Below are 64,390 nucleotides of genomic sequence, written 5' to 3'. Positions count from 1 at the left end.
GATTAAACTATTTCAAACCTAATACGTCCCTGTTACTTGGCACGAATATTAAGAAACCCTTAGTAAATAAGGATCAATAAAATGCGTATTTACTAAGTAAAGGATTCTAAAAGGACCTAATGTGGTTTCCAAACTCATGAAAGATCGAGTTGCCATGGAATGTTTTTCCGAATGTTAATAAGCATGTTGATAATAATTTGAGTTTAATAAAAATAATTGTCCTAGCTTATTTATGTTATAATTGTTGCTTATTGTGTTAATTTTGCTAAAATCTATTTCATTCATATAGTTACATGTTAGGATAAATCACTTCAGGAATCATTACATTTAGTTTAATATATTTTAATCATCACTTCTCAATTATATTGTTTTTATTTATCAAATTGTTAATATCATTTTACAAGTTAATTGACTTAGCACAAATACAATCCCTGTGGAGACGATAACTCGATACTTACTTATTACTTGATAATGATTGTGTTCACTTGCACAAACCTGAGCTTTACAATGTTACAATATGATATGTATGTGACCCGTGTGTGATTATTGAAGTATGTTTATTACCGTGCTAATGTTTGTTGGGAATGATATGCATATTTTATAGATATCTATTGAGTTCAAGTAGGCTGATATGAAGTATAGATACAATTGGATGTCTGGATTGTGCACATGCATCTTAGTTGTCTACTATTCGATATGTTCTGATGAGAGTGGGTCTGAGCATGATGAGTTTGTGTTTGTCTTCGCGGAGTCATCTAAAAGGGTCCGTTGGGACATTAAACACGATTATGAAAGGAAAAAGTCCATGGAACCATATCGTGTAGGACCATAACTAGGTTAAAGCATCATATGGAAAGAACTGAAGGAAGGTGATTACCCAAAGGGCCCTCTGTGTGATCTGGGACGATGAGGGGCAAACCTCATGAAATGTAAGCTTAGGTGAATCCCTATAGTGAGCATGCCAGAAAAAAGAAGCCTTTATAACGATCTATGAAAAGGAAACATTTGAGGCGAGCTATGAAAAGGAATCTTTTGTGGCTATCTATGAAAAAGAAGCCTACATGGAGATCTATGAAGGGAATGCCCTTGTGTTGCATTCTAAAGAATGACCCTTATGGCAACCGTCAGAAGGAAATGCCTCTGTTATAGACCTTGAGAGAAAGGAACGATAATCATAGCAAACTCTGAAAGAACGATAGTTGTAAAAGAAATGATAATCATAGCAAACTCTGAAGGAACGATAGTTGTAGTGAACTTAAAAGGAAAAGCCCCTATGGTGTATCATGTTACACCTTCGATGAGATATTCTAATGAGCTTCACTTGTGTTGAGCTTCGTCTAAAATGTTATGACGTATCCTCCATGGTTTTAAAAAAAAGAACAGAGAAACTGGAATGCACCAGAGCATGTGGCGAATTCAAAGTATGGGCAAAGGTTACATCTAATCGCTTGATGAAAGGTATCTATCAATGAACCGTAAGAAAAAGCGTAGTCAAAGAAAGATAAGGTAAGGAAAGCAAAGCAAATTCAAACATTGTTTTTCGAAGAGTATTGAGTAAGGGAATCATGATTAAGATAAGTATGAAAGGATTAAGTTTTGAAAGGATGAAGCCATTGAAGAAACATTGCTAAGGGCAAATTGACCAGGATATAGTAGATAAAAGGACGAATTATGCTTCATTAATGGTAAACTATTCCTGGTGACAAATAGCTGAAGATTGAATAAAAGGAGCTGATGGTGATGGGCTATCTGCCCGTTTATGGAAATCAATGACCAATGTATAAATAACTATTTCTCATTAAGTTCTCATCAACTTATATGAATTGTGTTTTCTATTTTGGATTGAATGTGAGGCTGTGTCTTGGGGAAACAATGCCAGGATTACGTCCAATAAGTGACATATCGAATTATTATGCATACAGAGTAAGCTTTGATGGTGTGATCGAGTCTATTTGGCACATAGAAATCCTTGAATTGGGATAACACGCTAGACTAGGAAATTATTTTAGTAATATTTGTAATCGAATTCCCTATGTATTATAGCTGAAATTCTTCAATGTTTATAATTATGTATTGTATTGTGAAGTCTTGTAAGTAAGTAGTTCAAATCAATTGTAATTTTTGTAAATAGAGTTAAGTTTCATATGTATTAGAGGTTGTAGCACCCAAGATTCAGATATGGTTCATTGGATTGGGTTTGGGGTGTTACAGTGTTAACATTGTATTTATTTTGGGAAATAGAGTTTTCTTTTATATTAAGATCAAGTGCAATAATTTTTGGGTAATGTAATCTTTTTGGTTCTTTCCAAGCCATTTTGTTAATTTTTTATTCATCTAACTGGTCAGATGCAGATTGGGAAGATTGGTATAATGTGTTAACTGAGTCTTGAGCTTGCATTAGGGTATCTTGGGCTACTTATTCATACTTGCAACCTTCCAAATCATCAAGACTTTTTTATTTCTGTTAAGAAATGATTTTGGAGTTTTTGGAAAGACTTTAGTATTTCATATGGTGTAAATATTGATTCTTTAAAATATTTTTCAAAAATTTCTTTTATCGATTCTTTCCTAATTAGTTGGCTTTCTACCAAATTTTCAATATAATCTAATTGCTTTCCTATTGTATGAAGACTAAGATTGGAATAGTTATTTTGTTCTACTAACATTTTAATATCTTTTGATGAGATTTGTTCTTCTACATGAGGAGCTCTCCTTCTTAAAGGGCTTCATTTTATTCCATCATTTTTATGAAGATATTGAACCTTCGTTAAAAGGGGTGTTGGAAAAAATCCGGTTTGAAAATGGTTTTCTTTCATAATGGAAAATAAAAATTTTGAAAACCAATCTGATTTGTGATATTTTAGCAATAAACCCTATACTGAAATCGTACCTGTGATTTTGGATAAACGAATGAATGTTGTCTCCAGCTTTCAACCAAACGGTCTTCTCTGCTATTCTTGTTCCACAAATAGCCTTGAACGTGAGCTCGATCAAATCGAATCAAACACATAAACTAGAAATAATTTTCTTTTCTTTTGGGGTGAAAACAAACATTCCACTATTTTTATGAGATTTAGTCTACTAACATTTTAATATCTTTTGATGAGATTTGTTCTCCTGCATGAGGAGCTCTCCTTCTTAAAGGGCTTGATTTTATTCCACTAATTTTATGAAGATATTGAACCTTCGTTAAAAAGGATGTTGGAAAAAATTCGGTTTGAAAATGGTTTTCTTGCACAACGAAAAATAAAAATTTTGAAAACCAATCTGATTTGTGATATTTATAGCAATAAATCCTATGCTGAAATCATACCAGTGATTTTGGATAGACAAATCCATGTCATCCCCGGCTTTCAACCAAATGGTCTTCTCCGCTATTCTTGTTCCACAAATAGCCTTGAATGTGAGCTTAATCAAATTGAATCAAACACATAAACTAGAAATAATTTTCTATTCTTTTGGGGTGAAAACAAACATTCTCTTCTCAAATAGAAACCAACAGAATTGTTATTCCAAAAAATATATTTAATTCTTATAAAATAAAAGACTCTCTATTTTCAGGTAGAATAATGATATCTTAAAATTATGTAAATAGCCCTACTGGTGCCATCTGTTTAAAAGAAGAGAAGGTAGAACCTTTGTTAAATTATAGAAATTTATTTCCAACAGAAAAACACTCTCTACTTAGATTAGGATTAGGGTGGGCGGTACACCCCTAGGATTCCTACTAGGGTTGCTACCCCTTCAAATTCCATGAAAGAATTTTGGGCCTATCTCATATCAGGTCCAATTACAAGTATTTCCTGGGCTTTTTGACATAATACTTTGTAATTTGATTCAACCCGATTTTGTTTTTCAATATCCCAAAATAAACTTCAATATTAAATAATTTTCTCATCTCAATTTTACCTTGATAAAATTATGACGATTTTACTTATGATAAAATTTCTTAGAAAATATATTTAATATTTCACCATTCAACTTGTTCACTATGATCGTATGGTTTATTTTCATTTTTGGGCTTTAAAATAACTCAAAAACACAAACTTAATCTTTTGATCATTTTTGAGAATTCATTGTTCATTTCTAAATGAATTCATTTCTCATTTTCATCTACATTTTGAGAAAACCACTTTCATTTTCTAAATGTTATCCATTTCTCCATTTCTATTCATTATGTTCATTTTGATTCAACACGCAATTCATTTTTGGTTTCAACGAGCTAGCATACAGATCAATTGGACATATGCAATTGAGACTCAAATGATTTATAAGCAAGTTCCAACTTTTCATCTATTAATTATAAACTCATTTAGTCACGAGGTCATTCCACTATAATATCGTGATTGAGTTCTCCCTAACGGCCTACCATTACGAAAGTAGCTCAATTAGTGCTCGTTCAATGACTTTGTCATAAGTGTGTTACTCTCATAGAATATCTTTAATATTTTTGCGATACTATTCATTCTCCCAATATGATCCAATTTTATCTCATGGTAATCATTACATCTTCCTTCATGAAAAGTCAACCACTATCAAATAATGATCAAGCCATCCATCAAAAAGACGAACGACCTATGATCACGTTTACTTTTCATCAACCATGTAATGCCAACAAGAGGATATCATTTACCCATATTTTGGGCTATGAATTCAACTATTGTGAATGGCATTACATACTGTAGAAGTCGTACACCCAACGCACCAGCTTTCGGTTCCTTATCTATTCGAACTCAAGCTTTTACTTACATCAAAGTGTACGAGTCACTTATACATAATCCATCATCCACTCAGGATTTAGGTATGCCACACTATGAATATAACAAGTGAATAACCCCACAAACAGATTAAGGATATATTCTTCTGGGGTCCAATTTGATGTGTTGTCAGACTAGTCAGTCACATCTATGTCTCTATCTTTTGGGAGTCATCTACTCCAATACCCAAGATAAGCATCTCTCCAATTGAACTTGATAGACGACATATTTATCTTTCAATCTATTTGCTCATTTCCAGTTAGACTAAGAACATGTTTAGGTTCATCTACTAATATAAGTTGTCTTTTCATATTACAATCCGACCACGTAATACCGCTTAGTATTAGTTTAAATATTAGACAACCAATGAGTAACATTTGCTTCCATTTTGCTTCACAGGCAAAAATAATATGAGAATAATATGAAAAGTATTAATTTAGTTCATTAATAATTTTATTAACCAATCTATTCGAAAAATTACAAGTGTACTTAGACAAAAATACTGCATTTAGGGCACCAGATCCAATAGTTGAGATTCAACTTCTCCTCTATTTGATTGTCATCTAGTATTAATTTTGATTGTATTGATAGATTCCCAAAAATATTCTTCAAACCATTCAAAAAATTTAAATGAATTTTATGAATGTTCATAAATTTGTAATACTTTTGGAAAATGCCTTCTTTCTCATTATCATACTTTTTAATCTTTTTTTTTTAATTCTTGTTAGAATAGAAGTGCTTTCTACAATATTATTTATTGATCTCAAAATATTTTTCTAGTACAAAAATTTCTAAATTTTCTTCTAGTTTGGCATTATTAGTCATTGATGAGTATGTTGGAGACAATTAAGTGAATTTTGGGGACTCTCTTCCTATCTGGCATAAATAGTGTAACACCCCGAATCCGTGACCGTCGCCAGTGTCGGACACGAGGGGTTAACGGGCCAAATCCTCCCAAGGTACCAACCAATTTGGCATTTCTAGACAGGCTGGAAAACTGCGTCACTGTCGCCTTAAAAATCATATCTCGAGTTCCAAAACTCGGAAACTGATTCCGTAAATTTTCCCTGAATTTAGACTCATATATCCATCCATGGATTTATTTCTAGAATTTTTGGTCGGGCCAATTGGTACAGTTTATTAGTTAAAGTCACCCATGTTATAGGGGTCGACTACACTGACCTTCGCGCGTTACAACTTGAATATCATCTCGTACAGAGCTCTAATGCTCATGTCGTTTGTTTCTAATGAAACTAGACTCAAAGGGGAATCTATTCATATAAGGCATGACTTCTAATTGTTTCTGGATAATTTATGGTAAATTTTCAAAGTCGCGACAGGGGACCCAGAAACCGTTCTGGCCCTGTCTCACGAGAACTTTAATATTTCTCAGTATACTGCTCATATGGTCGTTTCGTTTCGTCCATATAAAATAGATTCATCAAGGTTCAATTTCATAATTTACTCACTATTTAATTCTACTTCTACTATTTTTAGTGATTTTTCAATCTCATCTCACTGCTGCTGTCCGCAACAGTTACTGCAGTAGACTATGCCAATTCCATGAATCTTTCCTTGGCCTTAATCATCCATCATACATGACACAAATTATGGCCATCTTATCAAAATTAAAGTTTCTAAGACTCGTGGCTATAGGTTCTAGCATCCCACTCGACGACCACATAGGCCATTTTCACATGGCTTAAAGTTTACAACCCACAGTTCAACAAAATATAATAGCCTATACATGCCAAATGTTCTTCAACAACGAAGACAATACCAAAATATTTCAGCCGGTGTGATGACTTCAACGACGGTTCCGATCACGCAAACAATACGAGTCCGAGAGACCTAAAATGGGTGACAAGAAAACACCGAGTGAGTTTATAACTCAGTAAGTCATAAGCATTCATCAATCCACCGATAAAGTTACTACAACATGAACAATAAGCGAGGCTAGGTACTCATCCATATCGAATCTATACCATAATTCCTCGGACCTTTTGGTCCAATCTCATACCAAGTCATACATCCACATTTCATATTCTACGCAACAAGATATTTGAAGCATTTTCACACACTAACTCATTTCCACCACAATCATACAATTTCAATCATCACATAGATTTAAGGCTTACCAAATTCAACCCCGAGCATGAGCGTATTTTCTATTCGTCATGAGCTCGAGGTACTTACCGATCCGCTGTCCGGGATTAACTCGATAATGTCGCACACTCAGTGCCAATTGTAATACAAGAGCGTATAGTGAATCCGCACACTTAGTGCTATATATTTTCAGCTCGCACACTTAGTGCTATAGAATCAAACTCGCACACTTAGTGCTGTACAATTTTAAACCCGCACACTTAGTGCCAATCTTGTCACCGTGTCCATTTATACCGCACACTTAGTGCGAGACCAATACCTTATGCATTTTGCTGCCTTTATACATTCAACAATGGCATCCTTCCATACACATACATTTTCATTTACACATCAACTCATTTAAACACAATTGTGTATATATTATGGTCATTTACATCAACACCAAATATATGCTTAATGACTTACCTCGGATGTTGTCATGCGTCTTCAACGGCTATTCAATTACTTTTCTTTCCCTTGTCCAACTTGATCCTTTGAGCTCTTGAGCTAAATCAAACAAATTTACTTCCCAATCAAACACACACATACGGCAACCACATATTGTTTTTAACACATTCGGTCACTTGGCGACCCATTTAACTTTTAAGCATTCATTTCTAATTTTTTAGTTAAACAATGCGAATGCCATTAGCTACTAATGCCACACACACACACATGCATAAAATTTATTCATACATGACCCATAGCTCATTTGGTCATTCATCTCTCAAACCTATCGAAGCTTCATATCATGCTTCCTTGGCGAATACACATATAAGCACATTTAGCATTTGATACATTCGGCCTTAGCATAATTTCATTTAAAAGTCCTATTAGCCACTTCCCCATCAATGATCTCATCTACTTAATATTTCATACCTATCATGCTAGCCGAATATTACTTATTCAAGTTCAACATCCTCCTATCGACACTAGCATCAAAGATGATATCTAATTCTTCTCTTTTCTTTTCATTAAACAACCTATATGAACATTTAACCAATCCAAACTTCACCCATTCACACTTATTCATTTAACATAAAGAAGATAAATCACCCTCTTCACTATCAACCATGGCCGAATGCACCAAGCATTACCTAACTAAGATTTCACAAATTTTAACCTTATATCGACCTCTACTTGTTCAATACAACATGAAACAACCTCTTCTCCTAACCTCTTGACACACGGCTTGATGTTCAAACCACCATGAAAGTTTGATTTTTCATGACATTGTCGAAATGCATTTTGACAATTAGCTCACAATGCAAAGAAGTTAAAGCCAACATCTCAAGACTTACCTCCAACTAGAAGAAGGGTTGCGAATTTGCTTAATGAAAAGCTCTCTAATTCCTTCCTTTGGTTTTCGGCTTTGGCAAGATGGAGAAGAAGATGAACACTCCTCTTCTAATTCCTCTTTTATAAATCTTTATTTCTCCTTTATTATTATTATTTTTGTTTTCTTTGCTCATTCACGGCAAAATGAAGAAGCTGGTAGGTAAGTCTTCCTTCACCTTTGTTTTCTTTACTTTATGTAACTAATATTATTTTATCTAAATTAATGCCACTTCTTAATTTAATATCTATTAAACATATATATTTGCCCATCAACATCCATCTTGGCGGCCACTAGAGAATAAATTGGGCAATTTGACATGCAAGGACAACATTTTCTAGCATGCATCAATAGGCCACTTCAACATTTGCCTATCACATTTCTAAGTTTTCTCACACAAGTCCTAATTGATAAAATTCACTTACAATTAACAAAATCCAAACATGAAATTTTCACACATGCATATATGCATATAATGAGCATCAATTATGATGGTTAATTATTATTATGACTCGGTTTAGTGGTCCCGAAACCACTTTCCGACTAGGGTCAATTTAGGGATGTCACAACTCTCCCCCACTTAAGAAATTTTTGTCCCCGAAAAATCTTACCGGTAAATAGGCTCGGGTATCGCTCTTTCATAGAGTCTTCAAGTTCCCAAGTGGCTTCTTCCATTCCGTGTTTATGCCACAACACCTTCACTAACGGGATTTTCCTATTGCGCAATTCTTTTACTTCACGCCTCATAATGCGAACCGGTTCCTCTTCATAGCTCAAATTAGGCTGAATCTCAATCTCAGATGGAGCAATTACGTGCGATGGATCAGACCTATATCGTCGAAGCATCGAGACATGAAAAACGTTGTGAATCTTTTCGAGCTCAAGGGGCAAAATTAATCGATATGCGACTGGCCCAACTCGTTCGGATACTTCATATAGCCCGATGAACCTCGGACTCAATTTGCCCTTACGACCAAATCTAAGCACCTTCTTCCAAGGTGAAACTTTGAGAAAGACCTTGTCTCCAACTTGATATTCAATATCTTTTCTTTTCAAATTCGCATACGACTTTTGGCGATCCGAAGCAGCTTTCAAACTTTCACGAATTACTTGAACTTTTTGCTCGGCATCCTTAACCAAATCAACCCCGAAGAATTTACCTTCACTAAGTTCAGTCCAGAATAATGGGGTACGGCATTTACGACCGTAAAAAGCCTCGTAAGGCGCCATCTTAATACTTGATTGAAAGCTATTGTTGTAAGCGAATTCAATCAAAGGCAAATATCTTTCCATGAACCACTAAACTCAAGGATGCAACATCTCAACATATCCTCCAGATTTGAATTATCCGTTCGGATTGACCATCGGTTTGGGGATGAAAGTGCTAAATGCGACTTGGTACCCAAAGCCTCTTGCAATTTCTTCCAAAATCGCGATGTAAATCTTGGGTCTCTATCCGACACGATAGAACTAGGCACCCCATGCAATCGAATAATTTGGGAGACGTATAATTCTGCCAATTTATCAAGCGAAAAATCCGTGCGGATAGGAATAAAATGAGCAGACTTGGTCAATCTATCAACAATGACCCGGATCGCATCCTTCTTACTTTCGACAATGGCGGTCCGGATACAAAGTCCATGGTGACTCGATCCCATTTCCACTCGGGTATCGTGATCGGTGAAGTAATCCGATGGCACTTGATGCTCGCTTTCACTTGTTGACATATTAAACATCTCGAAACAAAGTCGAGATGTCTCGTTTCATACCATGCCACCAAAATCGGCGTTTGGTCATTGTACATTTTAGTACTACCGGGTGGATTGACATTCGACTTTGTGAGCCTCGTTCAAAATCATCGAAACAAGTTCAATTCCTTGGAATACATAATCGACCCTTGAGCGTCAAGCAATCATGGTCGTCAATCTAAAATTCGATTCCTCCTTGAAACACATTCGCTCGCTTAGCGACCAATTCGGCGTCGACCTTCCGAGATTCAAGTACTTGTTGAATCAATAACGGTTTGGTCTCTAATTCGACTACTAGCACCTCATCGGGTGAAAGCGGATAGATGAGCATCCATCGCTCTCAAAGCAAGCGATTGCCTTGCGACTTAAAGCATCGGCCACCACGTTGGCCTTTCCGGGTGATAATCAATGATGAGTTCGTAGTCTTTCAACAACTCAAGCCAACGTCTTTGTCGCAGGTTTAAATCTCTACGAGTCATCAAATATTTTAGACTCTTGTGGTCCGAATAAATGTGACACCTTTCTCCAAACAAGTAATGTCGCCATATCTTCAAGGCAAACACTATGGTCGCTAGTTCAAGGTCATGGGTCGGATAGTTTCTCTCATGCGGCTTTAGTTGTCTCGACGCGTAAGCCACAACTCGACCTTCTTGCATCAACACACAACCTAACCCAAGCAAGGATGCGTCCTTTGTATATGACAAACTCTTTCTGGGACTCATTGTACTAGCACTGGGGCCTCGGTTAAACAAGTTTTTAGTCGATCGAAACTTTCTTGACAGCGTTCGACCACTCGAACTTAACATCTTTTGGAGTAGTTTCGTCATCGATGCAGCTATCATCGAAAAACCTTTCACAAATCGTCGATAGTATCCGCAAGCCCCAAAAGCTCCTAACTTTGGTAACATTCCTTGGAGGTTTCCAATCGACTATGGCGAAATTTTGTTGGTCGACTCGAATACCCGATCACGGATATCACATGACCCAAGAAGCTAACCTCCTCAACCGAACTCACACTTGCTAAACTTAGCATATAAGCGCTTATCCGTAAAATTTGCAACACTATCCTCGGTGTTGGCGTGTTCGGTCTCATTTTGCGAATAGACCAAAATGTCATCAATGAAGACAACTACGAACCGATCCGGATATGGTGCGAAGATCCGATTCATCAAATCCATAAATACCGCGAGGGCATTAGTAAGCCCAAATGGCATCACTAGGAACTCGTAGTGACCATATCTCGATTCGAAGGCGGTCTTGGGTGCGTCCAAATCTCGAATTCATGGCGATAATAGCCCGATCTCGGATCTATTTCAAAACACTTGAGGCTCCTTCGGTTGATCGAAAAAATCATCGATCTGTGATAGCGGATATTTGTTCTTTATCGTCGCTTTATTAAGGCGACGATAGTCGATGCACGACCTCATGGTTCCATCCTTCTTTTCACAAACAACACTAGCGCACCCCAAGGAGAAAAACTCGGCGAGCAAAACCTCTATCCACCAATTCTTGCAAGCGAGCTTTCAACTCCTTTAATTCCGTTGGTGCCATACGATACGGAGCTATCGAAATTGGAGTGGTACCGGTACCAATTCGATGCCAAACTCTATTTCCGAGCAGTGGCAAACCGGCAATTCTTGAGGAAAACATCCGGGTATTCACAAACCAGCGCAGATTCGGGTTTCTTTTTCGACTCCTTGTCATCGAGCACATACGCAAGGTGCGCCGCACCCTTTTCTTACATATTTACGGGCCAACATTGCGATATTACGGTGGCAACCCCTTTAAGTCCGTAGACTCAAGCCGAATTATCTCGTTATTCGCGCACCTCATATCGATAGTCTTGCTTTTGCAATTTACAACCGCATCGTGCATGGTCAACCAATCCAACCCAAGAATAACGTCGAATTAATCGAACGGCAAAAGCATCAAGTCCGTAGGAAAACAAGAACCTCGAAACACTAGGGACTTTTCTTACACACTTTGTTGACAAGCACGTAATGACCCAAGGGTTTGACACGAATTACAAACTCGAGAGACTCAATAGGCAAAGTCTTCTTTGGATGCTAAGGTTTCGCATATATAAGAATGAGTAGAACCGGGGTCAATCAAAGCAATCACATTAGTATCGAAAAGAGTGAAAGTACCGGTGATAACGTCGGGGAGGATGCCTCCTCTCGTCTTGCGGATGGCATATGCTCTAGCGAGGAGCTGGTCTCGGATCGAACAGTAGTGTCGGTGGCTCCTCTCGATTACCACCCCTACCTCCTGAAATCCTCGGGGTCTACCTCTGGCTGTCGCCCACTAGATCTTGCACCTTGCATCTTATTCTTCTCATCTAGTTCCGTGCAATCTCTAATGAAGTGGTCCTTGAACCACATCCGTAATGAGCCGGTTAACGGACTTACCCCAACATTCACCTAGGTGTCGTCTTCCATATTGGGGGCATTCAGTCGCTCTTGACGATTATTGCCCACACTAGCTACCGATGTAGCTCGGAGTCCGTCAATGGTCGGGCTCGATGGAAATTCATGATCGCCCTCGACTTACTAGTGTCCTCCACGAATTTCTTTACGGTCGAGAAGCGGAGCTTTACTCGCGATCTTTTACGATAATCTCTTGCTTCAAATTCAGCCTTCTTCTTCTCCTTCCAAGTTCTTCCGCCTTGCGAGCTCGTTCGACTAGTGTTACGAACTCCTTTATCTCCAAAATACCCACTAGTAGCTTTAAATCTTCATTCAATCCTTCTTCAAATCTTTTGCACATAGCAACCTCATCAGCCACACACTCCCGAGCATACCGACTAAGTCTTACGAACTCATGTTCGTATTCAGATACTGTCATACGGCCTTGCTTGAGCTCCAAAAATTCCTTACGTTTCTAATCGATGAACCATTGACTAATATATTTCTTCCGAAATTCCGTTTGAAAGAAATCCCAAGTAACTTGTTCCTTTGGGACTATGGAAATCAAGGTCCTCCACCAATAGTAGGCTGAGTCTCGTAACAAAGATATAGCACACTTAAGACATTCATCGAGTGTGCATGACAGTTCATCAAACACTCTAATGGTGTTATCAAGCCAGAATTCGGCCCTTTCGGCATCATCGGTAACTATGGCCTTAAACTCCTCGGCCCCACGCTTCCTAATCAAGTCCACGGTGGTTTACTCGACCTCACGGGATCGATGGCGATGGCATCATGGGCTCTTGGGGTGGATTATTTAAATTCGGGAATGGTTGGACAGTAGGATTAGTTCGGGCATCTTCGCGACCCACTCATTCATCATGGTGAAGAAAGCTTGTTTCGCCCTTCATTTTGATTATTCGTGGATGGTGAGGCTCACAGGCGGTGTCCCTTGCGCAGAGCAGCCGCTACACTTTCAACGTCATCCGCCAAGGGTCTCTCTATCCGGGTTCCATCGCTAATCAAAACAAAAATTTCAACCGTCGAAGTCATCACATTATTAAGCACTAACAATTTGGCATGTATAGCTAGACTCACACGCTCTATGGTAGTCCTAGGACTGACTAAACCATAGCTCTGATACCAATAAAATTGTAACACCCCGAACCCGTGACCGTCGCCAGTGTCGGACACGAGGGGTTAACGGGCCAAATCCTCCCAAGGTACCAACCAATTTGGCATTTCCAGACAGGCTAGAAAACTGCATCACTATCGCCTTAAAAATCATATCTCGAGTTCCAAAACTCGGAAACTGATTCCGTAAATTTTATCTGAATTTAGACTCATATATCCATCCATGGATTTATTTCTAGAATTTTTGGTCGGGACAATTGGTACATTTTATTAGTTAAAGTCACCCATGTTACAGGGGTCGACTACACTGACCTTCGAGCGTTACAACTTGAATATCATCTCGTACAGAGCTCTAATGCTCATGTCGTTTGTTTCTAATGAAACTAGACTCAAAGGGGAATCTATTCATATAAGGCATGACTTCTAATTGTTTCTTGATAATTTATGGTAAATTTTCAAAATCGCGACAGGGGACCCAGAAACCGTTCTGGCCCTGTCTCACGAGAACTTTAATATTTCTCAGTATACTGCTCATATGGTCGTTTCGTTTCGTCCATATAAAAATAGATTCATCAAGGTTCAATTTCATAATTTACTCACTATTTAATTATACTTCTACTATTTTTAGTGATTTTCAATCTCATCTCACTGCTGCTGTCCGCAACAGTTACTGCAGAGACTATGCCAATTCCATGAATCTTTCCTTGGCCTTAATCATCCATCATACATGACACAAATTATGGCCACCTTATCAAAATTAAAGTTTCTAAGACTCGTGGCTATAGGTTCTAGCATCCCACTCGGCGACCACATAGGCCATTTTCACATGGCTTAAAGTTTACAACCCACGGTTCAACAAAATATAATAGCCTATACATGCCAAATGTTCTTCAACAACGAAGACAATACCAAAATATTTCAGCCGGTGTGATGACTTCAACGACGGTTCGATCACGCAAACAATACGAGTCCGAGAGACCTAAAATGGGTGACAAGAAAACACCGAGTGAGTTTATAACTCGATGAAGTCATAAGCATTCATCAATCCACCGATAAAGTTACTACAACATGAACAATAAGCGAGGCTAGGTACTCATCCATATCGAATCTATACCATAATTCCTCGGACCTTTTGGTCCAATCTCATACCAAGTCATACATCCACATTTCATATTCTACGCAACAAGATATTTGAAGCATTTTCACACACTAACTCATTTCCACCACAATCATACAATTTCAATCATCACATAGATTTAAGGCTTACCAAATTCAACCCCGAGCATGAGCGTATTTTCTATTCGTCATGAGCTCGAGGTACTTACCGATCCGCTGTCCGGGATTAACTCGATAATGTCGCACACTCGGTGCCAATTGTAATACAAGAGCGTATAGTGAATCCGCACACTTAGTGCTATATATTTTCAGCTCGCACACTTAGTGCTATAGAATCAAACTCGCACACTTAGTGCTGTACAATTTTAAACCCGCACACTTAGTGCCAATCTTGTCACCGTGTCCATTTATACCCGTACACTTAGTGCCGAGACCAATACCTTATGCATTTTGCTGCCTTTATACATTCAACAATGGCATCCTTCCATACACATACATTTTCATTTACACATCAACTCATTTAAACACAATTGTGTATATATTATGGTCATTTACATCAACACCAAATATATGCTTAATGACTTACCTCGGATGTTGTCGCATCGTCTTCAACGGCTATTCAATTACTTTTTCTTTCCCTTGTCCAACTTGATCCTTTGAGCTCTTGAGCTAAATCAAACAAATTTACTTCCCAATCAAACACACACATACGGCAACCACATATTGTTTTTAACACATTCGGTCACTTAGGCGACCCATTTAACTTTTAAGCATTCATTTCTAATTTTTTAGTTAAACAATGCGAATGCCATTAGCTACTAATGCCACACACACACACATGCATAAAATTTATTCATACATGACCCATAGCTCATTTGGTCATTCATCTCTCAAACCTATCGAAGCTTCATATCATGCTTCCTTGGCCGAATACACATATAAGCACATTTAGCATTTGATACATTCGGCCTTAGCATAATTTCATTTAAAAGTCCCTATTAGCCACTTCCCCATCAATTATCTCATCTACTTAATATTTCATACCTATCATGCTAGCGAATATTACTTATTCAAGTTCAACATCCTCCTATCGACACTAGCATCAAAGATGATATCTAATTCTTCTCTTTTTCTTTTCATCAAACAACCTATATGAACATTTAACCAATCCAAACTTCACCCATTCACACTTATTCATTTAACATAAAGAAGATAAATCACCCTCTTCACTATCAACCATGGCCGAATGCACCAAGCATTACCTAACTAAGATTTCACAAATTTTTAACCTTATATCGACCTCTACTTGTTCAATACAACATGAAACAACCTCTTCTCCTAACCTCTTGACACACGGCTTGATGTTCAAACCACCATGAAAGTTTGATTTTTCATGACATTGTCGAAATGCATTTTGACAATTAGCTCACAATGCAAAGAAGTTAAAGCCAACATCTCAAGACTTACCTCCAACTAGAAGAAGGGTTGCGAATTTGCTTAATGAAAAGCTCTCTAATTCCTTCCTTTGGTTTTCGGCTTTGGCAAGATGGAGAAGAAGATGAACACTCCTCTTCTAATTCCTCTTTTATAAATCTTTATTTCTCCTTTATTATTATTATTTTTTTGTTTTCTTTGCTCATTCACGGCAAAATGAAGAAATTTGGTAGGTAAGTCTTCCTTCACCTTTGTTTTCTTTACTTTATGTAACTAATATTATTTTATCTAAATTAATGCCACTTCTTAATTTAATATCTATTAAACATATATATTTGCCCATCAACATCCATCTTGGCGGCCACTAGAGAATAAATTGGGCAATTTGACATGCAAGGACAACATTTTCTAGCATGCATCAATAGGCCACTTCAACATTTGCCTATCACATTTCTAAGTTTTCTCACACAAGTCCTAATTGATAAAATTCACTTACAATTAACAAAATCCAAACATGAAATTTTCACACATGCATATATGCATATAATGAGCATCAATTATGATGGTTAATTATTATTATGACTCGGTTTAGTGGTCCCGAAACCACTTTCCGACTAGGGTCAATTTAGGGATGTCACAACTCTCCCCCACTTAAGAAATTTTTGTCCCCGAAAAATCTTACCGGTAAATAGGCTCGGGTATCGCTCTTTCATAGAGTCTTCAAGTTCCCAAGTGGCTTCTTCCATTCCGTGTTTATGCCACAACACCTTCACTAACGGGATTTTCCTATTGCGCAATTCTTTTACTTCACGCCTCATAATGCGAACCGGTTCCTCTTCATAGCTCAAATTAGGCTGAATCTCAATCTCAGATGGAGCAATTACGTGCGATGGATCAGACCTATATCGTCGAAGCATCGAGACATGAAAACGCGTTGTGAATCTTTTCGAGCTCAAGGGCAAAATTAATCGATATCGATGGCCCAACTCGTTCGGATACTTCATATAGCCCGATGAACCTCGGACTCAATTTGCCCTTACGACCAAATCTAAGCACCTTCTTCCAAGGTGAAACTTTGAGAAAGACCTTGTCTCCAACTTGATATTCAATATCTTTTCTTTTCAAATCCGCATCGACTTTTGGCGATCCGGCGACTTTCAAACTTTCACGAATTACTCGAACTTTTGCTCGGCATCCTTAACAAAATCAACCTCGAAGAATTTACCTTCACTAAGTTCGGTCCAGAATAATGGGGTACGGCATTTACGACCGTATAAAGCCTCGTAAAGGCGCCATCTTAATACTTGATTGAAAGCTATTGTTGTGGCGAATTCAATCAAAGGCAAATATCTTTCCCATGAACCACTAAACTCAAGGATGCAACATCTCAACATATCCTCCGAGTTTGAATTATCCGTTCGGATTGACCATCGGTTTGGGGATGAAAAGCAGTGCTAAAATGCAGCTTGGTACCCAAAGCCTCTTGCAATTTCTTCCAAAATCGCGATGTAAATCTTGGGTCTCTATCCGACACGATAGAACTAGGCACCCCATGCAATCGAATAATTTGGGAGACGTATAATTCTGCCAATTTATCAAGCGAAAAATCCGTGCGGATAGGAATAAAATGAGCAGACTTGGTCAATCTATCAACAATGACCCAGATCGCATCCTTCTTACTTGCTGACAATGGCAGTCCGGATACAAAGTCCATGGTGACTCGATCCCATTTCCACTCGGGTATCGTGATCGGCTGAAGTAATCCCGATGGCACTTGATGCTCCGCTTTCACTTGTTGACATATTAAACATCTCGAAACAAAGTCAGAGATGTCTCGTTTCATACCATGCCACCAAAACCGACGTTTGGTCATTGTACATTTTAGTACTACCGGGTGGATTGACATTCGATCGCTGTGAGCCTCGTTCAAAATCATCGAAACAAGTTCAATTCCTTGGAATACATAATCGACCCTTGAGCGTCAAGCAATCATGGTCGTCAATCTGAAATTCGATTCCTCCTTGAAACACATTCGCTCGCTTAGCGACCAATTCGGCGTCGACCTTCCGAGATTCAAGTACTTGTTGAATCAATAACGGTTTGGTCTCTAATTCGACTACTAGCACCTCATCGGGTGAAACGGATAGATGAGCATCCATCGCTCTCAAAGCAAGCGATTGCCTTGCGACTTAAAGCATCGGCCACCACGTTGGCCTTTCCGGGTGATAATCAATGATGAGTTCGTAGTCTTTCAACAACTCAAGCCAACGTCTTTGTCGCAGGTTTAAATCTCTACGAGTCATCAAATATTTTAGACTCTTGTGGTCCGAATAAATGTGACACCTTTCTCCAAACAAGTAATGTCGCCATATCTTCAAGGCAAACACTATGGTACGCTAGTTCAAGGTCATGGGTCGGATAGTTTCTCTCATGCGGCTTTAGTTGTCTCGACGCGTAAGCCACAACTCGACCTTCTTGCATCAACACACAACCTAACCCAAGCAAGGATGCGTCATTTGTATATGACAAACTCTTTACTGGGACTCATTTGTACTAGCACTGGGGCCTCGGTTAAACAAGTTTTTAGTCGATCGAAACTTTCTTGACAGCGTTCGACCACTCGAACTTAACATCTTTTGGAGTAGTTTCGTCATCGATACAGCTATCATCGAAAAACCTTTCACAAATCGTCGATAGTATCCGCAAGCCCCAAAAGCTCCTAACCGGTAACATTCCTTGGAGGTTTCCAATCGACTATGGGCGAAATTTTGTTTGGTCGACTCGAATACCGATGAGATATCACATGACCCAAGAAGCTAACCTCCTCAACCGAACTCACACTTGCTAAACTTAGCATATAAGCGCTTATCCGTAAAATTCGCAACACTATCCTCGGTGTTGGCGTGTTCGGTCTCATTTTGCGAATAGACCAAAATGTCATCAATGAAGACAACTACGAACCGATCCGGATATGGTGCGAAGATCCGATTCATCAAATCCATAAATACCGCAGGGTATTAGTAAGCCCAAATGGCATCACTAGGAACTCGTAGTGACCATATCTCGATTCAAGGCGGTCTTGGGTGCGTCCGAATCTCGAATTCATGGCGATAATAGCCCGATCTCGGATCTATTTTGAAAACACCGAGGCTCCCTTCGGTTGATCGAAAAAATCATCGATCTGTGATAGCGGATATTTGTTCTTTATCGTCGCTTTATTAAGTCGACGATAGTCGATCTGCAACCTCATGGTTCCATCCTTCTTTTCACAAACAACACCGGCGCACCCAAGGAGAAAAACTCGGGCGAGCAAAACCTCTATCCACCAATTCTTGCAATCGAGCTTTCAACTCCTTTAATTCCGTTAGTGCCATACGATCACGGAGCTATCGAAATTGGAGTGGTACCGGTACCAATTCGATGCCAAACTCTATTTCGAACAGTGGCAAACCCGGCAATTCTTCGTGGAAAACATCCGGGTATTCACAAACCAGCGCGCAGATTCGGGTTTCTTTTCGACTCCTTGTCATCGAGCACATACGCAAGGTACGCCGCACCCTTTTCTTACATATTTACGGGCCAACATTGCTGATATTACGGTTGGCAACCCTTTAAGTCCGTAGACTCAACCCGAATTATCTCGTTATTCACGCACCTCGGATCGATAGTCTTGCTTTTGCAATTTACAACCGCATCGTGCATGGTCAACCAATCCAACCCAAGAATAACGTCGAATTCGTCGAGCGGCAAAAGCATCAAGTCCGCCGGAAAACAAGAACCTCGAAACACTAGGGACTTTTCTTACACACTTTGTTGACAAGCACGTAATGACCCAAGGGTTTGACACCGAATTACAAACTCGAGACTCAATAGGCAAAGTCTTCTTGGATGCTAAGGTTTCGCATATATAAGAATGAGTAGAACCGGGGTCAATCAAAGCAATCACATTAGTATCGAAAAGAGTGAAAGTACCGGTGATAACGTCGGGGAGGATGCCTCCTCTCGTCTTGCGGATGGCATATGCTCTAGCAGGAGCGCTGGTCTCGGATCGAACAGCCGTGTCGGTGGCTCCTCTCGATTACCACCCCTACCTCCGAAATCCTCGGGGTCTACCTCTAGTTGTCAGCCCCACTAGATCTTGCACCTTGCATCTTATTCTTCTCATCTAGTTCCGTGCAATCTCTAATGAAGTGGTCCTTGAACCACATCCGTAATGAGCCGGTTAACGGACTTACCCCAACATTCACCTAGGTGTCGTCTTCCACATTGGGGGCATTCAGTCGCTCTTGGCGATTATTGCCCACACTAGCTACCGATGTAGCTCGAGTCCGTCAATGGTTGGGCTCGATGGAAATTCCCGATCGCCCTCGACTTACTAGTGTCCTCCACGAATTTCTTTACGGTCGAGAACGGAGCTTTACTCGCCGATCTTTTACGATAATCTCTTGCTTCAAATTCAGCCTTCTTCTTCTCCCTTCCAAGTTCTTCCGCCTTGCAGGCTCGTTCGACTAGTGTTACGAACTCCTTTATCTCCAAAATACCCACTAGTAGCTTTAAATCTTCATTCAATCCTTCTTCAAATCTTTTGCACATAGCAACCTCATCAGCCACACACTCCCGAGCATACCGACTAAGTCTTACGAACTCATGTTCGTATTCAGATACTATCATACGGCCTTGCTTGAGCTCCAAAAATTCCTTACGTTTCTAATCGATGAACCATTGACTAATATATTTCTTCCGAAATTCCGTTTGAAAGAAATCCCAAGTAACTTGTTCCTTTGGGACTATGGAAATCAAGGTCCTCCACCAATAGTAGGCTGAGTCTCGTAACAAAGATATAGCACACTTAAGACATTCATCGAGTGTGCATGATAGTTCATCAAACACTCTAATGGTGTTATCAAGCGAAATTCGCCCTTTCGGCATCATCGGTAACTATGGCCTTAAACTCCTCGCCCCACGCTTCCTAATCAAGTCCACGGTGGTTTACTCAGCCTCACGGGATCGATGGCAGATGGCATCATGGGCTCTTGGGGTGGATTATTTAAATTCGGGAATGGTTGGACAATAGGATTAGTTCGGGCATCTTCGCGACCCACTCATTCATCATGGTGAAGAAAGCTTGTTTCGCCCCTTCATTTTGATTATTCGTGGATGACCGAGGCTCAACAGCGGTGTCCCTTGCGCAGAGCAGCCGCTACACTTTCAACGTCATCCGCCAAGGGTCTCTCTATCCCGGGTTCCATCGCTAATCAAAACAAAAATTTCAACCGTCAGAAGTCATCACATTATTAAGCACTAACAATTTGGCATGTATAGCTAGACTCACACGCTCTATGGTAGTCCTAGGACTGACTAAACCATAGCTCTGATACCAATAAAATTGTAACACCCCGAACCCGTGACCGTCGCCAGTGTCGGACACGAGGGGTTAACGGGCCAAATCCTCCCAAGGTACCAACCAATTTGGCATTTCCAGACAGGCTAGAAAACTGCATCACTATCGCCTTAAAAATCATATCTCGAGTTCCAAAACTCGGAAACTGATTCCGTAAATTTTATCTGAATTTAGACTCATATATCCATCCATGGATTTATTTCTAGAATTTTTGGTCGGGCCAATTGGTACATTTTATTAGTTAAAGTCACCCATGTTACAGGGGTCGACTACACTGACCTTCGAGCGTTACAACTTGAATATCATCTCGTACAGAGCTCTAATGCTCATGTCGTTTGTTTCTAATGAAACTAGACTCAAAGGGGAATCTATTCATATAAGGCATGACTTCTAATTGTTTCTTGATAATTTATGGTAAATTTTCAAAATCGCGACAGGGGACCCAGAAACCGTTCTGGCCCTGTCTCACGAGAACTTTAATATTTCTCAGTATACTGCTCATATGGTCGTTTCGTTTCGTCCATATAAAAATAGATTCATCAAGGTTCAATTTCATAATTTACTCACTATTTAATTATACTTCTACTATTTTTAGTGATTTTTCAATCTCATCTCACTGCTGCTGTCCGCAACAGTTACTGCAGTAGACTATGCCAATTCCATGAATCTTTCCTTGGCCTTAATCATCCATCATACATGACACAAATTATGGCCACCTTATCAAAATTAAAGTTTCTAAGACTCGTGGCTATAGGTTCTAGCATCCCACTCGGCGACCACATAGGCCATTTTCACATGGCTTAAAGTTTACAACCCACAGTTCAACAAAATATAATAGCCTATACATGCCAAATGTTCTTCAACAACGAAGACAATACCAAAATATTTCAGCCGGTGTGATGACTTCAACGACGGTTCCGATCACGCAAACAATACGAGTCCGAGAGACCTAAAATGGGTGACAAGAAAACACCGAGTGAGTTTATAACTCAGTAAGTCATAAGCATTCATCAATCCATCGATAAAGTTACTACAACATGAACAATAAACGAGGCTAGGTACTCATCCATATCGAATCTATACCATAATTCCTCGGACCTTTTGGTCCAATCTCATACCAAGTCATACATCCACATTTCATATTCTACGCAACAAGATATTTGAAGCATTTTCACACACTAACTCATTTCCACCACAATCATACAATTTCAATCATCACATAGATTTAAGGCTTACCAAATTCAACCCCGAGCATGAACGTATTTTCTATTCGTCATGAGCTCGAGGTACTTACCCGATCCGCTGTCCGGGATTAACTCGATAATGTCGCACACTCAGTGCCAATTGTAATACAAGAGCGTATAGTGAATCCGCACACTTAGTGCTATATATTTTCAGCTCGCACACTTAGTGCTATAGAATCAAACTCGCACACTTAGTGCTGTACAATTTTAAACCCGCACACTTAGTGCCAATCTTGTCACCGTGTCCATTTATACCCGCACACTTAGTGCCGAGACCAATACCTTATGCATTTTGCTGCCTTTATACATTCAACAATGGCATCCTTCCATACACATACATTTTCATTTACACATCAACTCATTTAAACACAATTGTGTATATATTATGGTCATTTACATCAACACCAAATATATGCTTAATGACTTACCTCGGATGTTGTCGCACGTCTTCAACGGCTATTCAATTACTTTTTCTTTCCCCTTGTCCAACTTCGATCCTTTGAGCTCTTGAGCTAAATCAAACAAATTTACTTCCCAATCAAACACACACATACGGCAACCACATATTGTTTTTAACACATTCGGTCACTTGGGCGACCCATTTAACTTTTAAGCATTCATTTCTAATTTTTTAGTTACACAATGCGAATGCCATTAGCTACTAATGCCACACACACACACATGCATAAAATTTATTCATACATGACCCATAGCTCATTTGGTCATTCATCTCTCAAACCTATCAAGCTTCATATCATGCTTCCTTGGCGAATACACATATAAGCACATTTAGCATTTGATACATTCGCCTTAGCATAATTTCATTTAAAAGTCCCTATTAGCCACTTCCCCATCAATTATCTCATCTACTTAATATTTCATACCTATCATGCTAGCCGAATATTACTTATTCAAGTTCAACATCCTCCTATCGACACTAGCATCAAAGATGATATCTAATTCTTCTCTTTTCTTTTCATCAAACAACCTATATGAACATTTAACCAATCCAAACTTCACCCATTCACACTTATTCATTTAACATAAAGAAGATAAATCACCCTCTTCACTATCAACCATGGCGAATGCACCAAGCATTACCTAACTAAGATTTCACAAATTTTAACCTTATATCGACCTCTACTTGTTCAATACAACATGAAACAACCTCTTCTCCTAACCTCTTGACACACGGCTTGATGTTCAAACCACCATGAAAGTTTGATTTTTCATGACATTGCCGAAATGCATTTTGACAATTAGCTCACAATGCAAAGAAGTTAAAGCCAACATCTCAAGACTTACCTCCAACTAGAAGAAGGGTTGCCGAATTTGCTTAATGAAAAGCTCTCTAATTCCTTCCTTTGGTTTTCGGCTTTGGCAAGATGGAGAAGAAGATGAACACTCCTCTTCTAATTCCTCTTTTATAAATCTTTATTTCTCCTTTATTATTATTATTTTTTTGTTTTCTTTGCTCATTCACGGCAAAATGAAGAAGCTGGTAGGTAAGTCTTCCTTCACCTTTGTTTTCTTTACTTTATGTAACTAATATTATTTTATCTAAATTAATGCCACTTCTTAATTTAATATCTATTAAACATATATATTTGCCCATCAACATCCATCTTGGCCGGCCACTAGAGAATAAATTGGGCAATTTGACATGCAAGGACAACATTTTCTAGCATGCATCAATAGGCCACTTCATCATTTGCCTATCACATTTCTAAGTTTTCTCACACAAGTCCTAATTGATAAAATTCACTTACAATTAACAAAATCCAAACATGAAATTTTCACACATGCATATATGCATATAATGAGCATCAATTATGATGGTTAATTATTATTATGACTCGGTTTAGTGGTCCCGAAACCACTTTCCGACTAGGGTCAATTTAGGGATGTCACAAATAGGTTGGGCTATATTTAAAGAATTATCTATTCCTTGGAAATTGGTTCTAAATGTTGTTGGGATGGAAGCGATAGAGGTTTTAGCAGTCCTAAATTTGTTCTTTGTGTTTCAGGATTTGATTCTTCTTCTATATTTAACTGTTTAAAGGTTGTACTTGTACTTTGTACTTCAAAAGAATGCCTTCGGGGTATTCTAGGTGACCTATTAAATATTAATTCAGCCATGCCATCTAGGTGTTGAGAAATTTCACTTAATGAAGTGTTTCTAATAGGGGTTGGGGCAACAAGATCTGTAGCACCTTCTAGCCTCCACTTGGTAGGGAGATTGATTTCATGCCATTGTATTATTTTTTGAATTATGGCATGGGATCTTGCGGTGTCTGTTTCTATTAAAACAATTTTTTCCTTTTGGTCTTTGGATTAAAACCTTGGTGTTACAGAATACATGGCTTTGAAATGGAGCCGATAGACTAACGTTAACACTTCGAATCTAGGATGCATCTTGTAATTATGAGTATGAATTTGAATGGTTAAAGATTTTAAAATATTTTTATCATTTAATGAAACCATAAAATTTAGGAAGCAATTAAAGTGTATTGTGCCAATACATAGTTTTGTTTCAACTGTTCCTAGTAAAGAATTATAAAACATTACGTGTCTTTGGTTCCTTAAGACAATTAGAATTGAAGTGCTTTTAGTGACATCAATTATAATTTTGTTTTTTAAGTTTATCGATAATAACCCTATTTAATAATTGGATAGTGTCATATTCGTTTTAGATAGGTAAACTTTTTTCTTTTGTTTTTATAACATAATTACAAAACACATTTAAAGTTCTGAATGTTGTTTTTTTCTTATATATATATATATATATATATATATATATATATATATATAAATTTGGCTTGTTGGAACTCTTGGAAGAGTCCAATTATCACACTTTCAGGAACATTTTCATAATATTCTTGTTGTTCATTGATAGTGTTATTAGAGGTTTGATCAGATTATTGGAAATTATTGGAGGTAAAGCTTGTAGAAGAGTTGGTTCTCCTAAGGAAAGAGACCATCTCTTTGTTTTCATATTTCCTATAGGGGTTCAACTATCAAAATTTTTGGATTAATAAAATTGCCTATAGAGATAATATGTCCTTTACACACCTAACTCATGGTTACATGGATTGTGTATCAATACTCAGCAAAAATAGTAATACATTAATAAAGACAGTTAAATCAAAACTAGAAACCTTGACATTTAAATACCTTTTAGAATTTTATAATTATATATTTTAGAATTTTGTAATAAAATTATTTGAAACTTTTTAAAATGTTTACAATTTTTTTATTTTTTAATAAATATGATTAATTTCAACTAATTTCTTTTCAATTATCATATATACTTTTGTAAATTTTGTTTTTATATTTTGTATTTTTTGGATTATATATATTTCTAAACTATATATATTTATTTTTTCTATTCTTTTCATTTTTAATGTGTATATACATCTCTGAAAGAAAATATTTGTTTTACATAGTGACACCATGTAGCACTTTGTGATTGGTTATAAGAATTCTTTTAACGTCTAAAAATTAGACTAAAAAATATAATGGAGGCATATTTTAAGTATCAAATTAGGACCAAAAAATTTAGACACCAAATTAAAAAATATATATATTTTAAAGATCAAATAATAAATTAAACCAAAATTATAGTGTGCGAAATTTATGAATTTATGACTATACTAAACCTATAGATAATGGAGTTCTTTGGAATATGATTTTAGATTCCGTTCGTATCGAATGTAACATTCTTTTATTTGAAACCTGCAAAACCTCAACATCTCAGGTTGGAGTCTCACATATCATATATCATAATATTAATAAATTTAAATACTATCTAAATGCATATTTTTTTAATATGTTTAACATTATACTAAAGATTTAAATATGCAACCAAAAGTTTCTATTGCAGTTTTCAGAAAATAGATTTTCCCTTCAAAACGATAAGTTGGTTATAGCGACCAAGAATGTCTCGACATTCAACGTGTTCTTGTGTAGTCAGTTCTGATACTACCTGTAAACTGATTCTTGCCGAATTTCTAACCACGTGACTCGTGCCCATAATTTAAGATTTCCACAGTCTTGCAATCTGAAAAGCCCAACTCGAATCAATTGCCTCAACCATGTGAGTCATTTAAATTCGATCACTATATCCTTTGACGGAATCCAACTAACCGTTTCCCACTTAGACACACTAATTTGTTTGTAAGAATTCGAATACAGTACAATTGACTCGACTTCTTAATTATACGCCAAACAATTCCAACTCAACGCGCACTTATTGAATTGAAACTGAGTTGACTTTAAGAAACAAATTTATATTATCTCATATACTGAAGAGATAGCGAATACTGTGTTGAAAAGTTTTTAGTGTGAGTTTATATCTCACGATTGTTTTGTCGAAGCGATAACTGGGCTAAAGCTAAAAGGGAGCTAATTGAGCATGAAATTAATCATGCCAGTTGGCGTATGGAAATGATTTTTAATGGAAATGGTGCTAAGTGGAAAGAGCAAGAGATTTGAGAAGCAATTTACTCGAAGTGTTGAAATGGAAAAAAGAATGGCAGAATGTCAAAACTTCAGTGACGTAGAAAGGGAGAAAAGAAAAGAATTATTTTATTCTCAAACCAAATGTGTACTCACTTATTTTATTCTCAAACCAAATGTGTACTCAAGCGTGTAACTCAAAGGCCACTAGCACTAAGTATTTATATACATTCCTTATGCTAAATTTAGCAAGATTTCTTCTAAAAAATATAAATTAAATATCAAATTTAAACTATTTATATAATGTTGACAATTTCAAAAATCTGATTTTAATCTGTCAACCACTAATTCTTCAATTTGGCCCTCTTCTTTATTTTTCGCTCTAATTTAGCCTATTTTGTTTGATTTTGAATTTTGGCATTCCAATTTCACCCCTGATAAGAAAAATACAAGTTTAATAGCATCTTGTTCGAAAAGTAATCAAAAATAAATATATTAAAAGCACAAATTTAACTTACTATCAGCCAAATTTTGAATTAAGCAAAAATTATAGTATGCAAAATTTATGAATTTATGAATATATTAAACCTATAAAAAATGGAGTTCTTTAGAATATGATTTTAGATTCCTTTCACATCGAATGTAACATTATTTTATTTGAAACATAAACGTTGCATGTAGAAGTATTACATTTCAGTATATCATAATATTAATAAATTTAAATATTATTTAAATGTATATCTTTAAAATGATACTAAAAATTTAAATGTGAGATCATTCGATTAGATTCTTTAAAAAATCATAGTACTGCATATTAACGGTATCCATTTCTAAAACGAGCAGAACTGTTACCTCCTAGAAATGGTGTCTCAGCTTGTTAAGAAAAAGATTTCTGGCAATTCAATTACAATCGCCGGTTTTACATATCTATTTGCCTTTTACCATAATGAGTATTCACAATACATCTGATTTGGGAAAACAATTACAAATAATCGGGTAAAAAGGAAAAAAAAAATCCAGTTTGGGTTCAAAGTGCAATCAAATGCAGCACATCCTGCCTATGCCTCTATGCCTCTATGCCTATGCCTATGCCTCTCTGACTCTTCCTAAACCACCCATTTCAAACATGGACATGAAGATATATAACCTTTCAAACACATGAAAAAAATCTGAATATATCCATGTTGAATATATAGTTGAATCTAAAAAATCCCATCACAGTTCCAACCTGATCCTGGTGTTTGGATCCCAGCTCTCAGGATAATTGAATAGCATGGAATTAATGGAAGATATAGGAATTGAACTGGGATGTATATACACGCTACTCAAGAAGCTTGTTACAGGTGCCAGCACCGACAGCCGCTGCGAGATGCCATGCGGAATGAAGGAAAGGTGTCCCGGGAAACATATCATCTGCAATGAAAAGAGCACCTCCCAACAGTGATGACATCTTATGCACGTTGTGTGCTTTCCTTAATTCTGGATCTTTTATTGCTCTTTTCGCAAATGCTACCTGTAATGGATTATGGATGAAAGAGAGTTTTCAGTAAAATAACAGTTTCAGCCCACAAGTTTGATCAAATTGTATTGTTAAGCTGAAGCATTCAGCCAACATCAGGTATAATGGGTTCTAACTATACATCATGAATTGATATGTATTCCAAAAAGAAAATTATATATTTTGGTGGTTTTCATGTCCGTTGTACGGTTTGTGGCCGCCAAAATAATATATATTACATTTATTTTTTAATACATTTGAAGTTAGGATATAAATTGGGATAATAAAATATTTTTAAAATTTAAAATTTAATTATATTAATAAAAATATCAATATATATAAAAAAAAAAATTGTTATGTCCATCTCTGAGTTTTATAGGTTTTAATTAAATAGAATAAATTGCAACAAGTTTTTCTCAAGAAATTTAATCAGAGCTAGTTACCTCCATCATTCCAGTGTGAATAGCCGAAACCATTAAAGGCTGAACTGGTAGAAGTAAAGCCGTAGCTGCCATTAGTAACTTTGGGTTCTCATTCCGAATAGCTCTTGATAAACACTGTAAAAATAATACAGTTTTAAAATTTAGAATTTGAAATAGAAAACGAAGCACCTATGCAACTTGTACGTTAAATAAATGAATATTCTTAATCAAGTCTGCAAATGGCGCATAACAAAAATGCTTAAAAATTCCAAGTTACTTGGAATACAAGCATATTTAAACTTACCACAGTGGCAGTGGCTATCATTGTATAGTCGGCCCACCTTAAGTATTTCCTGAGCTTTCCTCTAGAAGAATGATACAAAGTAGAGGCAACTCCAACTCCAATAAGAGAATTAGCATACAGCTTAGTATTAAAATTTCTCCTGCATCCATGTAAACACAGTTTTTATTAAAACATATTATTTAGACTCGGATCTATGCCTGACATGGATATATTCTTTTTCTTTTTCTAAAATGTTTTCTTGGAAAAATCATATCCTCACACCCATATGGTGATACCCATGGTTGAACAACCAACCAGTTAGACCTCCAATTTCAGGTTCAACCCGGATATTCAACTATCAAGAAAAAGTAGAAAACATAAATTAATAATAAAAGATGATTTCATAAAAAGTATAGAAGAATAAGAAACATATATTTATAAAAAAAAAAAAGAAAAAAAAAGGAAAAAAAGAATCTACGATGAAAATGAACTGAAACATAATAAAAAAGCCAAATTCTTTTGTTGAAAAATATCCCAAATTAATAAAGCCAGAAAATCCGGTTAGTACCCATTTTTTCCAATTCCCAGTTTTCGATTTTTTACTGATTCTGTGCTGTTCACTAATTTTCTGGTTTAATTTATATGGTTGAATTGCCGGACTAATCGCTTCCCGATCAACCCATTGAATCAATCTGGTCCCTTTTTTCAACCATGCCCGTATCTAGAAGTATATCGGACATAGATATCAAACACAGATGCTTTAAAGAGGACTGTAGAAGCAAATTAAATAGATTGGTATCTTTTTTAGGAAGCAAATTAATAGATTGGTAGATTGATATCCTTTTTATGATGCAAATTAGAGAGAATATTACCTAGGGGCCTGGATCCCAAGAGCAATAAAGGGGAGTGATGTCAACACATTGGCAACTGTCTCCACAAGATTCTGGTCCCCTAACAAATTTTTCAAAGATTAGCATAGGCAAAGAATCTTAGATAGCAAAATTGAGAGCCAAGACATACACTCTTAAACTGTTTTTCTCGAATTTAAGTATGAGGGTCAGAAACGGTATGTGTCTAAGAAAAGCATATTAGATTTTTTCTAAGTTTTTTCTTGTATTTGGAGGCTCCTTGAAAGGATCATAGCCCTATAGCCATGTCCAAAAAGAAGTCAGACACAATTACTTCGAGAAAAATGAATGTCATTAGTACTTATTGCCATACCTTGCATACAACATCTTACAGGCCTTAAACAAGCTGGTCTCTGTTGCCATACCCTGAAAAACAGGTTTAAGCAAGTATATTATATTGAAATCACAGGCAAAACTAGTGCATTCACGAGGCTTTCTAGAAATAAATTGATAAGATAAGATTTAAACAGATCAACACTAATAGATATTTATTGCTTTAACTTACTGCATCAATAGTGGTTGATTTGCTGTAATGAATGATTTATCATGACTGGATTGGAAATCCCCTTGTTGGTTAATCTCCTCTAATGCAGATTGTGAATGAGGAAACACTTGCACCCCATGCAAACCCTCTAAGGCTTTACTATGTCTTAGTGCATTGGGACTCATGATCCTCGAAAGAAAGCGAAAAAAGTTTTAGCTGCCAGCAAAAACTTGCTGGCAATGGTTGGAAGAAGAGCGTAAGGTGCAATTTTTGTGCTAACCTGTGTACAAAGAAGCAATGTTGGGATCAAGTGCTAATATATGACACTCTTCATTTTTCTTTAAGTACTTATGTTTGATACTCTTACGCTAATTTGGGTATGCGTATAGGAATAGTACCCTCCAAATAATGGAAAAATTAGAAAAAAATTAAAGCATATCGGATCTGACACTCACAACAAGTCCGAGTAACATAGATATATATTGAATTCATGTTCAACAAGTTAAGCATATAATAAGGCTTCTAATAACACCAATTTGAAGAATTAGAATTGTCCTATGAATTAATGGGAGGTATAGTTTGATAGATATTAGTTTATTGAACGCCAAAAGAAGATTAGTTATAAAGAACCTATTCATTGTATGGCTTTCATTGGGAAATAAACGCAAACATTTAGCGAACGATGTCAATCTATGCAGTTAATAAAGCAGCATCTGAAAATTCAACCAGAATAGCAATCTACACATGAATGATCCTCCGAATATACGAAGAAACTTTAACAAATTGAACATACTCTTACATACCTGTATCCAATATCATACCCTAGTCTGAATAACATATAATACTCTCATAATATATTTCTTCCAACAATTTTAAGCATATGATCTAGCCTGTGAAAAACCCATCATAAACCACCAAATTGTGCATTCAGCAACTTCCAATGCCAAATTGTGATTTATCCATTAAGAATCCAGCGGCTTTGAAGAAAAGCCTTTTGATTTCAAATACTCCCTAAGAACTAGTTTTAGATAGCTAATCAAAAACCTCGGCCAATTAAATTCAAATCATTAACAGTCTGCTTGAAGCAAACCCAAATCTTAATAACAAACATAACCATTGAAAACCGTATCCATGATTTCCCAGGAATTCGCAAGCATCAAAATCCAGGGGCAAAAAAACCAGAAATGGGTTCCCAAGATACAAGCAAAAGAAGCAACCCCACATCAAGAAAATGGAAAACAACATCATTCCCGAGAATCAAAAAAACAAATACACTGTATGTATGCATCATTATCATGATTACTATCAAGAAACATGTGTGTGGATGCATGTGTATATATGTGTATGTATGGAAGTACCTGGGAAGATGTGGGGCAAGCTGAGAAGAGAAGTGAAAGGATTGAAGATGCAGCCGAGGAGCTAAATTTTTATCCCTCAGTTAGAAAAAAAGTATAATTTTCATTAAGAAAATAAGAGAAAAACAGGAACAGAAAGATGATGAAGAAGAAGAAGGAGAAGATGGGAATGAGACAGGAATTTGTCTTCAATTGAGTGTCTGGATATTCTCCTATGCCTAATCAATATTCGCCACCTAGACGCCAGTAGATTTGATTATTTTAGTAACCATTTATAGGGTTTCGGTTAAATTGATTTAATTGACTGAAACCCTTTTTTTTATTCAGTTAATAATTGAGGAAAAAATTCAATTATTCGTTAATTTAATTTGATTTAATCCAATTTTTTATTTATGAAAAAAAGGGATCGATTAATTTAATTTATTTGGTTGGAAGTGGGATAGGGTACAACTTGACGCCTTTGGCTAAATGAAATAATCGTAATTTTAATCCTTAATTATTAATAAATCTTTTTTAAATAAAATTTTTAATTATAGTTTCTAAAATTTATGATTTTTGCGACGTGTCATAGGTGATAATACCTTAAGGGGGACGAAATTGATAATATATTGCAGATTATGGGCTCATCTCAGTCTGGCATTCAAAGCCAGCTTCAACCCTCTTTAAAGGAGTTTTTGTTATTCATCTACCTTTTTCTTTCTTTTTTTTTGATAGTGAAATATTGCATATCAATTTTAAATATTTAGTTTTGATTTTTTTTATATTTAAATTCAACATAGATTTATATTATGTAAAACCAAATAAGCTTAATTTATAATTTATACCTAAATTTGTTTTTCTTTCTAAGTAGTATTTGTGTTATTTTTTGGATTTAATTTGATACTTTTATATGTTTTGGTATCTTAAATATAAAGAGGTTAACTTTTTAGTATTTAATTCAAGTTTTAGAGTTGATTTGATAAAAAGATATAAACTTTGTGAATTAAACCATATCCATCCTTGAAAGTAAATACATGATTAAAATATGTGAGGCTTATTAAATTCCTTTCCTTGGTGAAGGATTTTATTTGTGATTAATTGTCCATAAACAGCCCATTTCTAAAAAAAATTACAGAAATGGACTGTTTTTTTTTTTAAATAATGAAAATGGTTTGATTTTACTAAAACGCATTTAGCTAGTGTTATTTTTAGGGGAAAGTCAGAAAAACGCGACTAGCTCAATTCTTTTTTACCTCTGACCTATAAAACAAGTCCAGGTCAACACGTTTTACGAAAGCACTTCGAAGTCAACATTTTTTTGCCTTTGTTCCAATGACTAAATTTCCAAAAAAGGTTATTTTTTAAAAAATGTTATAAAAATGGGCTAATTTTTTAAAAATTTATAAGAATGTGTCTTTATATAGGCCCAAAGTGGCCACACGTTTTTTTTGTTGCCACCAATTAATATAAAAATAAAACTTATAAAACAGGCTTTTAGATATACCCAAAGTCTCATTTCCCTTATTCTTAAGTAATGTGGAATGTGAAATATGTGTATATATAGACTAATGAATAGGTTTGCAGCTTGTTCTTAGAAAATGTGAGATTCCTTCCTCTTTTAACTAACTACGTAAGACTTTTTATAATTTTTGGTAACAAAGTGGGATTAAAGGCTACACTATATTTTATAATTTTTTTACAAAACAATTTCTATTTTTATATTTTGTTAACTTTTCTCATATTATAAAATTATCTTTTGAGATATTTAATATTGTTCCATTTTAGAATTGTTAGCATATACAAAACGACTATAATAAAAAGAGAAAAGAAGAACAAATTGCACATATGAAACTTGTACATGCAATAATCTTCCATTTAATTTTAAATGTTTGAAGTTAAATATCCATGCAATTCTATTTTTAAAATAATTTTTCATTATTTCAATTTAGAAATTATACTTTTATTTTTATTATTTATTTTATGTTATATTATGAATGTTTGATTAATAAATAAAAGGTGAGTATTTGGTACTCAAATAGTATATGTTTTTTTTGTAATTTTAAAAATTGATATCTCTTTTTTTAAAAATATTTTATTATACTCATTAATTTTTAATCCTAATTTTAATTTAATTTCTATCACCTAATGAATGCTAATAAATTTATTTTAGATGTATTTTGAATAGATAGATAATCTATTTAAAAATAGTTTCATACCTACACATTATATTGATTGTTTGCATCAAATTTTAGTGCTTAGTAAATAAATTTATATAAATTTTTAGTGAATATTGGAATTGAAGTATATAAAATGAAATTTCTTTAAAAAAAAACAAATGCAACAAAACAAGAATGCATTAATGGCAAACACTATATAATTTTCCACACATCCCCAAACATATTTATTTCTGTAATAGCTTGTTTTTGGAACAATGGTTTCAGGACCACAAATCCGAGGTCAAAAAAAAATATTATTTTATGGTCTATGGTATGATAGGAATGTCATATGAAAATTTCGTTAAGAAATTTTACCAATTACATGTCTAATTTGTTAAAAAGGACTAAATTGAAAAAGGTGCAAAACTTGCTAATTATAATAAATAAGTGCCTAAATAGCTTAACTATAAATAAGGGAGGACTTAAAGGCATAAAAATGCTTAAAGTAGATGGATGAGGCAGCATAGCATGAGAAAATAATAAAATAAAACCAAATTAATGGCAAAATGGTAAATAAATTGAAATTAAATCAAACAAATTGGATTTAATTAATTTCTAGACATTTCTTCATGAAAAATTCGGCCAAAACAGCCATAGGAGAAAGGGTTTAAGCTGGTCCTTCATATTTTGGCTTCATATTCGGATAGACCAAATATGGAGTTAGAACGAGAAAAGGAAAAAGTATCAAATTAGTAGATTACAAACCTACAAACACTTGTTGAAGTAAATTCGTGTAACTAAATTGTTTATTTATATGTTTTAAATTGAATATTATTGTATGGAATTTGTATAAATTGCCATGTGTATTCATTGATCATATATTCGAAAAATATCTGACAAGTACAAAGTTCCATTTGAACCTAAGAAATTCGATGGATACAAATGACATTGTCATTAAGGGTTCTCAATTGGTTGTGATCCTGCAACAGATACACCACAACTCTTATGAGCGTCCCGATACTAGGCTCTCATGAGCTTCCCGTTATTTAGCTTTCATGAGCATCCCGTTATATGACTCTTACGAGCTTCTCGTTATTTAGCTTTCATGAGCATCCCGTTATATGGCTCTCACGAGCTTCTCGATTAATGGCTCTCTTGAGCTTCCCATGTGACAGCCCAAATGTGACCCTAGTCGGAAAGTGGTTTCGGGACCATAAAACCGAGTCATAAAAATAATTAACCGTCATATTTGATGCTTATTATATGTATATATGCATGTGTGAAAATTTCATGTTTGAATTTTGTTAATTGTAAGTGAATTTTATTAAATAGGACTTGTGTGAGAAAATTTAGAAATGTGCTAGGCAAATGTTAAAGTGGCCTATTGATGCATGTTAGAAAATGCTTGTCTTTGCATGTCAAATTACCCAAAACTTTAGGTAGTGGCCTGCCATGCAATGGGTTAAACATATTATAAACATTTTGTGTTAATGTGTTATGTTAAAAATAATAAAATAAAAGGTTGGTAATAAAGTAATGAAAAGGGAGGGGTGATGAAAACAAAGTTGTTTCATCCATGCTCCTCCATTGCCGTGAATTGAAGGAAGAAAGAAGAGGAGGTTCGGTCACTTGGAGCTTAAAGGAGGTTAGTCATTTGTGTTAGATTTTCTTTAAACTTTAAGCTTGTTTCTAGTTAATTAGCTAGTTTCTTACATAACCCATGTCAAAATTATGAAAATCTTGGTGATGGTTTGAGCATTCGGTTTTAGTTATTAAAGGATGAGATTGGGTTATGGTTTTATGTTTTATGGAGAATTGTTGAAGAGAAGGGTTTTAGTTAGTCAAATGATAAATTCTAATGTTCATGAGTACAATGGCCAAACATAGATTTGTCTAATGAATTGAACAAATGCCGTGTGAGTGATTGAAATGAATGAGTTGGAGGTTGGATCATATTAAGATTGACTTTGCACATAAATATTAAGAGTTGGATATTTTATGATTTTGGAAGGTAAATAAGGTTATGCTCAAGTTAAATACAAGATTATGGCTGATTTGTGTTTAGTGAGTTTTGGCCAAGGACTTTATGTGCATTCGGTTCAAGTAGAGTAAACGTGACGGGTAGAAAATGGTTGTTAATTGAGATAGTTTAAGGTATTTGTAAGTAGTTTGAATAAATGAACAATAATAATATTAAATCATCTAGTGAATTGGTGTAATTGCCGAATTTGAACTAGAAAGTTATTGAGTAATGTTTGTTTGTTAAGTGATAGAATAGAGCGAATTTGAACTAGAAAGTTATTGAGTAATGTTTGTATGTTAAGTGATAGAATAGAGCGAATGCTTGGAATGTGATATGTATGAATTATAAGTTGGATTAAAGGCTGTTATATTGCCTTATCATTTTCGGGAATGTGCTATGTCAAAGAAATTGAGGGTTGATGTTTAAGTAAGGTAAGTATAGGTATATTCAGCTTGTAGTTTTATAAATGTGATATGAGTATTTTGTTTTGTAAATGAGTAGTAAGTATGTTAAGAATGGTTCTAAAATGTATATGGATGCCGTATGATTGTGTTTGATTGGGAAGTAAATTGTTTGATTTAGCTCAAGAGCTTAGAGGATCAAAGTTGGATAAGGGAAAGGAAAAAGTGGTCGAATAGCCGTTGAAATCGTTCGACAACATCCAAGGTAAGTTTTCGAGTAATGAAACTAAGTTTATGATTTGATTAAGTCATGACATATGAGCATAACAAATAAACAGTGATATAATGATTCTACTTGAATTGTATATTGAGGTGATTAGTTGATACCTATGACGGGTAGCCAAATGTGTATAGAGATCATGTTATAAAGCAAATCAAAATCATGCTCTTTGTATGTGGCTATTGAGCCGAAAATGGTAATGGTTGATAAGCGTCTTGTGTTTGAATTCTAGTTATGATAATGAAATATGGATGTGTCATGATTTATTGGTATATGTGCTTGATTATTCGGATGATATCTGGGCTAAGTCCCGAAGGCATTTGTGCAAGTTACTATATCCGGGCTAAGTCCCGAAGGCATTCATACTAGTGACTATATCCGGGCTAAGTCCCGAAGGTATTCATGCTAGTGACTATATCCGGGCTAAGACCCGAAGGCATTTGTGCGAGTTGCTATCTCCACACGTAGTCATCGGGTCTTACCCAGAATATATTTCCAAGTTTCATGTACATTTAATCACATGTTACAACATTCACATCGACTGTCATATTTGTAATTCATTTGCCTCATCAAATATCTAATAATACACACCTTTCACATTTGGTCATTCGGCCACAATATACACACATCTCCTACATATTTCACATTAGCCATTCGGCTTTACCAAATATACATATCTCATACATATTTCACACTAGCCATTCGGCTTTACCACATATACATATCTCATATATATTTCACATTAGCCATTCGGCTTTACCACATATATATATATCTCATACATATTTCATATTAGCCATTCGGCTTTACCACATATACATATCTCATACATATTTCACACTAGCCATTCGGCTTTACCACATATACATATCTCATACATATTTCACACTAGCCATTCGGCTTTACCACATATACATATCTCATATATATTTCACATTAGCCATTCGGCTTTACCACATATATATATCTCATACATATTTCATATTAGCCATTCGGCTTTGCCTCATATATATATCTCATACATATTTCATATTAGCCATTCGGCTTTACCACATATACATATCTCATACATATTTCACACTAGCCATTCGGCTTTACCACATATACATATCTCATATATATTTCACATTAGCCATTCGGCTTTACCACATATATATATCTCATACATATTTCATATTAGCCATTCTGCTTTACCACATATATATATCTCATACATATTTCATATTAGCCATTCGGCTTTACCACATATACATATCTCATACATATTTCACACTAGCCATTCGGCTTTACCACATATACATATCTCATATATATTTCACATTAGCCATTCGGCTTTACCACACATATATATATTTATCTTGTACATCAATTTCAGCAATAGCTTATAAGCAACTCAAATAGTTTCATCAATGTTTACAACAAAATCACATATTCACTACAAGCTGTTTTCCTGAGCAATAGTCACTAAATTATTTATAACCGGAGCTACAAAACTAAAAATTAATTGACGTTAATTTTCCCTGAATATATACTCATATATCTTCCATACATAAAAGTTTTAGAATTTTATGTTTGGCCAATCAATACCAGATTTTTCTTAAAGTTTCCCCTGTTTCACTGTTTGACTAATCTGACCAGTCTTCACTACGAATCAAATTTCTCATTGTACAGAATTCAAAATATGTTCTATTTGATTTAATTTGAAACTAGACTCATTAAGGAGTCTAAGAATATAAATTTTATCTTATAACCATTTTTGTACAATTTATAATGATTTTCTAAAAACAGAACAGGGATTTGAGTCATTCGACACTGTCTCACACAACTTTAAATATCTCTTTATAGGAAATTTCTTTGCTTACGGTCTCTTTTATAAGAAACTATACTAATTAAGCTTTGATTACATATTTTATTCAGCCTATAATTCTACACCAACAATTTATAGTGATTTTCTAAAATCACGTTACTGCTGCTGTCCTAAGCAAATTATTACAATTTGCTCTTAAATTTCCAAGTCTAAACACTTATGAACTTACCATTTGAATTTAAGACATATCATGGCCACATCATATCTTATTAAATCAACTCATTATGTCCTATTATGATTGAATTTACTCAACATTTAATCACTTAAAACTTACCTCGGAAGTGGTCGACGACTAGATATCCACGGCTATTCGTTTACTTTCTCTTTTCCCCTATCCGACTTTGATCCTCTTTGCTCTTAAGCTTAAGTAAAACAATAGATTTGCTTAAGTACTTAACTAATATTATTCACTTAACAATCACATTTGGCAATCACATATCATTCAATCTATATCTAAAACAATAGATTTCAATATGTATCATATTTAATAAAACATGCCATGACTCGATTTCATGCTTATTTAATTTATATCTAATTCACATTCACAAGCAAGGAGTCACTTAATTTATCATGCTTCCTTATACATGAATTTAATCATATTGCGAATGTCCTTATGTGTACATGGTACATACATAAGGCATATATATATATATACCTATATATGACCATTACAATTTAAACATTTAATCATAATCGGCAAGCTTTATTTCAACTATTTAAGGTGCAAACATCAATTAACAAACAAACATTATCAACCCATTTTTATTACACGTTTTCCCCAACTTAACACCCCCAAATTATCAAACTTTAACAATTTAAAACTCATCTAATGACCATTTATAAACTAAGGCATCAACCATTCAAATTCAACTCATCACAACATGGCCGAATACACATTTCTCCTACTTCCATTCTAAATAAAAGTTTATCAAGCTTCCATCTTCATTTAACTATGTACCATTTAGAACTATCAATACTTTACACCCTTTAACAAATTATAATCAATTGCCAAATGCATCTTTGACAATTTAAACCACGCAACTCAAATTCTTACAATTTAAGCTTAGAAATTTCTATTCATGTAAATTTTAGCAACATAGAGTCCATTAAACACTCCAGAATTCCATTTGAACAACAATTGTTCAACCTTCTAGCATAATTTCAATCTAGACAGCAAGCATTATTTAACATTCAGGCTGTTTTATTAGACCATCCGAATAGCTTAATTAACACCAATTTATAGCCCCTTGAACAATGAATTAAACCCATTCGATTAGCAACAAAAACTAATATTTAACAACCATTGTTTTCTTTTATTTCAAACATGCAGCAGACCAATTCCTCCACATATTACAGCACATTCAAATCAGCATTTACATGCTGGAACAATTTGTTTTCAAGCTGCAGTTTCAGTGATCATTTATGCATTTAATTGTCAAATTGTTACGTCACTACTAACAAATGAAACTTAGTAAGAATAACATAATATTTTAGCTATTAGACTCAATTTATCAACCCCTAATCGGCATGAAAATAGAACCATTAATTTGTTCAAATTTTGGACAACATAACGAAGGCACAAAATTGGACAAGAGTAATTTTACAACTAATCAAAGAGCTTTTCTTTTCTACAACCCGCATTCATGCCTTCCAACCACAATCCATCATCATTTTCTTTACAACAAAGTTAAAGATAGAGGGAGCTTAGAAAGCTTACCAACTTAGGATACAACTCTTAAACAAGCTAAATCCTTAGTTTTGTTCAACATGCAAACTGTCTCCATTTTTCTTTTGTTGCGACCCTCTTCTTCTTCTTCGATGGATTACGTAGTTACTTGAAATTTCAGCTACCTAACTAGCTAAAATCATAGTTTTTCCTCCTTTTAGCCATCTTCTAAGCCAAAATTAAAGCAACCCCAACTTTCTTCTTCCTCCCTCAAGTCACGGCAATGGAGGAGCAAGGGTGAGACAACTTTGGTTTCTCCTCCCATTAACTAGTATTTTATTATTTCTCACACAACATTTTAACACAAAATGTTTGTAATATGTTTTAACCCATAGCATGGCTGGCCACTACCTAACATTTTGGGTAATTTGACATGCAAGTACAAGCATTTCCTAACATGCATTAATAGATCCTTATAGATTAACCTATCACATTTCAAAAGTGTCACACATAAGTCCTATTTAATAAAATTCACTTTCAATTAACAAAATTCAAACATGCAATTTTCACACATGGATATATACATATAATAAGCATTAAGTATGACAGTTAATTATTTTTATGACTCGGTTTTGTGGTCCCGAAACCACTTTCCGACTAGGGTCACATTAGGGGTGTCACAACTCTTCCCCCCTTTAGGGATTTTCGTCCTCGAAAATTTCTACCGATGCATAGTTTAGGATAACGTCCTCTTATTGAATTATATCCATATAAACATTAGCTCATCGATAGCAATTGTAATTCATTACTGATTTGGCATCGATCTATAAAATCATTTTCTTATCTTAAAACAAATACATAAACATTTCTACAAGTATGCACATATATCTCATTTTCTTGATTTCATAAGCAATAATCACTTAATTTAATTCACAAATGCATTTCAAACACATATTAAGCACATATTAACATGTATAATTCACATCATCAACCCACATATTTGTAACTCACATTTTCATTCATGTATAAGCTGTGACCTGACCGAAAGTACACATATACTCAAACATCCCAATAAATATCCTTTATAACTCCATCATATCTCACTATTCAACTTAACCTATTTCCAACAGAAAATCGACTTCCCCATACCTGAATATTGAATTCATTTAGCACATTCAACCACCGTTAACGATACCCGTATACAATCGATTTGGCATAAAGCCTCATATAGTATACTGGCATGGGATTTATTTTAGCACATAACCCATATATCCAAAATTATCAGCATTCATAAAATTTTTTTTTACAGACTTTCAAATGTCGACCTTAATCGAAATAATTTCTTAAACATGATTAACAAAAATAGGGGTCATTTAGCAATAGCACATATGACTTCATATACCAAGCATCCCAAAAACTAAATCTGTAACACATTTATAACATGAATTTATTTCTTAACAACATATCCACCATCTTAAATCAATGCCTTCATTCCATACGAGGTCTTACATGAATCTTGTTTTACTCACTTAATGTCTACTGACCGATCTCGCACACATAGTGCTCGGTTGAAGAACTCGCACTCTCAGTGCCTCTAATCATTTGCACACATAGTGCCCCTATTCATTTGTTGTTACACATTGAAATGACTTAACCAAGTCTATAAACATCATGTATGTACACCTTTAAACATATCCTTTCATTTAAATTTGAATTCGTATAGTAATGAACACTTAAACTTTGCTCAAATTACTGCACGAAGCCTACTAGCACGAAGGCGAATACACATCACCAAAGATGATTGCTATTCGGGACCTAGCCCGGATATAACACCAGCACGAATGCTCTTCGGGACTTAACCCTGATATAACTCTAGCACGAATGCTCTTCGAGACTTAGCCCGGGTATATCACTAGCACGAATGCTCTTCGGGACTTAGTCTGGATATATCACTAGCACGAATGCTCTTCGGGACTTAGCCCAAATATAACTCTAGCACGAATGCTCTTCGAGACTTAGCCCGGGTATATCACTAGCATGAATGCTCTTGGGACTTAGCCGGGTATATCACTAGCACGAATGCTCTTGGGACTTAGCAGGATATATCACTAGCACGAATGCTCTTGGGACTTAGCAGGGTATATCACTAGCACGAATGCTCTTGGGACTTAGCCGGATATATCACTCTCAATTCTCATGTACATATACACATATAGCAATACACATTAGTATATCATTTACATTACTTGAATACAAACACAACATGCTTATCGACCATTCAACTTCCAGTTCCATAGCCACATACAAAAATCACATTTATAGTCATAACACTCTTTCAAAATTGCATCACTTATACCCTTATAATTCAATCCAAATTAAAATTCAAATACGAGTGCATGATATGTACCTGTTCAACTTAATAATTTAGGCATATCTAAGTGAAGTTATATCATAAATTCTCATAGTCAGAAGCTTGCTACAGCTCGATCGGGATCAAGATTCATTACAATACAACAAACACATTTTAATAGTCAAAAATCATCACACTATCATTTTATCACTTTATGGCATGTATAAATAGACTCACGCGCTACACGTTACTCCTAGAATCGACTAAACCGTAGCTCGATACCAATAAATTGTAACACCCTATCCCGTATCCGTCGTAGGAATAGGTAAAGGGCATTACGGACTTGAAACTCATATCGAGCAGTAAAATTTTTTCATTTTCTTAAAGTAAAGATCATTCAATTGGATAATTGCTAGACACAACCAGGATAAAATTTAAAAAAACTTATAAAAGTAAACATTCAAAAGATGTCATATTCGCATAGCTTATATACATTAACCAAAATATCCTCCCACTACTAGTCTATTCTATACATGCCATAAGATAATCCAAAACATAGCAGTACCAAACAGTGGATAGTGATAGTGTGACTAGTTCTTGACGATCCCGAGAACTGTAGCTTCCAAATGAGATCTATAAAACAGAGGAAACAAAGTAAGCGGAGTAAGCATTACAATGCTTAGTAAGTTTTAAGCAGTGTCAACAGATAACAATCAAATTATAACATAGTTGTTCGTATTTTTATTTCACTCTTCCTTCTGGCATACCATCCCTTTACCGAATATGCACATCTCATCATATATAATAGGCAGATAAATTCTCACTTGATAGTGATCTCTTATAAACATAGGTACATTACATATTTTCACCTAACTTTCCACATTGACCAAATGCACAATAATCATAGAACAGTCTTATTGCTTTACTCACATATGCATCACATAATGACCTTGTGATTTAGTCCAAGTCAAGCTTAAATATAATCTCAAAATACATACCTGACCAACTTAACGCATTGAACGTATTTATTACCAATTGTTACTGTGAAGTCGTATAATCTTATGCTTTACTCAAATCTTCAGCGAAACCTTTAGCTCGAATAGTCCCCACACGTAGTTATCGGGTCTTACCCGGACAAAATCTCCACACGTAGTCATCGGGTCTTACCCAGACATAATCTCCACATGTAGTCATTCGGTCTGACCCGGACATAATCTCCACACGTAGTCATCGGGTCTTACCCGGAATATATTTCCAAGTTTCATGTACATTTAATCACATGTTACAACATTCACATCGACTGTCATAGTTGTAATTCATTTGCCTCATCAAATATCTAATAATACACACCTTTCACATTTGGTCATTCGGCCACAATATACACACATCTCCTACATATTTCACATTAGCCATTCGGCTTTACCAAATATACATATCTCATACATATTTCACACTAGCCATTCGGCTTTACCACATATACATATCTCATATATATTTCACATTAGCCATTCGGCTTTACCACATATATATATCTCATACATATTTCATATTAGCCATTCGGCTTTACCACATATACATTTCTCATACATATTTCACACTAGCCATTCGGCTTTACCACATATACATATCTTATACATATTTCACACTAGCCATTCGGCTTTACCACATATACATATCTCATATATATTTCACATTAGCCATTCGGTTTTACCACATATATATATCTCATACATATTTCATATTAGCCATTCGGCTTTACCACATATATATATCTCATACATATTTCATATTAGCCATTCGACTTTACCACATATACATATCTCATACATATTTCACACTAGCCATTCGGCTTTACCACATATACATATCTCATATATATTTCACATTAGCCATTCGGCTTTACCACATATACATATCTCATACATATTTCATATTAGCCATTTGGCTTTACCACATATACATATCTCATACATATTTCACACTAGCCATTCGGCTTTACCACATATACATATCTCATATATATTTCACATTAGCCATTCGGCTTTACCACACATATATATATTTATCTTGTACATCAATTTCAGCAATAGCTTATAAGCAACTCAAATAGTTTCATCAATGTTTACAACAAAATCACATATTCACTACAAGCTGTTTTCCTGAGCAATAGTCACTAAATTATTTATAACCGGAGCTACAAAACTCAAAATCAATTGACGTTAATTTTCCATGAATATAAACTCATATATCTTCCATACATAAAAGTTTTAGAATTTTATGTTTGGCCAATCAATACCAGATTTTTCTTAAAGTTTCCCCTGTTTCACTGTTTGACTAATCTGACCAGTCTTCACTACGAATCAAATTTCTCATTGTACAGAATTCAAAATATGTTCTATTTGATTTAATTTGAAACTAGACTCATTAAGGAGTCTAAGAATATAAATTTTATCTTATAACCATTTTTGTACAATTTATAATGATTTTCTAAAAACAGAACAGGGGATTTTGGAGTCATTCTGACACTGTCTCACACAACTTTAAATATCTCTTTATAGGAAATTTCTTTGCTTACACGGTCTCTTTTATAAGAAACTAGACTAATTAAGCTTTGATTACATATTTTATTCAGCCTATAATTCCACACCAACAATTTATAGTGATTTTCTAAAATCACGTTACTGCTGCTGTCCTAAGCAAATTATTACAATTTGCTCTTAAATTTCCAAGTCTAAACACTTATGAACTTACCATTTGAATTTAAGACATATCATGGCCACATCATATCTTATTAAATCAACTCATTATGTCCTATTATGATTGAATTTACTCAACGTTTAATCACTTAAAACTTACCTCGGAAGTGGTCGACGACTAGATATCCACGGCTATTCGTTTACTTTCTCTTTTCCCCTATCCGACTTTGATCCTCTTTGCTCTTAAGCTTAAGTAAAACAATAGATTTGCTTAAGTACTTAACTAATATTATTCACTTAACAATCACATTTGGCAATCACATATCATTCAATCTATATCTAAAACAATAGATTTCAATATGTATCATATTTAATAAAACATGCCATGACTCGATTTCATGCTTATTTAATTTATATCTAATTCACATTCACAAGCAAGGAGTCACTTAATTTATCATGCTTCCTTATACATGAATTTAATCATATTGCTGAATGTCCTTATGTGTACATGGTACATACATAAGGCATATATATATATATACCTATATATGACCATTACAATTTAAACATTTAATCATAATCGGCAAGCTTTATTTCAACTATTTAAGGTGCAAACATCAATTAACAAACAAACATTATCAACCCATTTTTATTACACGTTTTCCCCAACTTAACACCCCCAAATTATCAAACTTTAACAATTTAAAACTCATCTAATGACCATTTATAAACTAAGGCATCAACCATTCAAATTCAACTATCACAACATGGCCGAATACACATTTCTCCTACTTCCATTCTAAATAAAAGTTTATCAAGCTTCCATCTTCATTTAACTATGTACCATTTAGAACTATCAATACTTTACACCCTTTAACTAATTATAATCAATTGCCAAATGCATCTTTGACAATTTAAACCACGCAACTCAAATTCTTACAATTTAAGCTTAGAAATTTCTATTCATGTAAATTTTAGCAACATGGAGTCCATTAAACACTCCAAAATTCCATTTGAACAACAATTGTTCAACCTTCTAGCATAATTTCAATCTAGACAGCAAGCATTATTTAACATTCAGGCTGTTTTATTAGACCATCCGAATAGCTTAATTAACACCAATTTATAGCCCCTTGAACAATGAATTAAACCCATTCGATTAGCAACAAAAACTAATATTTAACAACCATTGTTTTCTTTTATTTCAAACATGCAGCAGACCAATTCCTCCACATATTACAGCACATTCAAATCAGCATTTACATGCTGGAACAATTTGTTTTCAAGCTGCAGTTTCCAGCAGTCATTTATGCATTTAATTGTCAAATTGTTACGTCACTACTAATAAATGAAACTTAGTAAGAATAACATAATATTTTAGCTATTAGACTCAATTTATCAACCCCTAATCGGCATGAAAATAGAACCATTAATTTGTTCAAATTTTGGACAGCATAACGAAGGCACAAAATTGGACAGTAGTAATTTTTACAACTAATCAAAGAGCTTTTCTTTTCTACAACCCGCATTCATGCCTTCCAACCACAATCCATCATTATTTTTCTTTACAACAAAGTTAAAGATAGAGGGGAGCTTAGAAAGCTTACCAACTTAGGATACAACTCTTAAACAAGCTAAATCCTTAGTTTTGTTCAACATGCAAACTGTCTCCATTTTTCTTTTTGTTGCAGCCCTCTTCTTCTTCTTCGATGGATTACGTAGTTACTTGAAATTTCAGCTACCTAACTAGCTAAAATCATAGTTTTTCCTCCTTTTAGCCATCTTCTAAGCCAAAAATTAAAGCAACCCCAACTTTCTTCTTCCTCCCTCAAGTCACGGCAATGGAGGAGCAAGGGTGAGACAACTTTGGTTTCTCCTCCCATTAACTAGTATTTTATTATTTCTCACACAACATTTTAACACAAAATGTTTGTAATATGTTTTAACCCATAGCATGGCTGGCCACTACCTAACATTTTGGGTAATTTGACATGCAAGTACAAGCATTTCCTAACATGCATTAATAGATCCTTATAGATTAACCTATCACATTTCAAAAGTGTCACACATAAGTCCTATTTAATAAAATTCACTTTCAATTAACAAAATTCAAACATGCAATTTTCACACATGCATATATACATATAATAAGCATTAAGTATGACGGTTAATTATTTTTATGACACGGTTTTGTGGTCCCGAAACCACTTTCCGACTAGGGTCACATTAGGGGTGTCACAAAACCCCTAATTTTTCCCCTAAAATCGGTATCGCCAACACACCCCTAATCTCACCCCTCTGTTGCTCTTTTCAATCAAGAAACTCTCCAGCAGCGTCTCCAAGCTCTTAGCGAAGGAACCCTAGCTGTCTCAAGTCCCTACTAACAGTTTGCTACTTCGTTCCCATTCGCATTCCCACTTCCACACACTCATTTCGATGAAAGATTGACAAACCCACCCGCAAATTTTCGACCGTTGAAGAATCATTAAATAAAAACAAAATGCATGGTTAGGATTCCATTCAATTCTTTTATTTGTATTACTGTTTCAGGTTTATTCCCCTCTCTTGGATTCACCTCCACCAAGATGGGTTCATCTTGCACACGGGTTGCTTCTATTTTTGTATCAGGTTTATACCTCCACCTTATTCTTTCTTTATTTCCTTGGTGTTTTGGGGAAGGGGGATGAGCGTGAATGTTTTCTCTCTGGCAATGTATTCAAAGTATGGGATCTTTTTCACATATTAGTAATTACTTGCTAGACTTTTGATCCTGTAGATGGGAAACAAGCTAGACGAACAAACTCCTCGAGTCCACTTGGAGAACTTTTTGACCATGGTAAGTTCACTTTATAATCTCTTCTTTCCATCCTTTGCTATTTTTATTAGAAAATTTTCTGATGGAGTAATTATTTTTGGTGGTCTTGAAATATTGCAGGGTGTGATGCACTTGCAAGTACGGTATATATTTAACTTGTTTCATTACATAACAATGTCTAATAAAATTCTGCCATTATACAATATTGATTCTTTTTCAGTTCGAAACCATGGATTTTGGGAGCACTGCCATGTGCGGAGGGGACAGTTTCTGGTTCTGGGTAATTTTATCTATACCATTTTGTGGAGCTACATGGGAACAGTAAGTTATCAAAAGAGTAATTTAGTTTTGTATTTTGTATTCCTTCTAAGAAATCCTGCCATACATTTTGCAGTTATTAAATTACTTGGTTTATTCTATAGAGGGTTTATAAATTTTGTTTTCAATCTCTTTTTATCAAACTTTATTCAATGTTAGGTAATTTTTTGAAAGGATTTTGTGATAACTTCGTGATGTATATTTGAGGTATTCTAAATATTCTGTTTGATATGTATTCCTCTCGAATGTCTCCATCCTTTCTACATAAAATTTTAGAAGGGAGTTTCTAATGTGGTTTTTTGTAGCATGCAGTGGAACATTCTTTTACCAATGCTGATACTTCTGTTGTGTCATTTTCTGCAGCTATTTCACCAATGCACTTATCCTTCCTATTGTCAATGGGCTGACTGAGGGTCTTGCGCTGATATATGGATTGCACTTTATGACAGCAATTGTTGGTATGTTTCCTCACTCGATGTTACAGGGGTGCCTTTGACAGTCTGTACTAAACCTTTATATTACTTGTGTTCCACGTATAAAAAATTTGAAACTTCTTTTGAATTCTTTTCTTCTATTATTATTGTTTTTCACGTTTTATGATTGCTTACCTTTTTCCCCTCAAGGTGCCCAGTGGTGGGCTCAGCCATTTCAGCAATCGATACCCTTCTTGAGTTGGATACCTTATGTTAATGGTAAGTTCTTTGTTTAAGAAATGGTTAGCACCTTATATTGGATTTCTTGTTGCTTTGCCATTTTTCTTTGACTATTTTATTACTTATTCACCTTTTTTTTTCCAGAACTTCCAACATATAAAGCTGCTGTGTATTTGTTGACACCAATTGCTATTTTACCTACAGTGGCTTGCAAGTAAGTGGTTATCTGCATCCTAAATGGTCAAAATTACTTCAACTTTCATGGCTGAAGCTTCTTATAATTTCTATTTGGCACTCTTGTAGTTTCACGCTAGTGCTTTGAATTACTTATTCTTTGACCTTTAGTGGAAAACTGTCCACTTTAGTAGTCCAATGTGAGAGCTGAAGCTTCTCATTCTTTCATTTTTGGCTTCTTGTTGGCTTGTAGCCTTATACTAGAGCTATGGATTATTAGGCTGAGTTAAATGATCTAATTGCATTGTCATTATCAATTCCCCTTTTGTTTTCAACTCATAGCTTCATGTGTAATGCAGAGGCCAAGGTTTCCATGCATGAGACCACCTTATTTTAGTCCATCCTACATTTATTTTTTGTTCATAGTATTGCTGTCTTTTAGTGTCTGCATAAGCTTCTCTTATGTACTTGTATGGTTGCTATTGCAGTATAAGCAATGTCCATAAGATCGTTAAGGCAAGAAAAGGAAGCATGTTACTGGCATTAGCAATGGTAATTCTGTAAATTCATTGTGTTTCTTTCTTCCTTCCATGTATGCTTAAATGATTAATCGGTGTTTTCTGTTCTTTCTTTTCAGCTTTATCCTTTTGTTGTACTCATGGAAGGAGTGCTCATTTGGTAATTTGAGTTTGTCCTCTTTTCTTATAACAACGTTCACCTTCTTTCTTTTATTCAACACACAAATATGGTCAGGCTATTGACTTGTACACGCAGGCGATAGAGCTAAATAGTCAGAATGTAGTGTACTGGGCTAATCGCTCACTTGCTCACACCAAATTGGAAGAGTATGGTAGTGCCATACAAGATGCTACTAAGGCAATTGAAGTGGATCCTAAATATTCAAAGGCATGCTTTATTTACTGAAGTGATTCAGCCTTTTATACAGTATATATTTTTGTTCTTGTTCTGATGGTTCTCTAACTTACAGGGTTATTACAGAATGCAACCTTTTATTATATATTAGTAGTAAATATAATAAAATTTGAAGTGCAGAAAGTAGTATTTGAGTTAATGAATCCTGAAAATCGAAATAATGGATTGAATATAGAAATTAGATTTTCATTTTATTAAATATTTATTTGACAGAAAAGAAACAAAATCAGGTCATAACAAGCTATATAAATTAATTGTGGCTTTTTTTGGTACTCTTTTATATACTTTGATTAAGTTCTTTTTGTATAAAGTTTGGTCTTCTAAAATCTTTCCTGTCTCAAACTCAACAGGTAGTCGATAAGCACTAAAACTGATTTTCACAGTTTTCTTCTTCTATTTCAGGTATGTTAAGCTTCTCTTTTACCCTTTCACCTCTTCTTAACTACTAGTTTATTGCTTTTATGGTCGTTGTTTGTGTAATTGCCTATATGTAATTTCCATATTCTTTTGTGATTTAAATTTGGATCCTGTTCAGGCTCTTTCGTAAGTTGCTACTAGAGAATTTCATGCTTGTTTCTTCTGTTTTGGATGACATGTGTTACCGGGTAGTCCTCATGCATGAACTGAACTTTGGCTTGTGCTTTCTGGTCTCTGAAACTCAACCGTGTATATATTTTTCTCAATAGTACTGAATTCTTAGAGTTACTGTGGGGCTCTGCCGTTGCTGCTGGTAAGCGGATTAATTGTTAATTATCCATAGAACTGACCATAAATCTTATTTTTAGAAGCAACACCGAAGACTATTCTGGACCTGATGGATTTAGATGGACTCAATCTTTACCATGTTAAGAGTCATTTACAAGTAAGTGTTTATATTTAACTTACGCGTTTCCCTTTTAGCCCTTAAAACCAACCTTCCTTATGAGGGTTTATCATTTATTCCCCTAATGTTACTAAATTCTAGAAATTTAGACTAGGAAAATTTTGGGTGAAGGATTGGCAATTTAGATTAGGAACATTTGTTCAGATAAAATATAGTATATATTCTCTGCTCCTATCTAATTTATCATCAATTTGCCTTCTCAACGACTGTTATTTTACCAAAATCCCCACTGATTGAATCATACCTTTGAAACATGTGAGCTATAATTTACTGTGTAAGCTGATGGAGTTACCATAATATAGCTCTTTTATGTTTTGTTGGTGGCAAATGGAACAGGAAAACCAACTACACTAGATTGCAGTCCAAGAACAATTTGCAGAAGGCACATAATGGTGGCTCCTACCTCTACAAATGCATGTGGGAGGCATTGCAGCAATGAATAAGAATGATATTGATCAACATGTAGTTGACACCGTATGTGCTCGAATCCGAATTCGGTGTGAGTTTCAGATATTTTATGTGCAAAAAGTATTAGAGTGCCTTATGTTTGTATGTTAGTTAAGCGATTATAGATAGAATCTGCAGAGGATTACCTAATTAGTTGATCAAAAACTACGCCTAGTTTTGTAATAGTCTACTTGCATATTTGCATATATTTAATAATAATCTCGTGTCAACTAATTATTCTATTTTTATTTAATTGTTTTGTTTTCAACCTTTTATTTTTATTTGAGTTGAAAGAAGAAAAAAGCAATTGTAATTTTGACTTAGAAAAGAAAATATTCATTAGCGACTTAATCAATTTAAATAATCAATGTTGATATTTCACATGGGAATGGATATTCAAATCTTATATTTTACATGGTTATGATTTAAGTCCTTATTTCATTTAAGTAATTTCATTATAATACCTTATTTTATTGATATCTTTATATTTAATCTCATTTTTATTATTTATTTTTGTTTTGATTCAAAATTTTTATTTTTATTTTAATATTTAAGATAACTTGAGTTTTAACTTTTGGATTTTAATTGTGTTATTAATTTATTATTTTAAATTTTAAATTTAAATTCTTTAATTTTTGTATGTAGTTTTAAAGTTAAAATTTTAATAGAAAATTTAATTTGATAATGAATTTTAATAGAAAATTTTTATATTTATATCATAGATATTATTCTTCTCAATATTTTGATAATGAAATTTAAGCTTTTTATATATTTTTTTATGACCTTCATAATATTTTATAATATATTTTTTTTAAATTTTATGACCTTTAGCGGCGTTTTTTAAAATAAACGCCACAAAATTTTTGCGCGCTATCTATAGCGGCGTTTTTTGTGACGCTTGTAAAAACGCCGCAAATAGTTTTAGCGGCGCTTAAAAGCGCCGCTAAAGACCTTAAAAAACGCCGCTAAAAGTCAATTTTGCTGCAGTGAATGGACAGAAAAGTGTCAGAAAAGTTTTGATCAACTGAAAACTTATTTGACTGAATCTCCAGTACTAGTGCAGCCCGAATCAGGCAAAGAGTTTGTCATTTACAGTGATGCATCCTTACTTGGGTTGGGTTGTGTATTGATGCAAGAAGGTCGAGTTGTGGCTTATGCGTCGAGACAATTGAAGCCACATGAGAAAAATTATCCAACCCATGATCTCGAACTAGCTGCCATCGTATTTGCCTTGAAACTATGGCGACATTACTTATTTGGTGAGAAGTGCCATGTATATTCGGATCACAAAAGTCTCAAATATTTGATGACTCAAAGAGACTTGAATCTGCGACAAAGACGTTGGCTCGAGTTGTTAAAAGATTATGAGCTTGTCATTGACTATCACCCGGAAAGGCTAATGTGGTTGCGGATGCTTTAAGTCGTAAATCTTGTTTGCTTTCTGACGATGAATGTACACTGTCTGCATTCTATCCGACAATGTGTTAGTAGCAGAAATAAAGGCCAAACCATTGTTGATTCACCAAATTTGTGAAGCTCAGAAAGTCGATGATGAATTGGTTGCAAAATGGGCTGAATGCGTTTCGAATATGGAATCAAAGTTCCAAATTGATGATGACGATTGTTTGAGGTTCAGAAGTCGTTTGTGTGTTCCAAGAAATTCAAAACTTATTTCGATGATTCTGAACAAAGCTCATTGTAGCCGAATGTCAATTCACCCGGGGAGTACGAAAATGTACAACGATCTGAGACGTCAGTTTTGGTGGCATGGTATGAAACGAGACATTTCCGATTTTGTTTCGAGGTGTTTAATATGTCAACAAGTGAAAGCGGAACATCAAGTACCTACAGGTTTACTTCAGCCGATCATGACACCTGAATGGAAATGGGATCGAGTCACGATGGATTTTGTATCTGGGTTGCCATTGTCGGCAAGTAAGAAAGATGCGATTTGGGTTGTTGTTGATAGACTGACTAAGTCGGCTCACTTTATCCCCAGACGTCTGATTTTCATTGGATAAACTAGCTGAATTGTATGTTTCTCAGATTGTAAGATTACACGGGGTACCTATTTCTATTGTGTCGGATAGAGATCCGAGGTTCACCTCACGATTTTGGAAGAAATTGCAAGAAGCTTTGGGTACCAAGTTGCATTTTAGCACCGCTTTTCATCCACAAACTGATGGTCAATCCGAGCGGATAATTCAGATACTTGAGGATATGTTGAGATGTTGCATCCTTGAGTTTAGTGGTTCATGGGAGCGGTATTTACCTTTGATTGAATTCGCTTACAACAATAGTTTTCAATCAAGTACTAAGATGGCGCCTTACGAAGCTTTGTACGGTCGTAAATGCCGTACACCATTGTTTTGGACCGAGCTCTGTGAAAGTAAAATTTTCGGAGTTGATTTGATTAAAGATCTTTGAGCGAAAGTAAAAATAATTCGTGAAAGTCTGAAGGCAGCATCAGATCGTCAGAAGTCGTACGCGGATTTAAAACGAAGAGATATTGAGTATCAGGTGGGAGACAAAGTGTTTCTTAAAGTTTCACCTTGGAAAAAGATACTCGATTTGGCCGTAAGGAAAAGCGAGTCCGAGGTTCATAGGGCCATATGAAATATCCGAATGAGTTGGCCCGATGGCATATAGATTGATTTTACCCCGACCTCGAGAAGATTCACAACGTTTTCATGTCTCAATGCTTGACGTTCTGGATCCGATCCTTCGCACATAATAAATCCTCAGAGGTTGAAATTCAAGCCGATATGAGTTATGAAGAAGAACCGATTCGCATCCTAGCTCGTGAAGTGAAAGAGTTGCGAAACAAGAGGGTTCCGTTAGTAAATGTGTTATGGCTCAAACACGGGATCGAAGAAGCTACTTGGGAAACCGAGAACTCTATGAAAGAACGTTACCCAAACCTATTTACGGGTAAGATTTTCGGGGACGAAAATTTCTTAAAGTGGGGGACAGTTGTGACAGCCCAAATGTGACCCTAGTCGGAAAGTGGTTTCGGGACCACAAAACTGAGTCATAAAAATAATTAACCATCATATTTGATGCTTATTATATGTATATATGCATGTGTGAAAATTTCATGTTTGAATTTTGTTAATTGTAAGTGAATTTTATTAAATAGGACTTGTGTGAGAAAATTTAGAAATGTGCTAGGCAAATGTTAAAGTGGCCTATTGATGCATGTTAGAAAATGCTTGTCCTTGCATGTCAAATTACCCAAAACTTTAGGTAGTGGCCGGCCATGCAATGGGTTAAACGTATTATAAACATTTTGTGTTAATGTGTTATGTTAAAAATAATAAAATAAAAGGTTGGTAATAAAGTAATGAAAAGGGAGGGGTGATGAAAACAAAGTTGTTTCATCCATGCTCCTCCATTGCCGTGAATTGAAGGAAGAAAGAAGAGGAGGTTCGGTCACTTGGAGCTTAAGGGAGGTTAGTCATTTGTGTTAGATTTTCTTTAAACTTTAAGCTTGTTTCTAGTTAATTAGCTAGTTTCTTACATAACCCATGTCAAAATTATGAAAATCTTGGTGATGGTTTGAGCCTTCGGTTTTAGTTATTAAAGGATGAGATTGGGTTATGGTTTTTATGTTTTATGGAGAATTGTTGAAGAGAAGGGTTTTAGTAAGTCAAATGATAAATTCTAATGTTCATGAGTACAATGGCGAAACATAGATTTGTCTAATGAATTGAACAAATGCCGTGTGAGTGATTGAAATGAATGAGTTGGAGGTTGGATCATATTAAGATTCGGCTTTGCACATAAATATTAAGAGTTGGATATTTTTATGATTTTTGGAAGGTAAATAAGGTTATGCTCAAGTTAAATACAAGATTATGGCTGATTTGTGTTTAGTGAGTTTCGGCCAAGGACTTTATGTGCATTCGGTTCAAGTAGAGTAAACATGACGGGTAGAAAATGGTTGTTAATTGAGATAGTTTAAGGTATTTGTAAGTAGTTTGAATAAATGAACAATAATAATATTAAATCATCTAGTGAATTGGTGTAATTGCCGAATTTGAACTAGAAAGTTATTGAGTAATGTTTGTTTGTTAAGTGATAGAATAGAGCGAATTTGAACTAGAAAGTTATTGAGTAATGTTTGTATGTTAAGTGATAGAATAGAGCGAATGCTTGGAATGTGATATGTATGAATTATAAGTTGGATTAAAGGCTGTTATATTGCCTTATCATTTTCGGGAATGTGCTATGTCAAAGAAATTGAGGGTTGATGTTTAAGTAAGGTAAGTATAGGTATATTAAACTTGCGTTTTATAAATGTGATATGAGTATTTTATTTTGTAAATGAGTAGTAAGTATGTTAAGAATGGTTCTAAAATGTATATGGATGCCGTATGATTGTGTTTGATTGGGAAGTAAATTGTTTGATTTAGCTCAAGAGCTTAGAGGATCAAAGTTGGATAAGGGAAAGGAAAAAGTGGTCGAATAGCCGTTGAAATCGTTTGACAACATTCGAGGTAAGTTTTCGAGTAATGAAACTAAGTTTATGATTTGATTAAGTCATGACATATGAGCATAACAAATAAACAGTGATATAATGATTCTACTTGAATTGTATATTGAGGTGATTAGTTGATACCTATGACAGGTAGCCTAATGTGTATAGAGATCATGTTATAAAGCAAATCAAAATCATGCTCTTTGTATCCCGAAGGCATTTGTGCAAGTTACTATATCTGGGCTAAGTCTCGAAGGCATTCATGCTAGTGACTATATCCGGGCTAAGTCCCGAAGGTATTCATGCTAGTGACTATATCCGGGCTAAGACCCGAAGGCATTTGTGCGAGTTGCTATATCCGGTTAAATCCCGAAGATACTTGGGTTTGGAAGCGAGCAATCTTGCTGTAATAATTTCAATTAATACGCTCATAAAATACAAACGATAAGGTATGTTTCGTATATGCATCGGAAAGGTTGATTCCTTTCAAATAGTACTCGCTCAATTGATTAACGAGCTTCCGGCCTCTAGTTAGGTTTGATACCCTGTGTATGAATATATTGGTTGAAGCGTGAAGAAATTATGATTTTGAGAATGTGCATATATGAAATTATTCATTTAGTCATATGAACGCTATACTTTAGTCGTAAATAATTTCGTTACTCAAAACTTACTAAGCATTAAATGCTTATTCTGTTTCTTTAATTCTCTGTTTTATAGATTTTTGTTTGTCAGCTATCGGACTCGGGAGTGTCAAAGTCGAAGTCGTCCACACTATCTAAGCCCTTTTGGCACTCTTTTAGTTAAACGTTGATAATGGCATGTATAGGACTAAACTTTGTTGTTAATCAAGTACCTTTGGTAATGTGTATATATTCGGATAGCCATGCGAAAATGGCTTAAATATTTTGAGCATAGTATTAAAATCATTTTGTATATATATGGTTATTGAGAGGTGTGGAAATGCTTGGCAATGATTAGCCATTGGAATGGTTAATCACGATCATATTTGGTGCTATGTATGTCAAATGGCTAGTTGAATCATGGAAACTATGAAATAGGTGAAATTTACCTTAAAATAGATGCTGACAGCAGCAGTGATGTGAGTTTGAAAATTCACTAAAAATAGTAGGAATGTAATTAAATAATTAATAAATTATGTAATCGAACCTTGATGAGTCTATTTTCATATGGAAGAAGCAAAACGACCATATGAGCCGTATTTTATGAGATGTTTAAGTTTTCGTGAAATAGGGCCAGAACAGTTACTGGATCCCCTGTTCTGACTTTGGAAATTTACCATAAATTAACCAGAGATAATTAGAAGTCATGCCTTATATGTACAGATTCCTTTTTGAGTCTAGTTTCATTATAAACAAACGGTATATGTATTGGAGCCCTGTACAGGGAGATATTTTAGTCGTAATGCCTGAAGGTCAGAGTAGTCGAACCCTGAAACAGGGGAGACTTTAACTAATAAACTGTACTATTTGGTAGGTCCAAAAATTCTAGAAAAAAATCTGTAGATGGATATATGAGTCTAGTTTCAGGAAAAATTTATGGAATCAGTTTTCGAGTTTTGGAACTCGAGATATGATTTTTTAGGTGACTGTGACGCAGCTAGCTAGCTTGTCTGGAAATTTTAAAATGAACTGCGTAAATAAATGAATTAAGTCCGTTAACACCTCGTGTTCGACTCCGGCAACGGTCTTGGGTATGGGGCGTTACATCCCATTTATGGCTTGTATGAGCTTCTCAATAATTGGCTCTCCGGAGCTTCCCGATAAAAGGCTCTCTCATGAGTTTCCCGATTAATGGCTCTTTAGAGCTATCCGATATTGGCTCGCATAAGCTTCCCGATGTTTGGCTTGCAAGAGCTTTCCATTACATGACTCACATGAACTTCCTATTATATGGCTCAAAAGAGCTACCCGTTTATATGCTCACATGAGCATTCCTGAATATGAATTGATGGATATTATATGAATTGATGGATTACAGTTTTGTACACTTAGTGTGTACTACCCTGTACCCATCAATATTTTAAATGATTAAACGGGAAAAATTCTGATATGAAACAACACAAGTAAAAAATGAATTATTACCCATTTATGCCTGAAATACATGAAAATGATGTTATTTCACATGTTGAAAAATGAGATAAAAGATACACGTGTATGAAACTTGCCTGATGACCATGTACATTTGTGATTATTAGTTATTATATGAATTACATGACTAACGTGCTTGATTAGGATATGTGTTTAGGCATTTGGCCAAATTGATTTGAGCATGTTTAGTTTGCTTACCTTAAAGGTGAATTAAATGGTAACTTAAATTCCAAGTTAAATGAATTACTAAGCTTTAATGCTTACCTTGTCTTTTTTTTTCCTGTTTTATAGTAATTCGGAAGCTCGTTGGGTTAGAAGCTTAGCAAAAATATCTCACACCATCCCTCAGCTTATTTCGGTATATATAACAAACTAAATTTTGGTTATAATAGCATGTATAGACTAAATTTGGCCAATGATGGCATGTATGTGTTTGGTTGAAATTAGCCATTGGTACTGCTTGTGATTGGTACATTCGATATGTATATGAATATATCAGACCTTAACATGTTGATTGTGTTTCAAATGGATGAATGATGGAAATTACATAGGCATATTGATGAGTGTTTTGAGATAGTATAATTAGTAAAATATACGTATATGTGTGTATGGTTATGTTGGTAAGTTTGGATACTTGAACATATGTGATGATATATTATGTATAAAGCTTTATTTTTGGCTTGGATTTGAGGATCTTGTTATGACTTATGAGTGTGCAAATTGATGTGTTTAGGTTGAAATCAAAATGGGTGAGAAATGTGGCTTAGAAAATGGCCTATTTTCATTGTAAATAAATGTATGCTTGCTTCAATGGGTGAGTGTCCTGAGGAGTGTGGGAGAGGTCTTGAGTTCGAGTTTTGGTTTGTGCAAAATTTTAATTTTGGCTTGAATAAACCCTGTCTTTTGTTAGTGAGTCTCTTAAATAAATGGAGGAAAGATGAGTCACAAAAAGCCTACTGGTTCAAGGGACAGGGGCGTGCGGCTTCTATTAGGAGACTTGGGTTCGAAACCTATTGTATACAAAAGAATATTCATTTTGCTTCTGTGTCGTGTAATTGATTGAATGGCAGTAGAACTTTGGGGTTGGTGGATGGTTAGAGTGTTTAAGGGGGAGTGGATGGTGGAGAGATTTGAGGAGAGGATTAGGGGGAGTTGAGGAGAGAGAGGGAGAAGTGCCGAATTTGGACTCTAGGCACTCAAGGGGGGAATTGGTTTGAGGTAAAATGACTGATATACCCCTATGCTATAATTGATTGTATTCGAGCATGACATTTTGCATACACGTATATATTATGACATGACATGTTGCATGGGGATGGGTTTGTTATATATTAGAGGAAGTGTACTGTACTGCTAGCTTTACTGCATATACTATTTAGTGCCGCAACCGGTGCTATATTCTAGAGTGTAGGGATGGGTGGGTCGATTTTATCTCCACATGGAGTGGAGGGTTGGACGGAGTGGAGTGTAGAGGATGGATGGGTAGGATCACTATTTGCATCTTTGATACTGTACTGAATTGGGCTAAGGCCCATATTGATATTATTACTGTAATGGGCTAAAGCCCACACTGATAATGCTATTGTTAAGGGCTTAGGCCCGTCCAAACTATTTGTACTGCATGATTTACAGCAAGATAAATAGGGATTACACACTGAGTTTCCATAAACTCACTCTTCTGCTTATCTACGCATGTAATCCTTAGGCGGGTCAGTGCTGCGAGGGACTCGGAGATGACCATACCACTGTTTATGTTTCGGTTTTGATTTTTAGTAAAAGTAGTTTTTATTTGGGTAAATTTTATGTAACAAGGTCGTTTTAAGTTTTTATTTTGATTTGGGGATTTATTTAAATTGACTAAACCTGTTAGAAGTAGGACTCGGGTTTTCAAAAGGCAAATGATTTTCAACTACCATACTACGTAACTTACTTTAAAAGCTTCCGCAACGAAAAAAGCTTTAAAATGTAACAACGGTTTAATATAATACATGTTTTGACTAGACAAACATGTAACCTAGCAAGTGAATAAAATGAGTTAGCTACTCATAAAGATTATAAACGAAGTTTTATCTCAAATAAACTTTTCTAATAAGTATAATGTTTTCAAACTCACTCCAATGTGACATCATAGATTCGGCCATAATGTCTAGGCTGGGTTTAGGGTGTTACATTTAGTGGTATCAGAGCTAGGTTACAAAACTAGACTGTGGATTTAGGTTTTTCCTAAAAACGTAAATATCAAAAGAATTGTCTCAAATGATAGAAAAATATTTTGAGGTGTTATTTTCGAATGTGTGGTCTACCGAGTCTCCGGCGACGATTCTATAAGTTCTCTAAAACTACTTTTTGATTTAAATGAAACACTGAGATTACCGTAGATAATAGACTATACTGAAACCTTTATTAGGGGAACCTAAAACTGAAGTAAGACTACGATCTGCGAAAACAAAACAACTCCGAATTATTGATGATATTATTCATAAAAGATCTGTTAATAAACATTGGAACTATAAAACTGATGCATAAAACTGTTAATACAGATAATACATAAATCAATAATGAGCATCAGAGGTACTCGTAGAAGGGGTACAAGAGACTGTGTGGAGGCCGTGGAGGTGCTTGAGCTGGCTCTTCGGCATCGGGCCATATGCCTAACGTTGAGGCAAGAGAGACACCGGCTTCACCATGACTGATACTAGGTCACACGATTGTGCAGCTGGGGACGACGCACTACCCCAAGCTATGCTACAAATTCTGGAAAGGGTCTCTGGGCTCAATACTGGTACTATGGGTTGTGGGTTGGTAACAGAATGACTTATGTCTAATGGGGCTGAGATCTTTAGGGGTATCGCTGGAGTTGCCCCTAATGTGGCTGAATATTGGATAAAGGCCACAGAGAGGATCATGGATGACCTTGACTACACCCTAGAGCAGAAACTAAAAGTGCAGTATCATTGTTGCGAGATGAAGCCTATCAGTAGTGGCTTACTGTAAAAGAGGGTACACAACCTGACCTATTGACTTGGGAGTTTTTCAAGAATGCATTCCAAGGGAAATATGTGGGCTCTCGCTACGTGGATGCCTGCAGGAGGGAGTTTCTGAATCTGACCCAAAGGGATAAGTCCATGGCTGAATATGAGGCGAAATTTTTGTGATTGTGCAGCTATGCGTGAGGCATGGTGGCAACTGAGTATGAGCACTGCGTGCGTTTTAAGGATGCCCTCAGAGATGATCTACGAGTGTTGATAGCACCGCAGAGGGAGTGAGACTTTGCTATGTTAGTAGAAAAGGCGAAGATCGCCGAGGATGTAAAACGTACTGAGCGCCAGAATCGTGAGTCGGATAGGGGAAGGAACAAGAGGGTTTGGAAGCCCTCAAGTTCAGCTTTGAGGCCTAAGAAAAAGGCCAGAGTTGATGGGCCAGCTAAAATTGGGCCCTTGTTACTACTTTTGGGTCGCAGTCTTATACTGTTTGTGGGAAACACTATCAGTACGAGTGCTAGGTACGGATGGGGGCATGTTTGAGTTACAGATCTACAGAGCACCGTATTAGGGATTGTCCATAGAGGCTCGATTAGATGCAAGCTACTGGTAGAGGTACTGTTCAGCCGTAGAGAGGTTTTGAGCAGCCATCGAGAGGCCGTGGTCAGACCAGAGGTGGAAATGGTATGGGCTGTGGTCGGGGAGCACCGAGCAAAGGTGCTGGTCATACTGAGGCGAGACAGCCAGCTTTGGTTTATGCTACACATCACTGAGAGGACGGATATGCCCCAAATGTTATTACGGGTACGTTCTTTATTCATCATGTACCTTACACTGCATTGATTGATGTTGGATGTACGCACTCTTATATAGCATGCACTGTGTCTGAGACTTTGGGTACAATAGTTGAAAACATTACGAGTGAAATTACCATGTTGAGTCCATTAGGCCAGTCAGTGAGAGTCAATAAATTGTTTAAGGATGTACCTTTGTAGGTTCAAAGAATGACCCTTTTAGCAGACTTAATGAAGCTTCTTTTTGGGGAATTCAACATAATATTAGGCATGGAATGGCTGGTTAAGCATCAGGCAAATTTGGATTGTGCTGCGAATCGAATGATATTGAAACTGAAAAGGGTGATGAGGTAATTGTGATTGGAGAGCATTGAAATTATTTTTCAAATGTGATTTCGGCACTTAGGGCTGAGAAGTTGGTGCGTAAGGGTTGTGAGGCGTATTTAGCCTATGTCAGTGCTTCAAGTGCTGAGGTTTCATCTGTGAAAGATATCAGAACAGTTAAGAATTTTCTGGATGTCTTTCTCGATGAGTTACTGGGGTTACCTCCTAACCGTGAAGTTGAGTTTGGGATAGAACTCTTGCTTGGTATAGCTCCGATGTCTATCGCCCCTTATAGAATGGCAATGAAGGAGCTTGAAGAGTTTAAAGCGCAGATTTAAGAGTTATTGGATTGAGGATTTATTCATCCTAGTGTGTCTCCGTAGGGGGCACTGGTTTTGTTTGTGAAGAAGAAGGATGGAATCATGCGTATGTGCATTGACTATCGGTAGCTGAACAATTGACTATCAAGAATAAGTACCCCTTACCGAGGATTGATGATCTATTCGACTAGTTTCAAGGAGCTTCAGTCTTCTCTAAGATTGATCTCCGATTGGGGTACCATCAACTGAGGGTCAAGGAGATGGATGTTTACAAGACAGCCTTTAGGACTCGTTACGGTCATTACGAGTTTCTAGTGATACCGTTTGGACTGACAAATGCACCAGTAGCTTTTATAAATCTGATGAACTGAGTGTTCCAGCCCTATCTGGATCTGTTCATAGTGGTAATTATAGATGACATTTTAGTGTATTCGAGGACTGAAGAGGATCATGATGCACATCTCCGAGTTGTTCTGCAGATTTTGAGGGAGAAACAGTTATTCGCTAAATTCAGTAAGTGTGAATTTGGCTGTAAAAGGTAACTTTTTTGGGTCATGTGGTGTCTGTAGAGGGGATTAGGGTTGATCCTCAAAAAATTGAGGCTATTTTGGGTTGGAAACAGCCTAAGTCAGTATCTAAAATTTGAAGTTTTCTGGGTTTGGTAGGGTATTATAGACGCTTTGTTGAGGGGTTTTCATTGATTGCTGCACCTTTGACTAAGTTGTTGCATAAAAGAATACCGTTTAACTGGACTGATAGGTAGCAAGAAAGTTTTGAGAAACTCAAGAAAGTTTTGACTGAGGTCCCTGTCTTAATACAACCAGAGTCTGGAAAGGAATTCACTGTCTACAGTGATGTGTGTTGATGTAAGAGGGTAAGGTAGTAGCCTATATGTCTCTTCAGCTTAAGACGCATAAGACGAACTATCTAAGCATGACTTGGAGTTGGCTGCAGTGGTGTTTGCACTGAAAATTTGGATGCATTATCTTTACGGTGAAAAGTATATTATTTACACAGATCATAAGAGCCTTAAGTATCTCTTCACTCAGAAGGAGCTGAACCTTAGGTAGCGCAGATGGATTGAACTGCTTAAGGATTATGATTGTTCGATCGAATACCATCCTGGTAAGGCTAATGTGGTAGCTGATGCACTGAGCCATAGGGATGTTATTGATTTGAGGGTGATGTTTGCTCATCTTAGTTTATTCGACGATGGTAGTTTACTGGCTGAACTTCAAGTTAAATCGAGGTGGATTGAACAGATTAAAGCTAAGCAGTTAGAGGATGAGTCACTGGGTTCTTGTTTCCAATAGATAGAGAATAGGGAAACTATAGATTTTGGACTGAATAATGAAGGGGTATTTTGTTTCCATGGAAGAAGTTTTGTACTGAAAAATACTGATTTGAGGCAGTCTCTACTGTAAGAGGCGTATAGTAGCCCTTACGCTATGCATCCTAGCGGGAATAAGATGTATTGAGACCTTCGAGAAGTGTATTGGTGGCCAGGTCTTAAGCGGAAAGTTATCGATTTTGTGAGTAAATGCCTGACTTGCCAACAAGTTAAGGTGGAGTATCAGTTACCTTCAGGGTTTCTTCAGCCAGTTTAGATTC

General features: G+C 35.6%; 2 protein-coding genes across 2 annotated transcripts; one reads left to right on the top strand and one right to left on the bottom strand.

Annotated features, from left to right (window-relative positions):
- Positions 1-28,052: 28,052 nt before the first annotated feature.
- On the bottom strand, positions 28,053-32,411 carry LOC108461659 (uncharacterized). Its single transcript, XM_017761562.2, has 7 exons — positions 32,132-32,411; positions 30,795-31,053; positions 30,603-30,655; positions 30,254-30,332; positions 29,403-29,541; positions 29,120-29,233; positions 28,053-28,691 (listed from the first exon to the last, which is right to left on the bottom strand). The coding sequence occupies exons 2-7, from the start codon at positions 30,956-30,958 to the stop codon at positions 28,500-28,502; spliced, it is 741 nt and encodes a 246-aa protein (XP_017617051.1). The 5' UTR covers positions 30,959-31,053; positions 32,132-32,411; the 3' UTR covers positions 28,053-28,499.
- A 15,628-nt stretch (positions 32,412-48,039) lies between these two features.
- LOC108459440 (choline/ethanolaminephosphotransferase 1-like) lies at positions 48,040-50,382 on the top strand (the record flags this gene model as incomplete). Its single annotated transcript, XM_053027563.1, has 9 exons — positions 48,040-48,174; positions 48,307-48,382; positions 48,482-48,504; positions 48,582-48,682; positions 49,043-49,137; positions 49,303-49,371; positions 49,477-49,546; positions 49,995-50,058; positions 50,144-50,382. Coding segments are annotated over 9 exons (678 nt in total), but the record flags the coding sequence as incomplete, so codon positions are not given.
- Positions 50,383-64,390: the final 14,008 nt, after the last annotated feature.

The sequence above is a fragment of the Gossypium arboreum genome, chromosome 5 (genome assembly GCF_025698485.1).
Source record: "Gossypium arboreum isolate Shixiya-1 chromosome 5, ASM2569848v2, whole genome shotgun sequence".
In the NCBI taxonomy this organism is placed as follows: domain Eukaryota; kingdom Viridiplantae; phylum Streptophyta; class Magnoliopsida; order Malvales; family Malvaceae; genus Gossypium; species Gossypium arboreum.
The sequence above is the reverse complement of the archived record's forward strand: the minus strand, read 5'-3'. Positions and strand labels throughout refer to the sequence as shown.

What these genes read in the sequence shown, in the direction of transcription:
- LOC108461659 (XM_017761562.2), bottom strand. Translation starts at nt 30,958, where the DNA reads ATGAGTCCCAATGCACTAAGACATAGTAAAGCCTTAGAGGGTTTGCAT. An exon ending in CTTGGGATCCAGGCCCCTAG is followed by an intron (nt 29,542 to 30,253) that starts GTAATATTCTCT and finishes ACATGGATGCAG; the next exon opens with GAGAAATTTTAATACTAAGC. An exon ending in TTCACACTGGAATGATGGAG is followed by an intron (nt 28,692 to 29,119) that starts GTAACTAGCTCT and finishes AATCCATTACAG; the next exon opens with GTAGCATTTGCGAAAAGAGC.